Raw genomic sequence first — 72,089 nt, 5'->3', positions numbered from 1 at the left:
CTTGAACAATCCTGATGGTCTCTCATGGTCTCAGAAGATCATGCCTCTTACTAATGGGAATATCCATTGGTACAATCTTGCTTATGACATTGGTGAGATTATTGATAGTTGTGGAGAATTCCCTAATGTACCTCTTCTTGGTATACAAGGAGGAATTACCTACAACCCCATTCTTGCAAGGCGTCAATTTTGCTATCCCATGAAGGAGCGACCCGCTAGTATTCTCGTGTCAGGAATCTTCTATCTTAATCAAGACGGAAATTTGGATATGAGAAATCGGTTTGTGCGTGCTTGGCACCATGTTGATAGGAAGAGACATTTGGGAACGAAACAATGTGTTGCTCTCAAAGACTACACTGATTGGGGTCAAGCTAGAGCTCACACTTTCCAGATGCCTTATTTGCTCGAGGAGTCTTCTCTACTCATTACTCCACCTTTGTCTTTCACTACTCCTGTTGAAAGTAATGATGAGCATCTAGAGCTCGTGGCTAAGATGAGATTGGAAAGAGATGCTTGGGAGAAGAAGTTTCATGCTTCGGAAATTGAAAATAAAGAGTTGAAGATTCATTTGAAAGAAAAAGATGAAATGCTTGATATCCAAGATGGTTGGTTGATGGAAAAGGATGATCAAATCCGTCATCAAGAAGAGTTGCTTCAACAACATGGAGAAAAGCGAAAGAGACAACATGAAGATTCAGTGGCTTGGAAGGAAGTTGCTGATAAGCTGATGGTTGAGAATGCTCATTTGAAGGCCTTTTATGAAGATGAGTTGGAGAAGCTCCGTAGGAAGCTGCAGAGAGGAGTTGGATCTTCATCAGAAGTGTTCCCTTCTAGTTTTTAGATTTTCCATTGTTTTGTAATTTTGGATCTTTGAATCCTTTTGTAAGCTTTTCTATTATTAATGAAGAATGTTATTATGTTTTATGTTGTTTTTGCTAAATGTTTACAATCAATGTCTTAAAGTTCCTTGAAAACCAATAAAAATAAAAATCATTTGCATTGCATTTCATGCATCATCCTGCATTTTTGGTCTTGCTTCCGAGAGTATTCCCGAGGTCTTATTCAGTGTTCTTCATACAGAATTGAATTGAATCAAGCTGTCTCACCGGTATAATACTCGAGCTAACTGCAAGAAGAAGATGGAAGGTCTTGAACAAGAGAATCGTGAGCTACGTGAAGAGGTTGTTACTTTGAGATCTGGTGTGGATCGTCTCACTGCTCTGGTTGAGACATTGATGGCTGCTCAGAATCAGAATCAGAATCAGGTTCCTCCTCCCAATGCCCAAGCTCAGGGTCAGACCACTGTGATTTCTGAAATTGCTGCTACAACCATTCTTGCTGTTCCTGTTGGGGCTACTCAGCAACGTATGCCTAATGGATATCCCTGGGGCATGCCTGAAGGTTATTTGTATGTTCCTGAGATGACTCGTCCGTTGACTCCTGTTATGGTCAACACATCTCCTATTGTTCATACTGGTCCTTTTGTCCCAGAGCCCATTTATGATGCTGCTCCAAGTGAAATTCATGACAGAATGGATGGTTTCCAAGATCAGTTTGAAGAATTGCAGAAAGAAATGAAAGCCCTGCGTGGGAAAGAACTGTTTGGAAAGAATGTGCATGATCTTTGCCTTGTTCCCAATGTGAAAGTACCTGCTAAGTTCAAGCTGCCTGAATTCAAAAAGTATAAAGGAAACTCCTGCCCTCAGGCACATCTGGTGATGTATGTAAGGAAGATGTCCACTCACACTGATGACCAACGTCTGTTGATCCATTATTTCCAAGATAGTTTGACTGGAGCTGCTTCTAAGTGGTATATGGGCCTTGATAGCACCCATATTCGCACTTTTAATGACTTAGCTGAGGCGTTTGTGAAGCAATACAAGTATAATGTGGACATGGCTCCCGATAGAGATCAATTGCGAGCTATGATGCAGAAAGAGAAGGAATCCTTCAAGGAATATGCTCAGAGATGGCGTGAGGTTACCACCCAAGTGATTCCTCCGATGGAAGAAAAAGAGATGACTAAGATTTTTCTGAAGACTCTTGGTCCGTTTTACTATGAGAAGATGATTGCAAGTGCTCCTGTAGACTTCACCGAAATGGTGGGTATGGGTGTCCGATTGGAAGAAGCTGTGCGAGAAGGTCGTCTGGTTCGGAATGACAATTCGTCTGGTGGTGCGAAGAAGTTTGGTTCTTCATTCCAAAAGAAGAAAGAATCAGATGCCAATGCTGTTTCTCATGGGAGGAATAGTCGATTCAGAAATCAATCTCAACAAGTGGTGTCAGTAACTCTTGTTGTGAATTCAGTGCCTGTAGCTCCTGTTAATCAACAACCAGCAAGGCGGAATCCGTATCCTCGAGTTAATGTTGATCCTATTCCCATGACGTACACTGAATTGTATCCTGCTCTAATTCATAAGAAGTTGGTTCAACCAAGGTCACCACCTCCTGTTCCAGAGAAACTCCCTTGGTGGTACAAAGCTGATGCCACTTGTGCTTTTCATCAGAACGCTCCTGGGCATGACTTAGAGAATTGTTGGCCTTTGAAGAATGAAGTTCAGAGATTGGTTCGTTCTGGAATGCTTTCTTTCCGTGATATTGGCCCAAATGTGCAGAAAAATCCATTGCCAACTCATGAAGCGTCTGCTGTGAATATGGTGCATGGATGCCCTGGGAAGTATAAGATTTATCGTGTGGAACACATCAGAGGATCGTTGGTAGAGATGCATGCCACTCTGTGTGAATACAGTCATTATGAGCATAATCATGCTGCTTGTAGGATTTGTTCAGTTAATCCGCGAGGGTGTTATATTGTGAGAAGAGATTTACAAGAGATGATAGACCAAAGGCTCATTGAGATTCCGAGGGATAGAGATGAAGATGATGTCAATGTGATTGAACCATGCTTTGAAATCCCGGAATGTGTAGAGATTGGTTATTATGGCAAAGCTGTTGTAGAACCTCTTGTGATATGTTTGCCTGGATCTGTACCTTATAGTTCCGATAAAGCTGTACCTTACAGGTACAATGCCACCATGTTGGAAGCTGGAAAAGAAGTTGAGATTAAGCCTCTGTCTTCTGTTGAGAATATAGCAGATGTTAGTAGAGTGACTAGAAGCGGACGGGTTTTTACCCAGCCCCAAACAGTTGTGGATGTCCAGAGGAATCCTACTCAAGTGCCTGTGAACAATAATGATGTGACAAAAGTGAATGCTGGATCATCTTCAGGAAAGGAGATGGATGAGATTTTGAAGCTTATCAAGATGAGTGATTATAAGATTGTGGATCAGTTGCATCGCACTCCGTACAAGATCTCTATAATGGAGCTGCTGACGAGTTCTCCTGCTCATAGAGATTCTTTGATGAAGATACTTGATCAAGCCTTTGTGGATCATGATGTGACGCTGGATCAGTTTAATGGGGTTGTGAGTAATATCACTGCATGTAACAATTTGAGCTTCAGTGATGAAGATTTGCCTGAGGAAGGGAGAAATCATAATTTGGCTTTGCACATCTCTGTCAGTTGCTAAGAGGACTCAATGTCCAATGTGTTGATCGATACTGGTTCATCTCTAAATGTCATGCCAAAATCCACTCTTGCTAAGCTGTCTTATGGTGGCACACCGATGAGATTTAGTAATGTGATTGTCAAGGCTTTTGATGGGTCGAAGAAATCAGTGGTTGGAGAGGTTGATTTGCCTATTGGTATTGGACCATTTGTCTTCAAGATTACTTTTCAAGTGATGGACATCTTCCCTGCATACAGTTGCTTATTGGGACGCCCATGGATCCATGAGGCTGGGGCAGTTACTTCGACTCTTCACCAAAAGTTGAAATTTGTGAAAGATGGAAAGATGGTTGTTGTGAATGGAGAACAAGCTTTGCTGATTAGTCATCTCTCTTCGTTCCGTACCATAGAGGCTGATGAAGTAGTCATTGGAACTGCATTCCAAGCCCTGTCTGTTAATGATGAATTCAAAAAGGATGAAGCTTCCATTGCCTCCTTCAAAGATGCTCAACTGGTAGTTCAGGATGGACATTCAGGAGTATGGGGACAAGTGGTGAGTCTTCAAGAGAACAAGAATAGAGCTGGTCTGGGATTTTCTGCCTCAGGCAAGTCTGTGATGAAGCCTGAATCTACTTTTCGTCCTTATCAGGAGATGTTCCATAGTGCTGGGTTTCTACATCCGACTATTCCAGAAGTGAATGCTATTGTTGAAGATGAATCAGAGCCAGAAGTGCCAAGCTTTGTGACTCGTGGAAAGATGATTAAGAACTGGATCACCATTGACATTCCTGAGTGTACTCATGCTTCAAAGTAATTTGCTTTTATGTTTTTCAAAATCCTTTCATTCTGCCCAAGATGAAAGTGAAGTTGTTGGGCTCTTTTTTCTGTTTGTTTTAAACATTAAAATCATCAATAAAAGTCATTTTGCTTCTGCATATACATGCTTTTTATCTTTTTGCTTTTTCTGGAAAGTGGTAACACAAAAAACCTTAAAAAATGTTTTCATTTGCCATAATCTGCACGATTACATGTTTGCATATATCTTCCCTTTTTCTGAAATAATAATCACTTGTGCAGATTAATCAATAAAACCGTTGAAAGTAATGACCCTGCACCCTCTCCTAACTTCGAGTATCCTGTGTATGAGGCGGAAGAAGAGAGTGATGAATGTATTCCTGATGAGATTTCCCGACTGCTTGAGCACGAGGAAGACACCATTCAGCCATATAAAGAGCCGTTAGAAGTCATTAACTTGGGTTCTGAAGAAGATAAGAAAGAAGTCAAGATTGGGGCACTGCTTGGTCAAGATGTTAAGAAGAGGATGGTAGAGCTTCTTAAAGAGTATGTTGACATTTTTGCGTGGTCCTACCAAGATATGCCTGGGCTGGATACAGATATTGTGGAGCATCGTTTGCCGTTAAAACCAGAATGTCCTCCTGTCAAGCAAAAGCTAAGAAGAAGTCATCCTGATATGGCGGAAAAGATTAAGAATGAGGTCTTGAAGCAGATAGACGCAGGTTTCCTTGTCACTTCTGTATATCCTCAATGGATTGCCAATATAGTGCCAGTTCCGAAGAAAGACGGAAAAGTTCGCATGTGCGTTGATTATAGAGATTTGAACAAAGCCAGTCCGAAAGATGATTTTCCTCTACCTCACATTGACATGTTGGTAGATAGTACGGCAAAGTTTGAGGTTTTCTCCTTCATGGATGGTTTTTCAGGATACAATCAGATTAAGATGGCACCTGAAGACATGGAAAAGACAACCTTTATTACGCCATGGGGGACATTCTGTTACAAAGTGATGCCTTTTGGGTTGAAGAATGCTGGCGCGACATATCAAAGGGCCATGACCACTCTTTTCCATGATATGATGCACAAAGAAATTGAGGTTTATGTGGATGACATGATTGCCAAATCCCAGTCAGAGGAAGGGCACATGGAGGATCTTTTAAAATTGTTTCAGCGTTTGAGAAAGTATCGTCTCCGCTTAAATCCAAACAAATGCACTTTTGGTGTCCGTTCCGGAAAATTATTGGGTTTCATTGTCAGTCAGAGAGGAATTGAAGTAGATCCTGATAAAGTCAAATCAATTCAGGAAATGCCAGCACCAAAGACTGAGAAACAAGTGAGAGGTTTCCTCGGACGTTTGAATTATATCTCCAGGTTCATTTCCAATATGACTGCAACCTGTGAGCCAATCTTCAAGTTGTTAAAGAAAAATCAGGGATGTGTGTGGAATGAAGATTGTCAGAAAGCTTTTGACAACATCAAAGAATATCTGCTTGAACCTCCCATTCTGCTCCCTCCAGCTGAGGGAAGGCCTTTGATTATGCACCTCACAGTGCTTGAAAATTCAATGGGATGTGTGTTGGGTCAGCATGACGAGTCTGGTCGAAAAGAGTATGCAATATACTACCTTAGCAAAAAGTTTACCGAGTGCGAAACAAGATACTCGCTGCTTGAGAAAACTTGTTGTGCTTTGGTGTGGGCTGCTCGCCGACTAAGACAGTATATGTTGAACCACACCACTCTATTGATTTCCAAGATGGATCCAATTAAGTATGTATTTGAGAAACCTGCATTAACTGGAAGGATCGCTCGCTGGCAAATGTTGTTATCAGAATATGATATTGAATATCGAGCTCAGAAAGCTGTGAAAGGAAGTGTGTTGGCAGAGTACCTCGCTCACCAACCAATTGATGATCATCAATCTATCAGAATGGACTTCCCAGATGAAGATATAGTGTATTTGAGAGCTCAGGATTGGGATGAACCATTGCCAGAAAAAGGTTCGACCTCGTGTATTCAGAGAAGGCGACCTCGTGCTCAAAAGGATTTTGTCTTTCACCTCCGATTCAAGGGGCAAGTGGACTCCTAATTTTGAAGGACCATATGTTGTTAAGAAAGCCTTCTCTGGCGGTGCATTAATTCTTGCAACTATGGATGGAGAAGAGCTCCCACGTCCCGTGAATGCTGATGTAGTCAAGAAATACTTCGCCTAAAATAATAAAAGAACAGCTCGCTAAGTTGAAAACCCGAAAGGGCGGCTTAGGCAAAAAAGAGCGTCTCGGTGGATTGAAAACCCGAAAGGGCGGTCCAGGCAAAAATTAGAGATATAAACAGAATAAAATACCCGGTGGACTGAAAACCCGAAAGGGCGGTCCAGGCAAAAGTTAGGGATTCATGGCAAGTAACTACATCAGACAAGACTTGATCATCAGCAGTCATCTGTTTATCATGAGAAGTTCAACACATTTCAACGGAAGCCTTTGCTCAGGAATTCCAAGTTGAGAGAGAGGATAGGGTCATTACATTTCAATGTACCTTTTCCACAAAATTACCACTTTCCAAACTTTGTAATAATCCATGGGGTCTTGCCTTTTGCAAGCTACCATTCTATTAAAAAAGTTTGAGCCTTTACCTTTTATTGGCAATCTTATTTCTTTCATATCTCTCAAAATTTCATTTATTGTTGATAGTAATTTTTGAAACAAAAAGAAAATTGATTTCAACAAAATCTTTTTTGAAAAATATAAAAGAAGCTTTGTTTTGATTCATGAGTGCATTACAAGGAATGGATATGTTGATATATTCATATGCAAAAGAAGAAGAATGTGTTCCATTCAATGCACCTTTGGCCTGGTTCGAATATGATGTAGAACTCAGTTATTTTTGTTCTCTCAGCTCCAATGTTCCCTCAGTGTTGGGTAGCATTTATTCTGATGCCGTCAAAAGATCGTTATAGCAGTTTTTGCTCTGGTATTCGGCTTGAGACACGCTTGATTATGCTATTTTCGTACTCCATCTCTTGAGTCCATTTCTTGTGCTAAGTTTTTGCAGCATATGCATCATTAACATGCATCAAAAACAGTCATACATTTACATTTGCTATCATGAAGTTTAATGTCAAACAGATTGCTCTTTCATTTAGAGTATCTTAAGCAGAAAAAGCTCACTTTCCTTGAAAATCCCCACTGAACTTGTTTCTAGGTGGATAATATGTTTCTGTTCAGATGTCTACGAACAGAAGACCAGTGAGTTTCTCCCTCACTTGGTCCAGTCTTTTTTGGCAACTTCTTTCCATATGGTCATGGATTGAACTTTGGTCGCTGGATGATGAATGTTGAGATTATGCATTTGTGTTTGCATCCTCAAATCATTGAAAAAACATTATTGATTGCTCTTCACCGTCATTGGTACAAAGGGGCATTTCTTCATATCATCAGTGGAACGATGGTATATCTTATCGTCAGTGGTACGTCGATGTATTTTTCTTTTCTACCTCCAGTGGAACGTTGGTAGCTCACCTTCAGTGGAATGTTGGTGTATGTTATTTTATCTCCATCGTCAGTGGTACGTCGATGTATATCTTCTCATATCATCAGTGGAACGATGGTATATTTTATCGTCAGTGGTACGTCGATGTATATCTTCTCATATCATCAGTGGAACGATGGTATATTTTATCGTCAGTGGTACGTCGATGTATATCTTCTCATATCATCAGTGGAACGATGGTATATTTTATCGTCAGTGGTACGTCGATGTATATCTTCTCATATCATCAGTGGAACGATGGTATATTTTATCGTCAGTGGTACGTCGATGTATATCTTCTCATATCACCAGTGGAACGATGGTATATTTTATCGTCAGTGGTACGTCGATGTATATCTTCTCATATCATCAGTGGAACGATGGTATATTTTATCGTCAGTGGTACGTCGATGTATATCTTCTCATATCATCAGTGGAACGATGGTATATTTTATCGTCAGTGGTACGTCGATATATTTCTCTTTTCTACCTCCAGTGGAACGTTGGTAGTTCACCTTCAGTGGAACGTTGGTGTATGTTATTTTATCTCCATCGTCAGTGGTACGTCGATGTATATCTTCTCATATCATCAGTGGAACGATGGTATATTTTATCGTCAGTGGTACGTCGATGTATTTCTCTTTTCTACCTCCAGTGGAACGTTGGTAGCTCACCTTCAGTGGAACGTTGGTGTATGTTGTTATCTTGTTTCATCGTCAGTGGTACGTCGATGTATATTTTCTCATATCATCAGTGGAACAATGGTGTGTTCTCTGTTAATGAAAGACGGGTATTCTGATTCTCTAGTGAAAGGTGATATACTTTCTCATCCCCAGTGAAAGAGGATGCATATTTCTCATCCCCAGTGAAAGAGGATGCATATCTTATGAGTCCCCAGTGAAAGAGGATGCATATTTTCTCATCCCCAGTGAAAGAGGATGCCCCCTTTTCTCACCCTAGTGAAAGGTGATGCTTTAACCTCTCTGGTGCGAAATGTTTTCCCCAGTGAAGTTTCTTTTCCCAGCAAAGTTTCGTTTCTCCAACAAAGTCTTGTTTTCCCATTGGAGTTCTTCCCACAAGACATGTGCTTTCCCCAGTGGAGTTCTTTTTCTCCCCAATGTTGTTTCATCATCATATGCATTCATTAAAAATTGCATTGCATCTTAGGTTCAAAAATTGCGTGCTTTATATATTTAAGTCTCTTCAATCTCGTCAAAACGAAGATTTTCAATCATCGTATTTCCAGATCAAAGAAACTTAAATAGGGGCATCTGTCATACCCCAATTTTTGACCCTAAGATCATACATCAATTGCATTCAATCATCAATCAAAAGCACCATTGTGAGGCTTTATCTTTGATACTGTGATTGTCTCTGAGGGGAATCATCAAGCACTTTTAGATTTTTATTTGTTTAGTGCTAACCAAAAATCAAAAAAATATATGTTTTGTCCCTTTTGTTTATATTTTACAGGTGAAAGATCGGGCAAAGTCAAAACAGTGCAAGAAAACAATTTTTGAAAATTTGAAGGTGGAAATCGATTTACCTGTCATACCCCAATTTTTGACCCTAAGATCCTATATCATTCATATCCCAATCACTAATCAAGAGCTTCACTTGGAAGTTTTGTTTGTGGTGTTGCACTCACCTCATCAATAAGAGGGATCATCAAGCACCAATGATTGTTTACCTTGTATGCATATTATACTAACCCAAATACTTAAACATTGCTTTATTTCTTTGTAGGCTTTTGTTTTGTAGGTACCAAGCCAAGACATGCAATAAGCAAGGCATTTTTCACATTTTTGACTGATGAAATCGATTTCCCTACTGGGTAAATCGATTTCCCTGCAGCAATCTTCAACAAAATCACATTCTGGACAGCATGAAATCGATTTCCCTCCTGGGTAAATCGATTTCCCTAGTGTATTTTGCGCCAAATTCTCTTCTGGAACAGAGTGAAATCGATTTCACTCCTGGGGAAATCGATTTCCTTAAGGCGAAATTCAAAAAAATATAAGGAGGGAAGCTTGACATCATTTTGGCACCTTTTTATTTGATCATTTTACCAATTTTCCACCTCATCAAAATTAATCCCTTCATTAAACCCACTTAAACCTCATTTTACCATTTAAATACCACTTTAATCACCAATTAAACACAAGCTAATTACCAAATGCAAAAAGACCAAACTACCACTACTCTTGATCTCATCCTATAAATAGAGCCCACTACTCTCTCATTTCTCAAGCTTTTGAGAGCCAAAAAACCTCTTGCAATTTCTCTCCTCATTCCTACCAAATTCACCAAAGCTCTCCATTCTTTCATAAAGTTTGTGAGTTACATCTTGAACCTCACAAACTTTGAGCTAAACCACCATCCATTTCACTTTTTTTTCTTTAATTGTTGAGAGATCAAGATTTGTGTTGGTGATTCTTGAAGTAGATCCAAGTTTTGTTCAAGATTTGGTAAATTTTCTTCATCCATTTTGTATGTCATGATGTAGATCTTTGTTGCTTGTGTGTGATGCATCTTTGATGCTATATTGGTGCTATTTGATGGTGATTTGATGGAAAATTCGTGCTCCAATTGATGTTTGATCATAAGGTGTTTGTACATTTGTTCAAGTCAAGTTTTATGCCTCTAAATGCTGTTTTTGCTGATTTTTACACTGGTCAAATCGATTTCCTTAAGGCTCAAATCGATTTCCTGCTGAGCGTGACTTGTTTTTTTTGAAAACTGCACTATGGAAATCGATTTCCCTCTGCATGAAATCGATTTCCTGCTGGCAGAATGTGTTTTTTTGCCTTTTTTATGCTTGTTTTGGCTTCCTACTTCCTCCACTTCATTAATATCATTGGATCTAGGATGTTGATAGGTTTGAAATGACCTAATCCATAATATTAGATGAATGATATTAATGATAGTGTGAGTTGATTATCTTTATGCATTTTATCTTCTTCTTCTCCTTTTTTTCTTTTGATCGATGAAAGTCTTAATATCTTGAGAATTCTATGGATTCTTGATAAAGACTAGATCAATTTGTTTTCCTTATTATCTTTTCATCTTATTTGCTTTTGATCGATGAAAGTCTTAACATCTTGAGAATTCTATGGATTCTTGATGAAGACTAGATCAATTTGTTTTCATTCTTATCTTTTCATCTTACCTTCTTTTGATCGATGAAAGTCTTAATATCTTGAGAATTCTATGGATTCTTGATAAAGACAAGATCAATTTGTTTTCATTCTTGTTTTTTCATCTTATTTTCTCTTGATCGATGAAAGTCTTAATATCTAGAGAATTCTATGGATTCTTGATAAAGGCTAGATCATTTCTTCTCCTCCTTCTTATTTCTTTTGATTGATGATCTTGATACATGGAGAGTTCTCCTACATTTGTCCCGACTCGATAAAAGATCAAACATGGAAGAGAATTGTATGCGGTTGACTTAAGACTTGTGGAGGTTTTTATCGTGTAGTCGCTATGATTTTATCAAGCTTCTGATAAGCCCCATTGACTTTAAATCCGAGTACATCATTCACTCACCATAGATCTTCCTACTAACTTTGATAACATACTTGACAAGTTTCAAGATGGTTATCTTTAACATTTAACAACTAACTTTAATTTCCGCACCTTTTATATTACCGCTCTTTATATTACCGCTCTTTATATTTCTCGCTTTATCGCTTTACTTTATCATTTCATCATATTTACTTTCCGCCATTTTCTCTTTGTCCACTTGGACATATGTTTATGCTTCTGTTATTTTTCTTTTGTCCACTTGGACCATACTTTATTTTCTCGCTAAAACACTAATAAACAACTGAAAATCTAAAAAATACATAAGGTTCTCTTTGGACTATCGGTTACTATCCCTAGCACTTTGGAGATTCGGACTTATGGACCTAGTACCTTTGGACTCATTCTATTACTATCCTGTGATTGTTCTGTCTGTCTGGCATTGTTCTGTTGTATGTTTATGTGTGCAGGTATTTCCTTGAAAGCCCTCGATGGTTAATTCCAAGGCACTGATATAAGGATTTTACCCGAAAACAGCCGTTACTCTGCCCGATTTTCATCAGAATCTTAATGTGCTTAATGAAAAAATGGTGCTAAGACAATAAGTTCATCTGGATCCCCAAGTGTTAATGTGTTGGTACTGATAAATCCAAAGGATGGAAAACTACCTTGGCTCTTAATGACAAGTGTTGGCTTCTTATTCGGTTAGACCGTTTCTTTCCTTAGCTTTTATTTTATGCATTAGGTTAGCCTCTTCATCTCCTCCCATTCTTAAATTTTCAAAATCTTCTCCCTTTTTCCAAAATATTCTTATGTTTGCAAATCTTTTCAAAACCTTTTTTTCTTTTCTTAAAAATATCTTTCGCCCTTAGTGGCTTTTCTTCAAAAGTTTAGACACCGTTAATTGTCGAAACGAGTGGTTATACCCCACGATTTTGAAATTGATTGATAATAACAAGATCTTTTCCGCGTGAGAGAGCTAGTGGCATACTCGTTGATTTTATCCGAGTTGGAGCCCTTCTTTCATTTGCGATGCAAAGAACTTGTTTGTTCTCATGCTCAAGATCAATGGCTGAGTATTTCTCTCTAACGACAACAAAGTGTTTATTCGTTTTTAAAACGTTATTCCCTTTAAGCGGAACTACATTAGCTCTGACTTCTCCATTGCACCGAGGAGGTATGTAGGCCCAAAGCTTAACGCTTTGCCGAGCTTATTTTAAAAATAAAACAAACCCTTTTTTAGCACACACACACACAGATTTTCAAAAAGGTTCCCGTGGAGTACCACGGATATGAGGGGTGCTTTAAACCTTCCCCTCATATAATCAACACCCGAACCTGAGTTCTCTTTCTTGTTTTAAAAACAAAATTTTGGGTTTTACGTTCTTTTCCCTTTTCCTTTGAAAAAATAAAGCGCGGTGGCGATTTCAAAACGGAATATTGATTCGAGTCAATCCCATGGCTTCGATATCAGATTTTCCCCGCTACAGAAAAATGGCGACTTCACTGGGGATCCAGTTTTAAGTGTGTTAAGCCTATTTTTGTTTATCTGTGTGTTTTTACCTGTATATACTATTGTGTGCTTTGTTTGTTTATCTTCTTTTTTTCTTTTTGGTGCTCGACGGTTCCTCTGTGATGAGACAAAGTTCTAACCCGAACTTTGGTGAGTAACTTGAGATAGGAGGTGGTAAGACCAATAGTCGCATGTTAGGAGCAATCCTTACCATGAGCGTCATATGGTGGAACCCCAATCAGTGGAGGCCTCATGGAAGGTAGTAGAGGTTGTTACGAACCATCGTGATAACGCTATTACTTTCAATAGTGAGTGTCCGTAGAAGCTGAATGACCTAGAACCTTTTTAACCCATCTAAGCCTTTTTAGGATGTAGTGCAGAAACAAGATCAAGTACCAATTTGAGCTTGTTGTCATGCGATACTACGCTCAGACGAGGTCTTTTTAGGCATATTATTGGCGCCCATGAGCAATTGTGCGTGCCGGTAGTATCTGATAGAAGACTGAAAACTCTGGGAACCTTTGTAGAACCCGATCGGCAGGTACAAAACTCCTTAGATCATACCTTTTGGGATGGTTAGACTTATGGCTCCATGCTCGTGACGTCGAACCTTTGAACTATGATCTTATGTGACCTTGCGTGCTCTTGGTTGTGGTTGATGCATAAAACCATGCATTCATGCATCCATGAAAACTCTTTTTCTTTTGATTTTCAAGGAACTTAGAGGTCTTTCCTTGTAAACATCATAAGTTTCATCAAACTCAATGGATCTTGGGTGTTGATGGGGTGAAAACTCTAATCCACCAAAATGGATGATTGATTTTGATGATAACTTAATCAAAGCTTTAGTCCAATGTTTGAGTGTTTACAAGTTAATATCTTAATTTCCTTGAAACTCAAATAAAATAAAATAAAACAAATCATTGCATTGCATGCATCATTCTGCATTTGGTCCTACTTTCTAAAGAAATTCTCCAGAGCCTTATTTCCTTTCTCCTGGTATCATCAGTACAACGCTCTTGCTAAGAAGAAATGGAAAACATCAAACAAGAGATTCTTGAGCTCCGTGAAGAGGTGGTTACTTTGAAGGCTGGTATGGAGCATCTAACTACTCTGGTTGAGGCTCTAGTTGCTGCCCAAGTCAATCCTTCTATGATGGAAGAAAGGATGGCAAAGGTCTTTCTTGAAACTCTAAACTCATCCTTTCCTGAGGGGATAGTAGTCCGTACACCTACTGACTCCCATGGAGAGGTGGATATGAATGCGCTTCTAGAAAGTGATGTCCGAAAGGAGTGTTTGCTTGAAGAAGGTAACTCAGTTGGTAGTGTGAAGAAGTTTGGTAATGACTTTTCAAAGAAGAGAATCAGGGGAGAAAACAATCATCATCAACATCAGCATGTTCCATATGTCATTCCTGTATCCAATTCAGTTCATGCAATTCCAGATTATCAGCAGAGTACTTGTCAACGAGCTCCCCCACTGAACGAGCAAAATCAATCTCAAAAGGGGAATTTTGATCCCATCCCCATGACATATACAGAATTGTTCCCTGCTCTAATTCATAAGAATTTGGTTCAGACAAGGTCACCACCTCCAATTCCAGAGAAGATTCCTTGGTGGTACAATGCTAATGTCACTTGTGCTTTTCATCAGAATGCTCCTGGACATGACTTAGAGAATTGTTGGCCTCTAAAAAATGAAGTTCAAAGATCAATCCATGCTGGTATTTTGACTTTCCAAGATGTTGGTTATGATGTTCAAGCCAATTCTTTGCCAAAGCATGATTGAATCACTATTGATGGTAGCCTGAAGCTCGAAAGATGTTTCGTTCAGCATATGCCCAGATGGAGAAAGCCTTCTCAATTTTTAGTATTCCTATTGATTTCCATTTGTAATATTTCTTGTTTTTCAATGCATTGTTTGCATGTAGAAACTTGTTTATTTTTGAATGTTAATGCTAACACAATGATAATGTTTGTCTTGAAGTAATTCATTCGTTTCACTCATGTTTATTTGTTTTCATGCATTATGATGCCAATTGCTTTTGCCAAACTCTTGCTTATGCAAAGATTGGAGGGAGGATGATGATCTGAAAACGCAAAATTTCTGGTTGTATGCTTTTGAATAAGACCCTGCTGATGATGTACAGGCATTGTTTCAAATTCCCAAACACCGGAGATATAAGGAAGATAATCCCTTGTTAACCCCTTTGAGCCTTGAAGTAGGAGTTTCTTTTCTAAATGAAAAAACCCTAATTTTTAACCTGGGGCAGGGTAGTGTTCAGTTGATTTGACCGAGTGTTCATATTTCAAAAAGGATTGTGCATCCAAAGATCAAGCATGTCATATCCACATCAATGGTTGGATCATGGAAAACCACAATGGTTATTCCCCGCACATCAAAGGTTGGATCATGGAAAACCACAATGGTTATCCACCGCGTATCAAAAGGCATGGAAATGTGAAACCACAATGGTTATCTTCCATCCGCCAAAGAGTGAGGCAGTCACAACCCTCTCAACAAGTCAAGATAAAGTCAATGTCACACGATTTGTTCAAATCAAAAGAATAAAAAGGAAAGAAAAAAAAGAAATAAGAAAAAGCTCGCTAAGTCAAAAACTTGAAAACAAGTGACTTAGGAAAAAGTTAGAGCATCCCGCTGGACGACCAATTCAAAAGAATCAGTCCAGGCAAAAGTTAGGGAAATAAAAAAAAAAAAAGAGAAAAGAGTGAAAAGTGAAAAGAAAGGACTACAAAGCAAAAGTCCTCAACAATGAACAAATCTGTGTGAATACAAAAATGAAGACAAAAGGGTGACTGCTACTCCAAGAAAGCTTCATCAGGTCCTTAATGGCACAAAATCCTTTTGAGAGATGAATACTCGTGTTAAGTTAACTGAACATAGGACTGGAGAACATCATGAAGATGGGGTGGGCTAAATAAACTTTGAGCCTAAAAATCTTTTTTTTTTCTTTCTGAAAAACCGTGAACCAGGCCATGTTACAACCCTCAAAAGTCCTAATTGAAGCAGGGTTTATTTCGAGAGCATACTTAAACAAGAAAGCGTTCCTGACTCCTATCGGTTAGCTGAAAACTTGTGTTGGTATCATATGCATACAAAAATCAATGTCATTCCTTAACCAGTGATTCATTCACAAGGTTTTGCGACATCTTTTTAAAAAAACTTCAAGACTTACATAATTGTTGCATTTTCATTATCATTCTCAGAATAAACATTTTTCTGCTTGTAAACATTTGTTTGACATCCAGGAAGTTTACATCTGATCATCAATAGAAAACTAAAACATTGCCAGGGGCATGTTGTTTTCCCAGTATAATGCTTTTGCAAGTTTGATTACCATCATGGGGCAAAGCTCGAAGACTTTGTCGAGTAAAAGAATGTGCCAAGTTTAGTCAATCTGGGGCAGCTACGTCGAGATTTGACAAATCTCTCCAAGAATCTGTTGATCTGGGGCAGATTATTCCAAGTCTTCATGACGCCAAGGATCTCTATGAACCTTTTTGAGGTAGTTTCCTCTCATAGACTATGTAGTCGGGGGCAAGTTTTGAATCAGAAGTTACCTTGATCACCTCATTAGCCTGAAGTACAAAGGTTGTTGCCATGATCAATCCAGAGTATGTCACTCTCTACCAAGAAGTTTTGAGACAACGTTTGACTGTAGGGTTTTCTATCTCACCTTGTGTTGAGTTTTGAACTAAAATCCCCCGCATGTTAACTTGTTTGCTTTGATGTTAACTTCTTAGTTCTTCTGCAAGTTCGGAATGGTGATTTTCTCCAAAGAAATTTTCTCTGATTTCCCATAATAGAGCTTCATGTGTTGTCCAACCTTTTTGATAAGAAGAAGATTATCTGTAAATTCCTCGCAGAAATTGATAATCCCCACTGAGTTTGTTCTTCGTGGAAGAATTTTTCTTCAGTTTTCCTCCTCAGCTCATTTGTCAGGATGGAATTAATCCCCAGTTGAGTTTATTCCTCAAGGGGTAAAGCTTTGTTTGACCGTTTCTATCCAGCTTGTTCTTGGAGTTGAACTTTGGTCTCTTACAATACTATTTTGAACCTCTCTAGGCTGGGAAACCTAGATTGAGAAGGCATTTATTTTGCACCTCTTGAGGATTATGCTTTCCTCAACAATGGAAAATTCATTTGTGATTGATGTTCTTATCAGATATTGAAAGGCTTATTTTCCAGCAATGATGTGCTTGAAAGCAAGGGGCAGGTTTTGACTTTGAGCAACTTGTGTTATCCCCATCATGTTTTGGTTGACAACAAATTGAAGCCTCTTTATTTGAGCAAGTTTGTGCGTCTCCACATATCAATCTTATCTTCAAATCAAGTGATAATCTCTCATACTTTATGAACTTCTTGATTCCCAAATGGAAGAAGCTCAACGAATGGCAGTTTTCTTCATGAAGACAGTTCGTTCCGCTTAAGGATTTCTCGACAGGGTCGGCAAATGGCAGTCTCTTTCAGCAGAAGACAGTTTGTTCCCTTTGAGATAACGGATGGCAGTCTTCTTCATGAAGACAGTTCGTTTAAGAATTCTTATTTTAAAGTCAGCAAATGGCAGTCTCCTCCATTAGAAGACAGTTTGCTCACTTTTTCCTAAGATGGGTCAACGAATGGCAGTCTCTTTCAGCAGAAGACAGTTCGTTCCGCTTAAGGATTTCTCGACAGGGTCGGCAAATGGCAGTCTCTTTCAGCAGAAGACAGTTTGTTCCCTTTGAGATAACGGATGGCAGTCTTTTTCATGAAGACAGTTCGTTTAAGAATTCTTATTTTAAAGTCAGCAAATGGCAGTCTCCTCCATTAGAAGACAGTTTGCTCACTTTTTCCTAAGATGGGTCAACGAATGGCAGTCTCTTTCAGCAGAAGACAGTTCGTTCCACTTAAGGATTTCTCGACAGGGTCGGCAAATGGCAGTCTCTTTTAGCAGAAGACAGTTTGTTCCCTTTGAGATAACGAATGGCAGTCTTCTTCATGAAGACAGTTCGTTTAAGAATTCTTATTTTAAAGTCAGCAAATGGCAGTCTCCTCCATTAGAAGACAGTTTGCTCACTTTTTCCTAAGATGGGTCAACGAATGGCAGTCTCTTTCAGCAGAAGACAGTTCGTTCCGCTTAAGGATTTCTCGACAGGGTCGGCAAATGGCAGTCTCTTTCAGCAGAAGACAGTTTGTTCCCTTTGAGATAACGGATGGCAATCTTCTTTATGAAGACAGTTCGTTTAAGAATTCTAATTTTAAAGTCAGCAAATGGCATTCTCCTCCATTAGAAAACAGTTTGCTCACTTTTTCCTAAGATGGGTCAATGAATGGCAGTCTCTTTCAGCAGAAGACAGTTCGTTCCGCTTAAGGATTTCTCGACAGGGTCGGCAAATGGCAGTCTCTTTCAGCAGAAGACAGTTTGTTCCCTTTGAGATAACGAATGGCAGCCTTCTTCACGAAGACAGTTCGTTTTGCTTAAAGATTCCTCAGCAAAGTCAGCAAATGGTAAGTCGCTTCAGTGTAAGTGACAGTTTGCATCCAGTTCCTTTTCTCAAGCCATGTCCTTGATTAAAGAAGAAGTTGATCCCTATTCTCAGCGGCAACTCATTGTTCTCAGCAGCTTATCGTCAACCATTGAGGCGGTAATTCAATTTTCTTCTACCTTCAACTATTGAGTTGGTAGCTTATCGTCAACCATTGAGGCGGTAATTCGATCTTCTTCTACCTTCAACCATTGAGTTGGTAGCTTATCGTCAACTATTGAGACGGTGATTCGATTTTCTTCTACCTTTAACTATTGAGTAAGAGGATGGTCCATGAATCAAAATCTTATCGTCAGTGGTACGGCGGTACATCTCTTCATATCATCAGTGGTACGATGGTATGTTTTCTGTTGACGGAAGATTGGAATTCTGATTCAGGATGCGTACTTTCTCATCCCTAGTGAAAGAGGATACCCCATTTTCTCACCTCCAGCGAAAGGTGATGCTTTAACCTCTCTGGTGCGAAATGTTTTCCCCAGAAAAGTTTCTTTTCCCACCAAAGTTCTGTCTCTCCAACAAAGTCCTGCTTTCCCCAGTGGAGTCTCTACTTGCAAGACATTTGTTTCCCCAGCGGAGTTATGGCAAGACATTTGTTTTCCCCAGTGGATCACCTGTTACTCCCCAGTGTTGTCATGCTTTATTATCATCACATGCATTCATTAACATAGCATTGCATCTTAGGATCAAAAATTGTGTCTTATATATTTAAGTCTCTTCGATTTTGTCAAAACGAAGATTTCCAATCATCGTATCTCCAAATCGAAGAAACTTAAATAGGGGCATCTGTCATACCCCAATTTTTGACCCTAAGATCCTATATCATTCATATCCCAATCACTAATCAAGAGCTTCACTTGGAAGTTTTGTTTGTGGTGTTGCACTCACCTCATCAATAAGAGGGATCATCAAGCACCAATGATTGTTTACCTTGTATGCATATTATACTAACCCAAATACTTAAACATTGCTTTATTTCTTTGTAGGCTTTTGTTTTGTAGGTACCAAGCCAAGACATGCAATAAGCAAGGCATTTTTCACATTTTTGACTGATGAAATCGATTTCCCTACTGGGTAAATCGATTTCCCTGCAGCAATCTTCAACAAAATCACATTCTGGACAGCATGAAATCGATTTCCCTCCTGGGTAAATCGATTTCCCTAGTGTATTTTGCGCCAAATTCTCTTCTGGAACAGAGTGAAATCGATTTCACTCCTGGGGAAATCGATTTCCTTAAGGCGAAATTCAAAAAAATATAATGAGGGAAGCTTGACATCATTTTGGCACCTTTTTATTTGATCATTTTACCAATTTTCCACCTCATCAAAATTAATCCCTTCATTAAACCCACTTAAACCTCATTTTACCATTTAAATACCACTTTAATCACCAATTAAACACAAGCTAATTAGCAAATGCAAAAAGACCAAACTACCACTACTCTTGATCTCATCCTATAAATAGAGCCCACTACTCTCTCATTTCTCAAGCTTTTGAGAGCCAAAAAACCTCTTGCAATTTCTCTCCTCATTCCTACCAAATTCACCAAAGCTCTCCATTCTTTCATAAAGTTTGTGAGTTACATCTTGAACCTCACAAACTTTGAGCTAAACCACCATCCATTTCACTTTTTTTTCTTTAATTGTTGAGAGATCAAGATTTGTGTTGGTGATTCTTGAAGTAGATCCAAGTTTTGTTCAAGATTTGGTAAATTTTCTTCATCCTTTTTGTATGTCATGATGTAGATCTTTGTTGCTTGTGTGTGATGCATCTTTGAAGCTATATTGGTGCTATTTGATGGTGATTTGATGGAAAATTCGTGCTCCAATTGATGTTTGATCATAAGGTGTTTGTACATTTGTTCAAGTCAAGTTTTATGCCTCTAAATGCTGTTTTTGCTGATTTTTACACTGGTCAAATCGATTTCCTTAAGGCTCAAATCGATTTCCTGCTGAGCGTGACTTGTTTTTTTTGAAAACTGCACTATGGAAATCGATTTCCCTCTGCATGAAATCGATTTCCTGCTGGCAGAATGTTTTTTTTTGCCTTTTTTATGCTTGTTTTGGCTTCCTACTTCCTCCACTTCATTAATATCATTGGATCTAGGATGTTGATAGGTTTGAAATGACCTAATCCATAATATTAGATGAATGATATTAATGATAGTGTGAGTTGATTATCTTTATGCATTTTATCTTCTTCTTCTCCTTTTTTTCTTTTGATCGATGAAAGTCTTAATATCTTGAGAATTCTATGGATTCTTGATAAAGACTAGATCAATTTGTTTTCCTTATTATCTTTTCATCTTATTTGCTTTTGATCGATGAAAGTCTTAACATCTTGAGAATTCTATGGATTCTTGATGAAGACTAGATCAATTTGTTTTCATTCTTATCTTTTCATCTTACCTTCTTTTGATCGATGAAAGTCTTAATATCTTGAGAATTCTATGGATTCTTGATAAAGACAAGATCAATTTGTTTTCATTCTTGTTTTTTCATCTTATTTTCTCTTGATCGATGAAAGTCTTAATATCTAGAGAATTCTATGGATTCTTGATAAAGGCTAGATCATTTCTTCTCCTCCTTCTTATTTCTTTTGATTGATGATCTTGATACATGGAGAGTTCTCCTACATTTGTCCCGACTCGATAAAAGATCAAACATGGAAGAGAATTGTATGCGGTTGACTTAAGACTTGTGGAGGTTTTTATCGTGTAGTCGCTATGATTTTATCAAGCTTCTGATAAGCCCCATTGACTTTAAATCCGAGTACATCATTCACTCACCATAGATCTTCCTACTAACTTTGATAACATACTTGACAAGTTTCAAGATGGTTATCTTTAACATTTAACAACTAACTTTAATTTCCGCACCTTTTATATTACCGCTCTTTATATTACCGCTCTTTATATTTCTCGCTTTATCGCTTTACTTTATCATTTCATCATATTTACTTTCCGCCATTTTCTCTTTGTCCACTTGGACATATGTTTATGCTTCTGTTATTTTTCTTTTGTCCACTTGGACCATACTTTATTTTCTCGCTAAAACACTAATAAACAACTGAAAATCTAAAAAATACATAAGGTTCTCTTTGGACTATCGGTTACTATCCCTAGCACTTTGGAGATTCGGACTTATGGACCTAGTACCTTTGGACTCATTCTATTACTATCCTGTGATTGTTCTGTCTGTCTGGCATTGTTCTGTTGTATGTTTATGTGTGCAGGTATTTCCTTGAAAGCCCTTGATGGTTAATTCCAAGGCACTGATATAAGGATTTTACCCGAAAACAGCCGTTACTCTGCCCGATTTTCATCAGAATCTTAATGTGCTTAATGAAAAAATGGTGCTAAGACAATAAGTTCATCTGGATCCCCAAGTGTTAATGTGTTGGTACTGATAAATCCAAAGGATGGAAAACTACCTTGGCTCTTAATGACAAGTGTTGGCTTCTTATTCGGTTAGACCGTTTCTTTCCTTAGCTTTTATTTTATGCATTAGGTTAGCCTCTTCATCTCCTCCCATTCTTAAATTTTCAAAATCTTCTCCCTTTTTCCAAAATATTCTTATGTTTGCAAATCTTTTCAAAACCTTTTTTTCTTTTCTTAAAAATATCTTTCGCCCTTAGTGGCTTTTCTTCAAAAGTTTAGACACCGTTAATTGTCGAAACGAGTGGTTATACCCCACGATTTTGAAATTGATTGATAATAACAAGATCTTTTCCGCGTGAGAGAGCTAGTGGCATACTCGTTGATTTTATCCGAGTTGGAGCCCTTCTTTCATTTGCGATGCAAAGAACTTGTTTGTTCTCATGCTCAAGATCAATGGCTGAGTATTTCTCTCTAACGACAACAAAGTGTTTATTCGTTTTTAAAACGTTATTCCCTTTAAGCGGAACTACATTAGCTCTGACTTCTCCATTGCACCGAGGAGGTATGTAGGCCCAAAGCTTAACGCTTTGCCGAGCTTATTTTAAAAATAAAACAAACCCTTTTTTAGCACACACACACACAGATTTTCAAAAAGGTTCCCGTGGAGTACCACAGATATGAGGGGTGCTTTAAACCTTCCCCTCATATAATCAACACCCGAACCTGAGTTCTCTTTCTTGTTTTAAAAACAAAATTTTGGGTTTTACGTTCTTTTCCCTTTTCCTTTGAAAAAATAAAGCGCGGTGGCGATTTCAAAACGGAATATTGATTCGAGTCAATCCCATGGCTTCGATATCAGATTTTCCCCGCTACATTACCCCTGTGGGAAATCGATTTCCTGTGCGCAAAATTCAAAAAAATATAAGGAGGGAAGCTTGACATCATTTTGGCACCTTTTTATTTGATCACTTTACTAATTTTCCACCTCATCAAAATTAACTCCTTCATTAAACCCACTTAAATATCTGATCGGTCACCATTTCTAGTAAGTTTCCGCACCTTTTTCCGACCGAAATTCGTAATCTTGGTAATACTAAGTGGCATTGGCATATGTTTTTAAAGTGAGTTTCTTGTTTTTCGGTCGTATGGCTTTGTTGCATTTCAATGTGTTTTGAGTATTATAAAAGTGTCGTTTTATGCGCTGGTTGTTAGTTTGTTTTTGGCCAGGTTGATGCACGGGAGAGATGGAGACTTATGGCGCGCACGAATGGAAAAAGAAGCCGAAAAAGCCAAAGCTGAGGGCCACACGGGCACCCGTGTGCAGGCACACGGTCCGTGTGAAAAGATGCAGGGAACGTGTGTTTTTGGCCCAGGAGCAGAGAAACAACACGGGTGCCCGTGTGCAGCAACACGGCCCGTGTTGTTGAAGCGTGCTGATTTTATTTTCATTATTTTTCTCACCTGAAGGGGACCAGTAAGGGTATTTTTGGTACTTCAGTTTCAACCTGAATGGAAGCGAGTTATAAGAACAACCTTAGGGCAACGAGAAGGGGACTTTTGGACGGACGAAAGAATTGCAGAAGAAAGAGGAGAGCTCTCAAGGGTTTTGGCCGTATTGTTGGATAATTCTCATTTGCCGCGACATCCTTTGGACCGTCCATTATCTCTCTATTCCACTGGAAACCATTTGGGTGTAAAGATAGATAGTATAATGCGTTCTTGTTTGGAGTGTATATATCTTCCGCAGCATGACAAGGTCCTATATTTCCCAGGTTCCTGTCGAAGCTAGTTTTGTTGACTTGATTAACTTCAGCCATATAATAACTCTGGTCTCCTTCGATGTTCTCCACTATGCCATCTTGTCTCCAAATGGTTAGCCTTTGGTGCATAGTTAAAGGCACCGCAGCAACTCCGTGGATCCATTCCCTTCCTAACAAGAGGTTATAATTTGCTTTTGCTGGTATTACCATGAACATGGTTGGTCTAGTAACGGAACCCCCAGTTAAATTTACTTGAACAACTCCCAGAGTCTGCCCAATTTTGCCTTCGTAGTTTGACAAAACCATGTTATGAGGCCTTATATCTGTGTCAAACATACCAATTCTCTTCAACATGTATTGGGGCATTAGATTCACTACCGCCCCTCCATCTACCAGAACTTTGTTAATGCCAACGTTCTCAATCTTAGCCCTTATGTAGAGTGGTTTCAGATGATTTCGCATGCCTTCGTCAGGCCTTTCGAAGAAAGCATTCTGCTCCTCAACTGCTCCGTTGTTTAGCACGTAGTAACACACAGGTCTGTGTTTTGTCATCTCTTCGACATCAGTTTCTTCGCACTCCTCAACTTCAGTTTCTTGATTGAATTCGTGAGGGAGGACTGACACCACGTTGCATATCAAGTTGAGAGATGATACTCCATCCGAATCGAAATCATTTGTCATTCTATCTTCTTCCTTCCAAGAATTGGAACGCATCTTTTCTTCTTCTTCTAAAATATTTTCAGCTTCGAAGAGTCTGCGTTCTACCGGAGGTTTGCTTGCCTTTGCCCCCTGGTGTTGGACTTGGTTGCTGCTAGACTCTCCAATCTCCCTTGGCTTGTATTCTCTTTGGGCCTTCTTCATTCTCTGGTGCCGTCTCCATTGGGATCTGGACATAGGATTTCTACCTTTGTAATTCTCAAGCCTATACATCTCTCGATTTGAGGTCTGGAATTGCTTCCTATAGGCCATCGCAGTTCTTCCTCCTTGGTCCCAACTTCTCCACTTATTGGTTCTTAAGCCAGCTTGCACCCATATGTCCTTAGGTGTATCTGCAGGGACTCTGAATGTGACCCTTCGTCCCTTAGGGTGAGGACTGTCAGGCCTCTTATATGAAGTTCGATTGTCGAACGTATATATATCAGGACGGAGACCTTGGGTTTCTCGATTCATGATAAAATAACTCCTTTCGAGGGAACGCGCTAGGAGTTCATCATACACTGCTCCACACCTGGGACATAACACCACTTCTGTATTTGCTTTGTGGCATCTGACCAAGAAACTCACCAGACTTTCCGCAGTTCTTGAGTATATCTTTAGCAGTAGGTTTCCGCCTCTCCAAGGCTGCTCCAATCTCTCTTTCAGGGTCCTCTCGAAGTTAGCTTGGATTCTTCGATTCAGCATTATAGAGCATCTTGGGCACATCAGCATTTTTCCTCCATTCTTCTCGTGGCAATTCCAAAGGTAATCTTTCAAAGTTTCGCCCTTTGGTGGAATATCCACATTTTCCTGTTGCCTTGTCATCCATTTCTCCAGCTCTTCGATTTCAGACAAAGGTCGTCTAGAATTTACCATGTTGACAACTGCTGGAGGGGCTTCAGAAATTTGTATCTGCTGAAGTTTCATCCTGAGGTCTTCAGTGGCCTCACTAGTTTTTTCTTCCAGATTGTCGGTCATTTCTGGGTCGAGGGATCCTTCAACATCAGTATTGAAGACCGCATCACCATTTAGGCTTTCAGTAACCTGCTTTCCCTTTGACATCATTTCTGGTTCAGCAAATTCGACTTCAGACACTTCCACCATGTTGATGTCACATGGCTCACACAGGTTGGTGTCAGCAATGTTCAGGGGGTTGGTATCGACCTTCATATGACTTTTGGTCTTGTCAGCGAATTTCAAACGACCATCCTTGATAGCATTCTGAATTAGATCCCTGAAAAGAAAACATTGTGAGGTTTTATGGCCTAAAAAACCATGATATTTACAAAAGCCTCGCTTCTTCCGTTGTTCTAACGGAGGAATTTTAGAGTTAGGAGGCACTATCATTTGGCTATCTTTTACTAATAAATCGAATATTTCGTCACATTTGGTGACATCGAATGTATAGGTTTTCTTAGGAAATCTATCGCTTTATCATTTTCTACTGGATTTTTCCCGTTGGCAGGGGTAAGTAATTTGCAAGCATAAGGCGGCGCTTCTTTAAATTCAGCTAGATCTATTTCGACCTCCTCAATGCTATATGGGTCATCGAAGGTTTCGCTATCAGTGTCTTCGACTTCAACATAAGATATTCTTTCTTTCTTGTAACTCTTGTTCACTTTAGCCTTTTCTGCTTTCAGTCGTTCGACCTGTCGAACCCTATCTGCCAATTGGGCCATGTCTCTTAAATATTGGGTATCTAATTTCTTTCTAATCGAATAGTCTAAACCACCAGCGGCTATTTCGACTAATTCGTGCTCTGGGATGACTGTGAAACATCTTGATTTCAACAAACGGAACCTGTTTAGGTAATCATCAATAGGCTCTGTGAACTTCCTTTTAATGCTAGCCAATTCCTTCAAACTTATCTTTGTTTGACCCATGTAAAATTGTTCTTGGAACAATCTTTCCAATTGTGTCCATGTATCTATGGAGTTTGGGGATAAAGTAGTAAACCAAATGAAGGCATTTTTCGTTAATGAACTAGGAAAATACTTGATCCTTAGATCTTCGTTCCCTGCTAACGTTCCTGCCTCTGTTAAATATCTGGCTATTTGTTCCACCGTCAATTCGCTAGTATCCCCTGCAAATTTGGTAAACTTGGGTACCTTAATACCTCTTGGCAATTCACTTTGCATGATGTATTCAGGTATGGGAGATGTGTAATTTGGACGTCGAAATCCAGTATTAAAGCCGTTATTAGCCATTATTCTTTCTATCATGGCAGTAAGATTATTTTCTGTTGCCAGATCATTTCTCCTGACTCTGTGGACAACTTCGTCAGGATGTTCGTCTCTCCCTACCATAACTAGTCTGGGCTGTTGTCGGGGAATATCTTGTTGGCCAGTATCAGTCGTTTCGATTTGAGTTTCCAGTTCGATCGGTGGATTCTGTGCGACTTGATTTGGCCTTGATGGGGGTACTATGTTTCGGATTTGTTCGACAATTGGATCCTCTTCTTGGTAGGTTGACTGGTTATTCCTTCGTCTATTTTGTGGGACTCCTAAAAAATATGCCATTCGTCCCAATTGCGATGATAATCTTTGGTATGTTTCTGCACTATCCTGGCTAGACCTAGTAATGCTTGCTACTATTGGATTAAAGATTGTTCCTAATTCTCTAGCAAGGAGTCCTACCATATCCTGGTTACTTGCATCCATTTCTTGTCGAAATGCTGCTTGAGTACTAGTGGTCATAGGGGGAATCTGAGCCGACAAACCAGTATTGTGTGCACTTCGACCTACTGAACCCATGTTTGGTGAAAACGCCATTGTGTTGGCTGCAGTGTATGTAGGCCCTGTTCCTCGTAATCCTGCCATGTATGAATATGGCATCCCGTATGGCATATTTTGTCTCGAACCATCTACAGCGAATGATGGTCCTGGGGTAGATAAATAATTTGCAGCGTTCGTCGATACGGGTGGTATCTCGCTTGTGCTTGCAAACGGAGGAGCGGTAGTCGATACTGAAATTGGGATAGTCCCAGTTGATGTGGAAGTATTTTAAATCATGGCTTGCGAACTAGTCGCTGGTTCAGATCTTGTCGCAACCGGTATGGCCTGCGCTCCTTGAGTAGAAGTCGAAACATTCGTCGCGTTTGGCGCTACTGTTCCTGATCCTTATGGGGGATTTTCTCCGCCCCCTGCACTGGCCGCTACGACCATTTTCTTGTTGTACCTTCGTTTAGGAACTGGATTTGCACTGTTGGTTAACTAACTGTTCCTAAGGTTCATACAAGGTCTTGACAATTTCTAGACAAAACAAAACAATCAATTAATAACACTTAGTTTGACATTGTCCCACTGGGCGTGCCAATTTGTTTACGGTGATTTCCGGTAAACAACCGCTAGTCTTCCAAACTATAATAAATATGATTTGGTTACTCGCAGGATCGACTAGATTGATCCTAGGACATAGTCAAACGAAAGGTTTATTGATGTGATTTGGTTCATACCTGTTTGTTTTGATTTCGAGAAATTTATGTTCAAATGACTAATCATTCGAGATAACGCTGGTTATATGAGTTAGTGTAATTTCGACGCATAAATCGTAATAAGAAAACATGTAAATTGCAAGAATGTAAATTGCAAGAATGTAAATTGCAAGAAAATAAATTGCAAGAAAATTAACATGCAAGAATATAAGTCGCAAGAATATAAATTGCAGGAAAATAATGCGCATAAAATTAAATGACTTCGAAAGTAAAAGTTAAACAAGGAAAGTAAATTGCAGGAAACGAAAAGATATTTGATAAAAGTAAATACACATGTATTCAAATTGGTGGTGTCATACGTACATTTCTCAGCGAACTCTTTCTCTTAACACTCGATACTTGAGCGATATGTGAGTGATTTGTACAAAATGAACACACGAAATCCTATCATTAAGACTCCTATTTATACTAAATTTGACCCTAACGGTCATACAATAATCTAATGCCACGTTATCCATGAGAACTCTGGGGATGCCATCTGTCTATGTGCAGTTTATAGAAACCGTTTCGCAATTCAAACCTTCCCGCTCAAGTCCTTTTCGACATGTGGCTATATAGTTAAATTCGAAAATGTTACGGAAACACATTAAGCTTCAGTACTTTATGTAATTTTCCGCAAAATGTCTAAGTCTTGGCAAAGATATCTTCCGTGTTAGCTTCGATACTTCTCTCCTTCGTTTCAACTTAGACTTTTCTTAAAGCATAGCCATCAGTAGCCATTTTTTAAATCTTCGAAGATGGTCATCAGAAACCATCATTCTTCGAACTTAAAACCTTCGAAGATCAACTTCTTAAACGAAATCTCCAGCTAACAGTACCATCCACTTGGTCAATCCATAAAAAACCTGTTCATAAACCAACGCAATGTTACGGTTAAGAAAACAAATGGAAAAATAGAAAAGTAATTAAAATAAAATCAGAAAAATATAAAAACCTGATTATAAATCAAATAAAATAAGAACACGGAACTACAATTTTTTTTAGATTTTTTTGAAAATATGAAAATAAAAATTAAATCAAATAAAATAGAAAAAAAAGAGGAATTTGCGATTTTGAGGGTCGAAATTCTTTAGAATTCTATTCTAAAGGAGTATTGTTCTACGATTTTTTTTTGAACATCTGGAAAAAATTCGGAGCAAATCGAAACAGTAGTTTCAGAATTCGACTGATAGGTTGGAAAATTTATTACCGTGCTGCAACCGGAATTGCAACCATGAAGAAGGAGAAGTTGGAGAAAATATTTTTGTGTTTGTGAGAAGAGAGAGAGAGTGAGAATAAGGGTTAGAATTGTTAGTTTTTCTAAAAGTGTACAAAGTGACACAATTTATAGTGTAGCGGTTAGGTTAAAATAAAAAAGGAAAAAATAAATTAGCATTAATACTATTGACATAACAAAATTATTTGTTTTGATTTTTATCTAAAATTAGAGAGAATCAAATCAAATAAATTTTAATTCCAATTGACTTGGACCAAAAGCTAAGCAAAATTACTATTTTAATTTTTGATCTTTTTTAGCTATAAAATGCCTAAAATAATGAATTACAATTAAAAAACTTCTTTTTTGGGATTTTTTGAATTTTTTGTGATTTTTTGACTAAAAAATGCGTAAAAGTGAAAATTGACTATTTTAAAAAATGCATATTTAATTAGTGCGAAAATTAAATTAAAATATTAAAAAAATGCAATTTTTATGATTTTTGAATAAATGAAAATAAAGTTAGAATTAAAATTAGAAAAAAAATAAAAAAGGAGAAATGTTAGAAGTGAGATTCGAGCCCGAGACCTCTTGCTCTTGTACCTATTAACCTCAAATCCTTACCAACTGGGCTATGTCACTTAATTGAAATAAAATGACATTTGCAAATATATGAGGGCAAATTTTGGGGTATGACAGCGATGATTTATGAAAACTTCTTCAAAATCTCATCTCTGAGTATTAATCAACAAGTCAATGTAAAAACCTAGGGCAAAAGTATAAACCCTATCTCTCAATTGATAGTTCAACAATGATATAAAATAAAAGCAAGGTTTTTCATTGATAATAAAACTTAAACAATTGTTCACAGGAACTAATCAAGTAATTGCATCTTCATAGGTTAACTACTACCTTAAACTCAACACAATGGGGTTTAGCTCTCCATAGCCATGAAGAATACACAAGGTTTCATGGAAGGATTCATCTTCATCAAGGGAATGTCTTCAATTGATGTTGAATTCTCCGTCGGAAGTTGTTGTTTGCTTTGGAATAGGAATGCTCTCTGAATTTCGTTCACCAAGGATCTCCCTCTTATGAGGACTAGGGCTTCTATTTATAATAATTTATCCTTGTAACGCAGCTACCGCGCCTCGACACGTATTGGCGCGGCGCGAACCCAAGTCAGAGGGGATGGCGCGTCTCGCCTCTTATTGGCGCGGCTCGGCCTTTGTTTTACCTTCCTTCTTTGTGATTCCTCCTCTCTAGAAGCTTTACGCCTGCGTGTTTCTTCGTCTTTACTTCTCAACTTCAATATCTGCACAAATAACCCCCAAAGTGACGCAAGTTGTTCTACAATTAGCATCGAACCTCTAAAGTTCAATTCTAACCATAAAATCCTTAAAAAGCACAAGATATGTTCACTTTCAGCTCAAAAGGTAATTAATTTGACACATGAAAATACTACTAATTCACTCCTAACAATAATTCCTCAAATGAACTTTGAGTTGCCTTGAAGCATAAGCTACCACTTGCCCTTTTTGCATCAATACACCTCCCAAACCCATCAAAGAAGCATCACAATACACAACAAATGGTTCTAACGTATCCGGCAAAATCAAAATAGGAGCAGTAGTCAACCTTCTCTTAAGTTCTTGAAAATTCGCTTCACATTGTGAAGTCCAAATAAAAGCTTGACTCTTCCTAGTCAATTGCGTCAACGGCAAAGATAACCTAGAAAAACCTTCAATGAACTTCCTATAATAACCAACCAAACCAAGAAAACTTCTAATCTCAGAAACAGACTTAGGAGCTTCCCTTTGAGATACAGCCTCAATCTTCAAAGGATCAACAGAAATACCTCCACTTGAAATAACATGACCAAGGAAACTCACTTCCTTCAACCAGAATTCGCACTTAGAAATCTTAGCAAACAACTTCTTCTCTTTCAACACCGATAACACAATCCTTAGATGCTCATCATGATCATCTTCACTCTTAGAATAGATCAAAATATTATCGATGAATACAACCATAAACTTATCCAAATACTCATGAAAAATCCTATTCATATACTTCATGAATACACCAGGTGCATTAGTCACACCAAACGCCATAACTGAATACTCATAATGTTGATACCTCGTTCTAAAAGCAGTCTTCTGAATATCCTCCGCCTTCACACGAATTTGATGATACCCATACCTCAAATCAATCTTACTGAATACACGAGCACCCACCAACTGATCCATCAAATCATCAATCCTCGGAAGTGGTTATCTGTTCTTAATCGTCACTTTGTTCAGTTGCCTATAATCAACACAAAGTCTCATAGAACTTTCCTTCTTCTTAACCAACAAAACAAGTGCACCCCACGGCGACACACTAGGACGAATAAACTTCTTCTCAAGCAAATCTTCAAGTTGACTCTTCAACTCCTTCTACTCAGAAGCTGATATCCGATACGGAGCCATCGATACAAGACTAGTTCCATGAACTAAATCAATAGAAAACTCAACTTCATGTTCCGGCGATAAATCACTTACATCCTCAGGAAATACCTCCGCAAAATCACGAACTATTGGCAATTCTTCAATTTTTCTCTTCTCATGAACATCCAAAGTTTCCAACAACATAAACAACGTCGATCCATCTTGCACCGGCTCATTCACTTTACATACTATCAAGCTGGCAAGATAAGTCTATCTCATCCAACACGACTCCTTCTACTACCAACAAGAGATTAAGGGTGACCAGTTCCTTAATTTGTCAATAGGTAGCCGAAACCATGAGGGTAGAATAAACCATCGTTACCCAACCATATCAGCGTTCCCTTCGAACGTGTGCTCAAAACCACCTAAAGCACCATGGCCAACAAACAAGATCCTTGAATCCACCCTTCCTGCGAAACCGAGAAATAACATAGTCACGCCAACAATTGCACTTATGCCATTCACGGCACACCAAACCAACTGTTCACACCTGAACCATCTCAGAGAAGCATAACCTTATCCCCGACTTGCTTCAATCCCATCTCTGCAGGCAAACATTTAGAAACACACGGAGTACCAATAGTGTTTTGCACACGTGTCGCATACCAAGGGAATAAACTCATTAGTAACCTGGCCAACTGGCCGACCATGCTCTGATATCAATAATGTAACACCCTTTTTCTAAACCCTAATTAATACAGATATTCACAGAGTAATAGCATGCATAAAATAAAAGGTCGTCGCATGTTGTTTTCACCGCAATGAAAACCCAAAACAAACATACCAAACATGCACTAATCATACTATAACACAATTAAATATCCCATGCTTCTAAATAATATGCATATCGCATGCAGAATAAGAATTGATATCAAAACAATTTCAATGAATATATCACATACTATATTCATCTACCAAGCTCAATTAACATATTCAATTATGCTATACAAAATCCAAATCTAGGCAACATGGCCTCCATCAACATATCCAATTTAACATGTCAAAATGCAAGCAAGATAGCAATATTCAAACATAAGCATGAGTTCAAATGAAATCCCCCCCCCCCCAAGTGTTACATGATCAGAGCATATGACTCGCTACCTAATCAAACAACAAAATCAGGAGCTCCTAGGCTAAATCCTCGGACAAGCTCGCTACTCGTCGAAACTTGCACGATGTCACGATGAACATCATTCAAACAGAAGGGTGAGAATTCAAATTATTATAGATAAACATAATAATAGGAAATGCAAAACACAACAAGAATACATTTCACAAATTCACCACTCTTCTCAAAACATGCATTCATATACCATATATCAAGTTTCACGCAAAGCAATCACATTGATTCAAAACAATCACATAACACACAATGTGACTTGAATGTAATAATGTGACTCAATGCATGTGGTACCATGTGAACCCAAAGTTTCACCGCTTTCCGATTCAATATCTAGAATCCAAGCTACGCTTCCGATCCGGACAAGAACAAAGCCACCATTGTGAACCCAAAGTTTCACCGCTTCTGATTCTACCTCTAGAATCTAAGCCAACATGTGAACCCAAAGTTTCACCACCTCTATTTCCGATCAAGGATCAAGGTCAACCATGTGAACCCAAAGTTTCACCGCTTATGTTTCAAAGCCACCATGTGTGCATGTGCAACAAGACTCACAATATACGCAATCAAGATTATCACACAATTGTAATTAGGTTTCTCTCACATTTCTTTACTAACTCTAATTGTGATATTGGGCTTAACCCACTCAACTACTCTTTCTAATTTAATTAGGCCCACAACATATTATCTTATAATTCTACTAATTATTCAAATAACCCAATTAACATAATAACACTCAATTAAATAATTATCATAACAAATAATAATTAAATAAAACAAACAATTACTAAAACACAAAATAAGGCTAAATAAATAAATAGCTAATAAAATTGGGATGTTACACCTGGTCGAGAAGAAGATATGAAGCCTGGATTCGGACACGGCGCACAACACGGAAATGAACACGAGAACACTGCTAATGTAAAAAATATTGGACACGGACACGGCTTTATATATTTTATATATTAATAAAATAATATAATTTATGAGCATAATTTATGAAGAGTCTGAAATGAAAACCAAAATTGAAGTTTATTTAAACTTAGAATTTTCAATCAACCAAAAAAAGACTTAGGTATTGTTCGACCGAGCTTTTTCAGTTGTAAAAGTTACTTTTAATTTGAAGTTGAAAATAAGAGCTTTATAAATAAAGGTAAAGTTGTTTGAAAATATTTATAATTTTCCAACTTTAAAAATAATTTTAAACCAAACTTTTTGATATATATCTATGAAAATATTTTATTTAAAATATAGATGAAATAATATAAAAAGTGAGAAAATAATAAAATAAGATTGCGTGTGAAAGTACTAATTTTAATTCTTACTTTTAAAAATAATAAAATATCATATATATATATATATATATATATATATATATATATATATATATATATATATATATATATATATATATATATATATATCACAACAATGAATACAAATTAAAATAAAATACTACTATATTACTAAAAGATATGAAATATGTTACAAAAATTAAATGAATATTTGTTATAAACATTTGAAAATATGTGAAGATAATATTGGCAAATTAATGAAATACAAAATTACTAAAATATCCTTATTTTAAATTAAAATTAGTTGTTACCTTTTCTTTCTCATTCACAGTTAGGTTAAAATACAAATAAGATAAAAAGCTTCTACCTTTTCTTTCTTTCTCATATGTGTTTGCTACCGGCACCGGAATTAGAACAGATTAAAGTGATTGGCATCAAAAGATAAAAAAATTTATCAATTCTTCTTTTATAAAAAGTAACAAATTAAAGTGATTACTTGATTTGTGTTTTTGGGATTTTTAGGGTTCTTCTTCCTTGATGTGTTAAATTAGATGAACAAATAATTCACCTATTTTGTAAAAAACAAAAACACCGGTCACTATTTATTTCATGTGACTGTGAGGATATAAACCGGTCATAACACTGTAATTTACAAATATAGCTATACACTGTAATAAGGTTTATTTAATCATTGTTGCTGCTAAATTTCTAATATTGAAGTTACCGGCATTTGAAAACGGGATTAAAGTTGATTAATTAAAGCTTATGAATTAAGTTTATAATGAAGCTATAATGAAACATTTTTAATCTTCCTGAACATTTCTCTTTTAATTTCTATGTTTTATAAATTGATTTTTGAATTTGATCTGATATTATAGGAAAAGTAAAGATGAATAATAATAGGAAAATTGATTCTTTTTTTAAAAGGAAAGAATGTGAAATTGAAATAGAAGAGAGAGATGAAGAAATTATAATCCCGACATCCGAATCTGAAACAGTTCTTGAGAATCCAACATTGAAGAGCATCATGGTTTTGAAAATTTTTTAGAACGCGATCTTGGAAAGCATCTTCCGATTCAGCAATATCCACCAAATCAAGTGGATGCAATACGAAGAGCTTATCTAAAATGGGGTCCATATCAAATTCATTTAGAAAACTATCCTATGTCTGGTAACGAGGATCATCCAAGAAGGTTTCAACATACTTGGTTTAGCATATTTCCATCATGGTTAGAATATTCACCATCCGAAGATGCTCCAATGATGAAATTGTAAAAGTTGTGTTGTAAAATGCTCCACAAAATTGCAAGTACATCAAATTCAAAAAGATTTCATGCAAATTCTTTCTAGTAGGGTGAAAAAGAGTATTCGTGAGGAAATTGGTGATTCCATTTTGTATCGTTGTTGATGAAGCACGTGATGAATTAAAAAAGGAACAAATGTCTCTTGTATTAAGATTTGTTGATAAAGTTGGTTTAATACAAGAGAGATTTTTTGATGTGCCACATGTTAAAGATGAAGGATAGAAAAACACTTAGAAAGGGGGGGATTGAATAAGTGTGACTTAAAATCTTGGACGATAAAAATAAAATGCACAATTATTTTTATCCTGGTTCGCTGTTAACGAAGCTACTCCAGTCCACCCCCGCAGAGATGATTTACCTCAACTGAGGATTTAATCCACTAATCGCACGGATTACAATGGTTTTCCACTTAGCCGCAACTAAGTCTTCCAGAGTCTTCTGATCACAACCTGATCACTCCAGGAACAACTGCTTAGTTCACTCCTAAGACTTTTCTAGAGTCTACTGATCAACACGATCACTCTAGGCTTAGTTCACTCCTAAGACTTTCTGCTCAGCCAACTGCCAAGACTTCCTGCTCAGCCAACTGCCAAGACTTCCTGCTCAGCCAACTGCCAAGACTTCCTGCTCAGCTAACTGCTAAGACTTCCTAGAGTATACTGATCAACTGATCACTCTAGTTCCTTACAGCTTAATGTAATCTATTCAAGAGTTTACAAATGCTTCTTAAAAGCGATAATCACAACTGTGATATTTCTCTTACAATTTAAGCTTAATCTCACTAAGATATTACAACAGCAATGTAGTGAGCTTTGATGAAGATGAAGATTCTGAGTTTAGATTTGAACAGAGTTTCAGCAAGTGAATTTGAATTGTATTGGTGCGAAAATCGTTAACCTTGCTTCTCATCAGAACTTCATATTTATAGGCGTTGAGAAGATGACCGTTGAATGCATTTAATGCTTTGCGTGTTCCGTACAGCTTTGCATTTAATGTTATACGCTTTTGTCAACTACCTCGAGCCTTGTTCACGCTGTGTCTACTGACGTAGCCTTTAGTAGCTTTAACGTTCCTTTTGTCAGTCAGCGTAGTCTGCCACGTGTACTTCCTTCTGATCTGATGTTTGTGAATACGACGTTTGAATATCATCAGAGTCAAACAGCTTGGTGCACAGCATCTTCTGATCTTCTGACCTTGAAGTGCTTCTGAGCGTGATACCATCTTCTGATCTTCAGTGCTTATGATCTCATGTTCTTCTGATGCTTCCATAGACCCATGTTCTGATTCTGCTTCGACCATCTTCTGATGTCTTGCCAGACCATGTTCTGATGTTGCAAGCTGAACCATTTGAGACACATCTTCTGAGCGCTGAATTATGCGTACTCTTTATATATATTTCCTGAAAGGGAAATTGCATTGGATTAGAGTACCATATTATCTTAAGCAAAATTCATATTATTGTTATCATCAAAACTAAGATAATTGATAAGAACAAATCTTGTTCTAACAAAAGACACCACATTTTTAACTCTTAAGGAAGAAATATGTGATATACTTTCTCGACATAACCTTGATGTTTCTAACATTCATGGCCAAGGGTATGATGGTGCTAGCAATATGAGAGGAGAATGTAATGGTTTACAAGCCCTCTCTATGAAGGATTGTCCTTATGCATACTATGCTCATTGTTTTTCTCATCGATTGCAACTTGCATTAGTTACATCATCAAGAGAAGTCAAACTTGTTCATAAATTTTTTGAGAAGCTGATCTTTGTTGTGAATGTTGTTTTTTCTTATACAAAGCGCCATGATGAGTTACAAGCTGCCCAATTAGAAGAAATTTCTTATTTGTTAAAGATTGATGAGATTGTAACTGGTAAATGTGAAAATCAAGTTGGTACATTGAAACGATCTGGAGATACTCGTTGTGGATCACATTACAATTCTATTTCTATCTTGATAAATATGTATGAAGCAACTTGTTTAGTTTTTAAAAAAATTGCAAAAGATAGAGAAAGTTATGCTACACGTGGGGATGTCGATAGTTCTTACAATTACTTGAAGGCATTTGATTTTATATTTATTTTGCACTTGATGAAAGAAATCATGGGAATAACATATATGTTTTGTCAAGACTTACAAAAAAATCAAGATGTAGTTAATGTTATGAACTTGATTCGTTCAACAAAACATCTTATTCAAGGTTTGAGAGAAAATGGTTGGGATATATTGTTTACTAAAGTGATATCTTTTTGTGAAAAGCATGGTATTGAGATTCTTGATCTTATTGATGTTCATTCAACAACAAGATTTGGACGCCCCCGTCTTGAAGAGAATCAAGTCACAATTAAACATTACTTTAATGAAATATTTTTCACTACCATTGACAAACAGTTACAAGAGTTTAATAGCAAATTCAGTGAGCAAACAATGGATTTGCTAACTTTTTCTTGTTCTTTGTCTCCTAAGGATGGATATAAAGCTTTTAGCATTGATACTATTTGTTCTTTAGTTGAAAAATATTATCCTATAGATTTTTTGATTAATAGACTACTTCGTCTTATCATGACTCTTCCCGTTTCTACGACCACAACTGATCGAGGTCTTTTTCAGCAATGAAAATTATTAAGACTAAGTTGAGAAACAAGATAGATGATGGGTTTCTTGGAGATAGCATGACAGTATATATTGAAAGGGAGATTAGTGCAAGCATTAGTTCTAAGTCAATTATTGACATTTCAAGTCACTCAGAACGCGTAAAGCATTACTTTAAGGTAGATTTAAGTCATGTAATTTAATTTTTTTGGTAATTAACTTTATATTTATTTTAACTTTAATGTTTTGTTTAAAATACTATTTACATTTTATTTATAATCTTTGTGTTACGTTAGCGGCCATCCCAAACCTTTTTATCTGGCTCCACCACTGGATAAAATAAAGTAATATGAGAAGAATTATGAAAATGTATGTTGGAGTGAAGAATTAAAAATAATAATTTATAATAATAGGCAAAATACCCTTTTTCGTCCCTTAACTTTCACTCGGGGTCCATTTTGGTCCCACAATTTTTTAAAAGTTCACATAACTCCCTTATCTTTTAAAATGGTGCCACGTTTATCCTTCCGTTTGGTTCCGTTAGTTGTCTCATTATTTTATCATAAACGTGGCATTTTAAGAGTGATGATGTGTCAAATACAGTATTATAGGGTTATATTCTCATTTCCACTAAGTACCATTTTCCAGAATACTTCATTTCTCTTGTCCATAGAAGACGAAAAGCTCAAAGAAACTCTGGGTACCCTTCTCGTCTGTGCACTGCAATCTGAAGGAATAGCGAGGATTGACACCACTGAATCACAACAAGTATGTCATTTAGGGTTCGTATTTATGTTTCGTATCTAGGTTTCGTTTTTAGGGTTCGTGTTTAGGGTCCGCTTTTAGGGTTCGTAAATCAGGGATTGTTAATTTAGGGTTTGTTTTTTCTGATTTAGGGTTATTAAAGCACGAATTTTATTTAGGGTTTGCTTTGCTTCAGGTATAATGGACGAGTTTTTGAATTTAACCATTCACCATAGTGGTGGATTCGTTGATATTAACAATGGTCAGTATGAAGGAGGAGACGTTGCAAAGTTGAGAATAGATGCAGATACGTGGGGTTATTTTGAATTTGTTGGTGTTCTTAAGGAATTAGGTTATAGAGAGTTTGAGAGAATTTGGTACAGAGATCCTACTGAAGGCATGCTTGAATTAGTTGATGATAAAGGAGCCTTAGATATAGTTGATCTTTATAGGGTGCACTTAAGGGTTGACATATATATTCAACACACAGTAGCTCAGCCAAAATTTTGTGATATTCCTATTGAAGCAGAAGAGTTAATGTCAAAAATTAATGAGGAAATTGCTGGTCTGGATGAAGATAATGTTGTGAGGGCAGAAGATAATGTTGTGATGGCAGAAGATAATGATGTGAGGGCAGAAGATAATGTTTTGATGGATGATGACAATGTTGTGAGGGATGAAGAGACTATTGTGAGTGAAGACTGCACTACTGTGAGGGATGAAGAGACTATTGTGAGGGAAGATTGCACTACTGTGAGGGAAGATTGCACTACTGTGAGGGATGAAGAGACTATTGTGAGGGAAGATTGCACAACTCTGAGGGAAGATTGCACTACTGTGAGGGATGAATAGACTATTGTGAGGGAAGAGGTACATACTGTGAGGGATGAGGACAATGTGGGTGAGGTAAATGATGGGTCTACTACTGATAGTGGAGATGATAGTGCTGATGAAAATTATGAGAGTGCTATGGACGTGGGATTTAATGATTCATCTGATGGCTTTGATGATTTAGAGGAAGAAGATTTGGATGATCTTCTTGAAGATCTAGAGGGGGAACAAAGCAAACAACAGTTGGATAAAGATGGTTTGGAAGAGGAAATAGAAAATGATAGTGAGGAACTTGAAAGTGGCTGTGATAGTGAAGAAGGTGATGTTAAATATAAGAGTTACCCAATGTTTAATGTGAAGAAGGACATGGCAGATTACAAGTGGGAAGTAGGAGTGTACTTTAGGTCAAAGGATGACTTCAAGGAAGCTATAACATCATATGCTGTGCAAAGTGGAAGAAATATGAGGTTTACAAAGAATGACAAAGTGAGGGTGAGGGTTAAATGCAAGGATGGGTGTCAATGGGAAGCATATTGTGCTAAATTGCCAAATGAAGAAACATGGCAACTAAGGAAATTGGTTGACAAGCATGAGTGCAGTAGAGAGTATAATGTGAAAATGTTGACCACTAAATGGCTGAGCAAGAGAATTCAAAACTCTCTGAAAACCAATCCAAGGATGAAGATTAAGGACATAAAGGCAAAGGCTCAAAGGAAGTGGAATGTGGGTGTTAACAAGACTAAGGCTATAAGGGCAAGATTTAAGGCTAGAGACATGGTTGATGGATCTTTCTTAGGGGATTATACAAGGATTTATGATTATTGCCATGAGTTGCTAAGAGCTAACCCAGTGTCTACTATCAAGATTAATATTGATCCAGTCCCAGATGGTAGTGAGGACCAAAGACCATATTTCAAAAGGCTGTATGTTTGCTTTGCAGCATGTAAGGAAAGCTTTAAGTTATCTAGGCACATCATTGGTCTAGATGGTTGCTTCTTAAAGGGGTTGTGTGGTGGACAAATTCTGGCTGCAATAGGGAGGGATCCAAATGACCAGATGCTTCCAGTTGCATTTGCAGTTGTAGAAGGAGAAAACAGGGATAGCTGGACCTGGTTTTTGTAGTTGCTGATTGATGACCTAGGTGGTTAAGAAGAGTGTTTGACATACACATTCATCTCAGACCAGCAAAAGGTCATGGTTTATTTTGTTTGTGCAGAATTATGTCTTTAGTATCACATTACACATTTTTATTGATGCATTATATTCTTATGTGAATTTTCAGGGTCTACTACCAGCAATGGATGAACTTTTGCCAGGTGTTGAACAAAGATTCTGTGTGAGGCACCTTTATAATAACTTTAGGAAGAAGTATCCTGGTAAAATGTTGAAAGATGCTATCTGGAAAGCTGCAAGGTCAACCTATGTACAAGCTTGGGAGAGAGAAATGAGGTCTATGAGACTTATTAGTGATGAGGCATATTTACATATGATGAAGACATCTCCAAGATTCTAGAGTAAATCACACTTTAAGGTAACTTGCTATTACTTGCTATTACTTGTTTGATAAGATGTATATGTTTGATAATAAGAACCTGTTCATATGCTGTGTTTAGGTAACTAACAAATGTGATACTCTACTCAATAACATGTCTGAGGCATTCAATCGTGTGATCCTTGAGTCAAGGACCAAGCCTTTAGTAACAATGCTGGAAGAGATCAGGACCTATTTTATGGAGAGATGGGCTAAGAATAGGATGCGGTTTGAGAATTTACCTGATGATGCAGTGCTGCCAAACATTAGAAAACAAGTGGAGAAAACAAGTACCTACACCAACTCATGGATTGTAAGGTATAAACAAGTGTGATCTCTTGTATTTAATTAATTATGCACGAGCTGTAATGTGATTCTTGGTTATTCTATTGTGTAGGATGTCTGATGAACATATTTTTGAAGTTAAGCATGTGCAAGATCCAACTGACATGTTCACTATGAACTTGAAGGACCACATATGTTCATGTAAGAGCTGGGAGTTGTCTGGTTTGCCATGTGTTCATGCATTGTCATGAATGAAGAGTAGGAACTTTAGATTTGAATATTTCATTCCAGAGTACTATAGGAAGAGTAGGTACATTGCTGTCTACAAACCAGTTACATATCCTGTGAATGGTTCTAACCTATGGGAAAGGACACAATACCCAGATGTGCATCCTCCTAAGTTCAGAAAAATGCCTGGCAGACCAAAGAAGAAGAGGAATCTTGAACAAGGAGAGCTTGATGGTACTGACAGAAAACTTAGGAGGACAGGACTGATTGTGAAATGCAATAGATGCAAAAAGTTAGGGCACAACAAAGCTACATGTAAGGTGACAGGGCCTGCACAGCCAACTACTCAACAAACATCACAACAAACTCCTCAAGGGCCTGCACAACCAAGTACTCAACAAACATCACAAGTAACAACTTCACAACCAGCTACTCAACAAGTTAGTGCACAGCCAGCTACTCAACAAAGTCAACCAGCTTCTCAGACATCCAGAACAAGACAAAGTCCTGCAAAAAAGGCAACAACAAGCAAGGCAAAAAAGCTGGGTGTGAGAAAGCCATAGACTCATTGGGTACCACCAGGACCAACCACAAGACTAGGTGCATCAAAAATTGGGCCAACAACTAGGAGGACAACACCAACAAAGAGAGCCTCATTCAAGAAGAATGTATAGCACTTTAGATTTTATATTAGTTATTTAGCACTTTTGGAACTTATTAACAATTATGGTTTTATGTAATTTGTCTGGTTTTATGCACTTTTGTAATGTTTGGAATCCTAACTGGTGTATTATAAGTACTCTGCAAGTCTAATGTATCTTTTGAACCTCTATGGCATAGCTTGTTTAATGTGATGCTCTGTTCTGGTTGCATTATAAGCATTTTGTTGTGATACTCTATTTTCAAAATTACAACACTAAACTGAACTGGTACATAATTCTGAACTGGTACATAATTGTACATAATTGATACATAATTGAACACAACATAATGCTTTCAATTTGTTCATAAAACTGGTACATAACTGGTTATAATTGGTTCGTAAGACTGGTGCATAATTGATACACAATTGATACATAATTGAACACAACATAATGCTTTCAATTTGTTCATAAACCTGGTACATAACTGGTTCATAAAACTGGTACACAATACTATTTCACTAACATAAAACCTAATCCTTAATAAAACAGGTTACAAACAAAATTATGATAATCATCAAGCTACAGCATTTTCCATATTTCATCATCTTCTTCAATTGACTCTGTATGTGATCAGTCTCTTTCTTTATTTCTTCAGTTGACAATCTAATTTTGACAAACTCCTCTTGTATGTGTTCAATATTCTTTACAATCTTCTCCAACCTAACCATCATGATTTGCCCATTGTTTTCTTCAGATTCTTCGCAGAACCACTCGAAAAACCCACACCCGGGATGATCAGGCCCCTACATGTCACATACCTTCATGTTCAATTTCATAAATCTAATAAACCAACACTATAAACTAACACTCTGTGAAAAATAACGTACCTTAAAATGAGGACACCCCCAAAATTGTCTTCCAAAACTCTTAGTGGTCTTTGCCCTTCTTAGAATGGCCTTATCTCTACAGTAGCAAACTGGTTTCCATGGCAGTTCCGACTTCGTAGCAAGCTGAGAGATGAAACTTTCATGGCTTCCTTGTAACATAGATGACGAAGAAGTGGACGATTTCATTGTTCTGGATTTCTGGAAAACCCTAGCAGCCCGTAAATTATTCTCACGATGGTGTTTATTCAACAAACCCTAGCCCCCAAATTGTTCAGAATTCGTTTTCCAGAAGTAACATTCCTTTTAATGAAGGAGAAGAAGATCCAGGTCATATGCCACACTGGCAACTCTAAACGGACGTTTCAATGAAATAGACGGAAAGGATAAACCTGACACCATTTTAAAAGATAAGGGAGTTATGTGAACTTTTTAAAAATTGTGGGACCAAAATGGACCCCGAGTGAAAGTTAAGGGACGAAAAATGGTATTTTGCCATAATAATATGATAGTATAAATTGTGTTCAATGGGATTAAAAGATATATAGTTATGAAAATGTTTCAGAAAGTTATTATAAAGTTACTTAAGCTTCTTAAATTCAATTTTTATTCTTAAAATAAAAGTCACTTTTTTTATAAAGAGATTTTTCTAAATATTATTTGGCCCCACTTCTCCTTTAAAGTAGAAGATAAGTCAATAAAAAGTCACGCCAAACAATATCTTAAATTGAGTATTTTCAATTAAGAAAAATCATCTAAAATAAAATGATACAAATCATAACATCGTCGCTCCATATTAGGAAAACCCGTTCTAATTCAGGCTTGTCCAAAGACAAGTTACATGTTATATGTAATTAACATATAATAACATGAGTGAAATAGAGATAAAAAAACATATAAAATATTTAATTAATATATAACATTTATATGTAATTAACTTGAAACATAAACGAAACAGAAACAATTTACATGAGTGAAGTGTCGTCGCCGACGTATGTAATTAACAATAAGAAACAGATTCATAGACAAATAATAAATAAATAAATAAAAGGAATGAGTATCGGAAGAAAAAGAGTGAAATATCGGCGGTGGCGACGAAGGAATACCGGTATGGAGAAAAGAAGAAAACAAACTAAAATATGAAAACAAGGAATACGAGTTGTTTTTATATGGGGAAGTGGAGTATGAAAAATAAAATAAAAAACGTTTTTTTAATTATGAGAATTTGAGAGGTTGTCGTGTTTGTTATTTGAAATAATATGTCGAATCTATGACCGCTGCGTTTCAATTTATTTTTTCGTTGAACATTTCAAAAATGTGTTTGATATGTGTCGTACGCGTGTCGGTGTTCAATACGTATCTGGTGCAGGAACATGCCTTCAAATCGTGTTGGAGCTTCATAGAGAAGAAGACAATGGTGTGATGATTATGAGCGTATCAGGATGCTAGTAAAATCGAGAAGCCGCTCGAAATCCTAGATTCCATTAAAGAAGGCTCTCTCTCTCTCTCTCTCGTTTGGATGCAAAATTGAAATACACTGTTATATGTTGCTCTCTGTCTCTCTCTCTCACTCGTTTGGATGCAAAACTAAAATACATTGTTATATGTTGCTCTCTCTCTCATATAACTTAGTTTCATTTTGACAGTTATATCCCAAATATTTATATTCTTTTTATATATAGTTATAGGTAAAACTGAATACATATTTATCATTTGATTTTAATAACAATTAACTATAGTTAATAATAGTTTTTATGATTAATTATGTCGACATAACTAGTTAATTTAACATCATAGTGATTATCAGCCAGGAGTTAGGTCATGACTACATCATTCTTGAGGCTTAAATATAGCATAATACTTTCTCACTTGCATGCATATTCTCTTCCGACATATCCAAGTGTGTGATAAAGCCACATTTGTCCTGTCACTTTTGATCTGATTAAGATCTTGTGTCTTTATCAGATGAAACAAAAAAGATAACCACTATTTATAACTGATTGGGTTCAATAAATAGAATCATCATAAGTTGCCCCACTACTTGAATGTCTTCTTCACACCAGACACCTACACAAAGATGGCATTTAAGGGTCATGACTCATTTGTTAGGTTTGTCACTACTCAAATATTTATCTACATAAATTTTCATACTATTTTACATATAGTTAAGAATCCCAAGATAAATTTTAGATCAAATTTGAATTTGAATAAATATTTATATTTATAAGTGGTAGGTTGCCTTGAGGTCTTACGAAGGATTTGAGTAAGTTATTTACAATTTAACCATGAGAAAATAATGAGAGGTTATATTATATTTTATTAATTAATATGATAAATGTTATATAGAAATAGCATACAAACGGGAAATAAACTGCGTCGTTATTCTTTTTTAGATGACAAAATCAATCTTCTTAAAAATTATATTTATTATCCTAGTTAACACAACATTGCTATGCATGAACCTTTACGCTCTCCATAAAAGATTCACTATTTCTGGTGCTAAAAAACTATAAGTGTCAAAGACAAATGATCATTGTCGGTACACGCTTTCTTATGCTTGACCACTTTAGTGGCTTTAAGAGCTATCTGTTCCACAATAAAACTTCTAGTCCTCGGTCCCACCGATGGAGAAACCCCAGTCAAGTCTACACATACATGTTTCCCTCCTACCCACCTATACACCAGAACATCTGTTGGACTAAGAGTCGATATTCCCTTTTGTCGGTCGGTCAAGAAATTCACATGCGCCTCTCTCTTCATAGATACTCATGCACGCCTAAATATATCAAATAATACATCCCTAACAAAGTCATGTTGATATTTGAATCCCGGAAACTCTTTGCAGTGAATAGCATGCTCCCCAAATATATTCAAACACGCCTTGCAGCAAACAGTACAAACTTCATCAACGGAAAATAAGGGAATCATAAGCCGGTATTTAAGAATAGTACGAAACTCTACCGGTAACATATGTTGGACTAGACCGTCAATAGGAAATGCAAGGAGAGAACATCTTACTCTTGTGATGCTTGCAAACAAAAAAAAAAACTACTTTTTATTTTGTGGTCATTTATATCATTACATCCATGTGCTATGAACACTTTAACATTAACAAAAATATCATGACTCTATTTAAGTAGAATTTAATCGTAACAAATTTGTCTTGTGGTCATTTTAAACTTTATATTTATGTCCTGAACACTTTAACAGTAACAAGGATTTTATGACTATTTAAGTAGAATTTAACCGTAACAAATTTGTCTCGTTGTCATATCTACCGCCTTCAATGACGGCTATTTAGGTAAAATGTAACCGTAATAAATTTTAGACGCCGAATGATCTACCGCCTTCAATGACGGCCCTCATCAAAGATTAGTTGACGCATCTACTATTACACTTTGAAAATTTAGTCATGAGCATGAAACCGAGGCATTAAGAGAGTCTCAACTTATAAGTGATAGCATGGTGGATCCATAATTTCCGGGTCTTTAGATCAGAACCAACTTCCATACTATTTAATCATAATAGATTCTCTTAATATATAAGAAATAATTTTAAGCTGCTTTACTACAAAAAGAAAGAAACGCATAAGAAATTCAGTCATGATCTTCCATGACACAAGACTAGGTCATATCAAACTCAAATCCTTTACAACCGGACAGGTAATAGATATCAAACCATGAAGAAAGACCAATAATGTCCAAACCACATTGCATGTATGACATATATCAAACATTTTACACAAAGGACACATAATTTCGTCGAATGGTTCACAATCTTTAAATAAACAAGCATATTCGTCCCTTTAGTCGCTGTAGAATTCCACAGATTCATCTTCATAGAATTCGTCAACATCATCATCCCACTCGTCATATAGAAGCGACCTTAGCTGCTGTGCCTTGAGTTGTTCTTGAATTCTGTCTCTGATCGCCGTTCCCTAGTGTATCATTAAACCAATCGATTCAGTTCATCAGAAGTTTTACAAAATGAAATATCTAACAAAAAGTAACAGGACTTTAGGGAGGGAAAGAGATCCAACCATTTTGTGGCATCCTTCTTCAAACATCTCGAGGAATCCAGCAACTAATCGATCAGCATTTTCAACCCATTCAGTACGGTTCATGCCAGCAATTTTTTTCACTGTTCCTATCTGCAAAGTTTAATAACACGGTTTGTACGAGCAGTTACTAATACAAATATAAAAGAAAAGTTGATAACATTGTTACCTTCTTTCCCACAGTCTCTTGCTGTTTCTTCACTCTCTCCTGCAATTTTTTAAGTCCCATGTTCATTCTCAATCTTTTCTCCTGCAAACAAACAATCATGTAAGAGGGCTAATTCTTTACAGCATGCTAATACTGCAATTGATTACACTGACGAAAAGAACGAACCTTGACATAGCTAACACCTAGGTCTTTTCTTGAATAACCACGGTCCAAATTACGCATTACATACTGGTTATAATCTTTGATGATTCTCATTATGATATCAGAAGTAGAAATTCCTTCAGTTCGCTGTGTTTCCTTAAATTTTCCAATAGCCTTAACCTGTATAATAAGAATTTAATAGGCATCAGCCAAAAAGTTGGAGATGTTTACAGCTACTGCTAATCTTGAGATACAGAATCGCGCAGCCAAACGACAGAGAAACCGAGGAAACAAGTTAAACAAATAGAAAATCAGCAAGCCATAGGACAATCAGCACATAGAAGAGTTGTCGGAGACATGAAAATGTATGGAAAAAAAAGGCTTTGAGTAGTCACAAGAATCATCGAGAAGAAATAAAGAGGAAATAAAGATAGTTCTATTACTCAAACTTACAAATTCATAGACATCCTTTCCAGCTCCACTTGTATCAGCATAACTATGGTAATATAATACGGAAGGAAGTATTAATGTATAGAAAAACAGTGTCACAGATCAAATAGAGGCATGAATGCATGACTATACAACAAAGAGAAAATAGCTAGAATGAGACCGGTTAATCTTACGGAAGAGAATCATGAGCCACATAGTCAATTTGATGCTTGTCAATGAACTCCTGATTGATTACCCATGGCACATCTGGAATAACTTCGTCCACCCACCTGCAGCAAGTACAATCGAACTTCTTATCAATCCAAAATGAAAGCAAACAGGTAATTTAAATAAGGCATACATACGGACGAGTTTATAAGTTTTCAATGGAAGATTTCAATCACTTGTAAAACCCATCCCTCCAAAATATAACTAGATGAAATAATCAACAGAAGGATCATGGTCAGAGACTATCATGAACCATTGACCTGCACAAACTCCTACTGCCAAAACCAACAATTCGCTTACAAGTCTATAGTAAAACTTCGATGACGGTTCTCAAATAAAGCTAAAAAATAAAAACCACAACCTAACCTGTGTTTTCAGCAAGGATTAACAAAAACAAACACGGATGACAGTTGCTTAAGAAAACATAAACATCACAAATTTACCACCCAACCTCTTGACAAGTCCAGCCAGTGACGACAACAACAATAACAGCCAGAATCCCAATTCCCAACGCAGTCGACCATTAGGATCGAAGAACAAGCCTAAGTCATTGGTATTGATAAGAAAAGAAGGGCATTCATACAAATAAGCAGAATTTCTCGCTACAAATTACCAGTTAAAACTGGACTCTTTAACTTTTTATTATTGTATACACCATATTTATTTGATTCCTCGCGGAAAGAAAACCAACTGAATTACAATCACAAGTCTATAAAACTTCAATCAAAACATGGCCTGATACATCTACAATTATACGACAAAATAGACGCTTTCTAACAGAAATACCCATCAAAAGTTAAAAGATCAGCAACAATAATTCATATTTAAATAACCAAAAAAGAAAAGAAAAAACCGAACTTGCAGTGGCGAAGAGACTCATAGCGTTCAGCCTCAGTCATAACAGTTTTACCCTTGTACTTATGAGTGGTCTCATCATTGCAGCATCCAACAAGGAGATAAGTGTTTGGAAACCTTCAATTAACAAACAACAAATGAAGAACTTCAACCAACCAACAACTATAGCAATTTGCATAGATCCAATCCAACAATAAAAAATTTTAAAAAAATAAATCATAGACAAATTCAGCATGCCTCTAAAAAACCCATAATTGGAAACGAGAAATCAACACCATTGATTAATAGTTTAGTGAAATTGAACTCAAAATCATAAACAACCAAACATGAGTTTAACTAAATTGAAGTTTAGATCATAGATTAGCAAGCAACCCAAAAATAACAAAAAATAGGGTTGAACTAAAAAAGCAGAAAAAATAATTATTTTCAAAAGAAAAGTGAAATTGAGAAAGATGGGTGGTGAAAAAAAGTCAAATTTCAATGAAAAAAAGAAAAAAGAGGGTTGTTTAGAAAATTACGATTTCTTGGCTTGTTCAAGAGAACGGGCATGACCGAAGTGAAAGAGATCGTAAATTCCATCGGCGTAAACTCGAACAGGTTTATCGTTTTGGTGAATTTCACACTCCTTGTGATCGTTCATGATCACTGTGATTGTGTTTGTGCTGTTGCAATGTGCAGAGTCAAAACGGAATTCAAAACCCAGTCACACGGTTTTCTTTTCTGTTTTTGTTTTTTCCTATTTTACTTTATCGTTTTGTTTTTTCTGTTTTTTAAATATAGTTTCATGTTTTGTTATATTTATTAAAGTATTTATTTACAAAACAATTTGATGAAAAATATATATATTGTCTTTTCAATAGATGATTGGATTATTTGTTTTTTATAGTTCAAAAGATGTTTATTACTACTATGTACGGGATGAATGAATCTCTAATTGATAGTACTATGTAGGGGTGGACATCGGTTCGGGCCGGTTCGGGTTCGGGCCCAAAACCTCAATCCGGCCCAACCCTCGGATGACATTAATAGGCCCAATTCCGACCAGATTCAATAATCGGATTTTCGGGTTCGGGTTAGAGCGGGTTCGGGTAACTGCTTCGGTTAATTCCGGGTATCTTTTCTTGTTGGGCCAATATAAACTAAAGTCCAAATAAAAGATACATTACATATTTTTTTCTTACATTCTTATTAATAATGTGTTGTTGGGCCCCCAAATTTCAAGTCCAATTAAAAACTCTGAATTGTATTTAAATTTTAAAGATAAAAAATTAATTGGTTTTTTAATAAAATTAATTTTTTTGATTATAAATGTATTAATTATTGGTACAGAAGGCTATTTTGAGCCATTTTAAAACATAATAGACAAATTTTATAATTTTATTACAAATTATAGAAACATTCAAATAGCCATTTTAGAAAACATAATAGACAAATTTTATAATTTTATTCATATTGTAAGAAAAATGTGTTTTGTCCATATTTCCTTCCTAGTCATATTGTAAGATAAAATGTGTTTTGTCCATATTTACTTCCTCCAACTAATTCATGCAAGCAAATCCTGTCATCATACTAATTCATGCAAGCAAATCCTGTCATCAAAAATATAAATAAGGGATATTAGTTAACAAAAATATTGATAATAAAGGATATTAGTTAACAAAAATATTGATAATAAATTAATAATAAATAAATGATCAATATTTTATTTGACTATATATTATAAAAACTCATAAATTCTCATAAATCATTCACTAACACAGTAAATAATCTACAAAATTTTTGATAGAAACAAACTTGTCTTCTACCATTATCAAATGCTTGCTTTATACATGGATTCTGCACTGTGTTTCATCTTATGCTAAGATAAGCTGCAACATAATTTCTATGAAACATAAGTCATAAATCCTCAGTCTTATAATTAAAAGGCTATTAACAGTAATACTTCAAACATAGATAAAATAAATTGTTCTTGCTATTAGACGTTTTCAGACTCAACTCCCTGCATTCTCATAGGCCCTTCCATGTAAAGTGATTTACATATATTTTCAGAACACAAGAAATTTGCTTACATAACAGAAAATATAGATCTCACACTTTTTTAAGGCCATGTAATTTCTGAAAACTTTAGTAAGTTTCAACCTGCAAGATCAAAACACAACATATTAAATCAAAAACTTATGCTCAGATCCAAACATTTCATAAAAAAAAACTTAACCCTAAATCACTCATAGAGATACACAAATCTTACCGTTCACCAAACAGAGTTCACCAAACACAAACCCTGTATCAAATTACAAAAACACATGATTTAATCTTACCGTTTACAGAATATAAATGTTAAAATAGTTTACAGAATATAAATGCTAAAATAATTTACATCAAGCTTGGATGACTTTCAGAACCACCCAAATCATAAATAATCACCTTAAAAAGAACATAAAGCTCTTCTTGCTCGTAATTTTGGAAGTTGAATGCTGAGGTTCGAGGTTGGACAAACAAAGACAGCTAGCTTGAGATTACAGTGATGATGTGAAGATGAGGGAAGAGCGGCGTGGTTAGTGGTGACGGCAAAGATGCATGAGTTGTTTAGGGTTAGGTTTCAAGGCATGGTGACGGCGGCGGCGGCGAAGAAGAAGTGAAAACGATTTGGGAAATTTACTGAGATCTGGTATTTGTATGTTGTGTTTATTAGGTTAGGGTTTGAGAAAATCAATTGGGCCAGAGAATTCTTTGCACTGGATTGGGCCATTACCAGTAGCTGTTACATATAGTAATTAGTATCGGTCGGGTTCGGGGTCCGACGGGCCCAATTAATCCAACCGAACCCGACCATGCAGACCCAAAGTAGACCGCTTGGTTCACCCGCTGAACCCGCTGAACCGAATAAAACCGACCGCTAGCTTTTTTTCGGATTCGGTCCGGTCGGTTATCACCGGATGGTCTTTTAATGTCCACCCCTAGTACTATGTATTATTCGTAAAAATAATAAATACATGTGTGAAACTTAAATTTGTTAAATATTTAATAAAGTAATGGTTGTGATGTGTGTCTTGATTATTAAAGAGTAGTTCAATATTCAGAAGATGAACATCAGAAGTTCTGATGTGGGCTGATCTTCTTATGGTTACTCAGAAGATAGTGTTGACCAGAAGATATTACCTTCTGGGTCCCATTAGCTTAGCTGTTTAGTAGTAAGGGTACTTTAGTATTTCTTAGTATTGTACTGTTTGTACCTTAAGCTTGTTCACTAAGTTTGGTCTGTTAGGGCTTACGTGGCAAGAATTTTTCTTTTGTATAAATAGCCTTGTAGTAGCTATCATTTAATATATCAACAACTTTATTCCCTCTCATTAATCTTTGCGCCGTTATTCTCTTTGTCATCATCTTTATTCTTTGTGCACCAACAATTGGTATCTAGAGCTCCGGTTCCAAACACAGGGAAACACGAGTGAACGTGAGTTTGTGTGACTGTGTGATTGATTTTGTTTCTGGAAAACAAAGTTGTGTTGAATCACATTTTTCTTGGTTGTTTGTGGGTTGGGAAACACTGTGTGAGTGTGAGTGAAATATGATTTTTCTGCACAAGTTTAAAGATGAGTGGAAGCAACTTGAATACCAAACTTCCAGTTCTTGATGGTAAAAACTGGAATAGATGGATGATTCAAATGCGTGTATTATTTGGTGCTCAAGATGTTTTAGATCTTGTCACTAGAGGATATGTTCCGGTTGCACCGGATGCAACGGAAGAACAAAGAGAAGCGCAGAGGGAAACGAACAAGAGAGATCAAAAGGCGTTGTTCTTCATCCATCAGTGTGTGGATGTGAATGTGTTTGAGAATATTTCTGATGCTATGACGTCTAAGGATGCGTGGGATATATTGGTCAGGTGTTACGGTGGTGACATATCAGTAAAGAAGGTGAAGCTTCAATCCCTGAGAAAGCAATATGAAAATCTCAACATGAAGAACAATGAGAAAGTTTCTGAGTATATCTCTAGAATGATTGTGATCACTAATGAGATGAAGGCTTGTGGAGAAACTCTTTCTGAACAAGTAATCATAGAGAAGATATTGAGGTCTCTTACTCCTCAATTTGATTATATTGTTGTATCTATTGAACATTCTAAAGATCTGGAAACCATGAGAATAGAAGAGTTGCAAAGCAGTTTAGAAGCACAAGAGTTGCGTCTGACTGAGAGAACTTCTGAGAGAGAAGTTGAGCAAGCTCTGAAGGCTTCTTTTGTCAAGAAGGACCAGAAGCATAGACGTGGTGATAGATTCCAGAAGGAAGCCTCAACTTCTGATGAGAAGAGATATCAGAAGGGAAAGGATAAGAAGAAAGTTCAATGCTACTGTTGCAAACAGTTTGGCCATTTTGCTAGAGACTGTTTGGCAAACAAAGGAAGGAAATCAGAAGAAGCAAATATAGCTAGAGGTGATTCTGATGACGAACATGTGCTATTGATGGCTTCAGAGTCTGGCGGAAGATGTTTGTCAGAGTGGTGGTATATGGACATTGGGTGTTCAAATCACTTAACAGGAAACAAACAATGGCTGATAGATTTTGACTCTGAAAGGAGGACAAAAATCAGATGTGCTGATGATAAGTATCTTTATGCAGAAGGTATGGGAATTGTCAAAGTCAAAGTGAAGAATGGAAAGACTGTTCTGATCAAGGGCGTTTGGTATGTTCCTGGGATCAGAAGCAATCTGATGAGTGTAGGTCAGCTCATTGAGAAAGGTTTCTCAGTTGTTATGAAGAACAACCTCTTGAAGTTGTATGATTCCAATCAGAAGTTGATTATGCAATCTGAACAGGGAAGCAACAGAACATTCAAGGTGAATGTAGAAACAGCTGAAACAGAGTGTCTGAGTGCTGAAGGCTCAGAAGGTGATAGTAAGTTGTGGCATAAGAGTTTGGGGCACTTGAACTATAGAAGCCTAGGGCATCTAAGTTCTAAGAAGCTTGTACATGGCATTCCAAAGACTATGAAGCCTGAGAAGTCATGTGAGGTATGCATGAAAGGCAAACAACCCAGATTGCCATTTGTATCAGAAGTTGCTCCAAGAGCAAAGCATGCTCTGGGAGTAGTTCACTTTGATGTGTGTGGACCATTTCCAGAACCTTCACTTGGAGGAAATAGGTATTTTGTGTCTTTTGTGGATGAGTTCACAAGAATGACGTGGGTAACACTTATCAAGTTTAAGAATGAGGTGTTCACAGAATTCCAGAAGTTCAAGGTGAAGGCTGAGAAGCAGAGTGGTCAGAAGATAAAGATTCTCAGAACGGATGGTGGAGGTGAGTATAACTCTACAGAATTCCAGAAGTTCTGTGATGATAATGGAATTGAGCATGAGGTTACTGCTCCTTATACTCCTTAACACAATGGTCTTGCTGAACGTAGAAACCGTACTTTGCTTGATATGACGAGAAGTATGCTAAAAGAGAAGAAGCTTCCTCATAATCTATGGGGAGAAGTTGTTGCTACTACAGCATATGTGCTCAACAGGTATCCAACGAAGAGGCTGAAGGAAATTGTTCCTTTAGAGAAGTGGACTAAGGAGAAGCAGAGTGTTAGTCATTTGAAGGTTTTTGGTTCTGTGTGTTACAAACACGTTCCAGAAGCTAGAAGGAAGAAGCTGGATGATAGAAGCAAAGTGATGTTATTGGTGGGATACCACAATACAGGTGCATACAAGCTCTATTGTCCAGAAACTAACAAAGTTGAAGTCAGCAGAGACGTCATTGTGAAGGAATCAGAAGTTTAGGATTGGAGAGAGTCTCAACCAACTTCTGAGGTAGAGATAACTTTTGAAGAAGAGTTAGAGTCAGAAGATGAAGCATCTTCTGAAGATGAGTCAGATGGTGAATCTGATTCTGATCCAGATTCTGATGATGACCCAGAATCTGGTGGTAGTCATGATTCTGGAAGGGAAAACTCTGAAGACGTAGAGTCTGGAGATCAAGCTTCTGGAGATGATCATGAAGGTGGAGACTCTGGAGGTGGTGACTCTGGAGTAGTTGACTCTGAAGTAGCTCAACGGCCACAAAGAGTCAGAACAATACCTAGAAGGTTTGCAGATTTTGACATGTTGCAAGACACATAAGTTGACTCAGAAGGAGATGTCATTCAGTGTGCCATGTTAGTAGATTCTGAACCAGTGAGTATTGAAGAAACGCTCAAGAAGAAGGTCTGGCTGAATGCCATGAAAGAAGAACTTGAGGCTATAGAAAGAAACAAAATTTGGAAGCTGACAGAACTTCCAAAGAAAAAGAAAGCCATCAGTGTCAGATGGGTTTTCAAGGTAAAGCTGAAGCCAGATGGATCAGTTGGTAAACACAAAGCGAGGCTAGTGGCTAGAGTTTCTCTTCAGAAACCTGGACTAGATTACTTTAAGGTGTTTGCTCCTGTAGCTAGACATGAAACAATCAGACTGGTGATTGCGTTAGCTGCAAACAGAGGTTGGTCCTTGATGCATCTGGATGTAAAGTCTGCATTTCTGAACGGTCCATTACAAGAGGAGGTATATGTGTCACAACCACCTGACTTTGTGAAAAAGAATCAGGAAGTGATGGTGTACAAATTACACAAAGCTCTGTATGGATTGAAGCAAGCGCCCAGAGCTTGGAATTTGAAAATTGATTCATTTTTCAAGAAGCAAGGGCTCCAGAAGTGTGAGATGGAATATGGAGTCTATGTGCAACATTCTGGAAGCAATATGATTCTGTTGTGTCTGTATGTTGATGACATATTGCTTATGGAATGGAATTGGTGTTGTCAGCTTTGATTGAAGAATATGAATTAAGGGATGATATTGAAGAGTAATTCAATATTCAGAAGATGAACATCAGAAGTTCTGATGTGGGCGGTTCTTCTGATGGTTACTCAGAAGATAGTGTTGACCAGAAGATGTTACCTTCTGGGTCCCATTAGCTTAGCTGTTTAGTAGTAAGGGTACTTTAGTATTTCTTAGTATTGTACTGTTTGTACCTTAAGCTTGTTCACTAAGTTTAATCTGTTAGGGCCTACGTGGCAAGAAGTTTTCTTTTGTATAAATAGCCTTGTAGTAGCTATCATTTAATATATCAACAACTTTATTCTCTCTCATTAATCTTTGCGTCGTTATTCTCTTTGTCATCATCTTTATTCTTTGTGCACCAACATTGATTAATCATAATCTGAAAAGTAATGGTTGTCTATAAAAGAAATTTGCCCTTACTTCTTTAAGTTTCCACGACTACAATTTTATGCTCAATCAGTGTATTTTTTTTAATCGAGAGAGAATTAGAATAAGTGATATTGAGGGTGAAAATATATAATTTATTTATGATAAAAAAATTTGTCCTTTAATTTTATCTCATAATTTAATTTGGTCTCTTAACTTTTAAAAAATTCATATTGATCCTTTAACTATCAAAATGGTGTCACGTTTCTCCAATTTGTTTTCTTAACTTTTAAAAGAATTATATTGATCATTTATTCATTCATAAGATACTTCAAAGTTGTGTTTGTGAGTTTGAAGAGAAGAGGAATGTAAGGTTTTTGAAAATATATTTTTTTAAAAATATAGACAATATTTGAGATTTTTTAAAATAATAATTTTGTATAGATTGATAAAAAGAGTGTTAAACATTATTATATTTTTAATTTTTATAATAATATAACAACATAAAGTAAAAACTTATGTAAATCCTTCAAAATCTTCCTTCAATACAAATTTTAAGTTTTTTCAAATTATGCAGTTTTTGGTATTATGAATAAAAGCAAATCCTTCAAAACTCTATCAATAAAAAAATGTTCAATTCTTTTCACTACTACAAAAAAAACACATTTAACCACGGACGCGGAGGGGATTTAACCTCAGTTACAGAGGAGAGATAACAAATGGCGTCATAAAAACTTACCATTTTACCCCTTGATTTTTTAATAACCGAGAGGATAGTTGAAATGGTCATTGATTTGATCTCCAGCAATACCTTTTTATATGTTCAAAACTAGCGCCACATACCTCTCGGTTTATGACCAAAATCGAGGTGAAACATAAATTCTTTTTCACATACAGATTACATTTTTACAAATTAATAAATTTATTTATTTACAAACGATATTGTTTACATAGAATATCACATTGTTTACACAAAATATTAAAGTAAAAATATATATATCAAATTTTGAATCTGTTTCATCATCATTACTGTCAGTGAAGATCAGATGATAGATCTTCGTCTTATTGAATTTTGGAAAAGAATAAATGTTGGATTCAAGTATATTCTTAATGGTTTTTGCATACATTTTTTCTTATATAAAACAAAAAAAAGGTTAGATAAATAAAATAAATATTCAGTTATATGATTATTTAAGAACACAAACCTTGAACTCAAATATTTTTCTACTCTTGCAATCCATCATAGAGAACTTTTTCAAGTTTCTTTAAGAGCACAAACCTTGAACACAAATGTTTTCATGTCAAATGCTTTCATTATCAATTTTGTATATTCAAAACCTTTTTATAATAGATGTCTTTTAGGTTTCACACGGGTCACTAATGGCAGTATCTTAAGCGTTGATGCTGATTAAATGGACGACAAAGATTTGCTTAAGTAATATGAAGAAAATCAATAAACACGCTTATATTTTTCCTCGGCTATGACTCAAAACTGAGGTAAATTGTTTTTATTTTTAAATAAAAAATATAATAAAATAGGTTTCATTCCCAGCACCACGAACCTCTTGGTTTCTGTCAAAAAACCGAGGAAAAATGTTTTTTAATACAAATTACATTGTTTACACAGAATATTAAATTGTTTATAAATATCGTTTTTTTTATTAAAATACAAAGTTTTGAAGGTTAAGGTAACACAAGAAATGGGAGTTTGAATTGGGTTTCAAGAATGAAATTTTTTCGCTACCCAAGACAATCAAACAAAGAACTTATAAAAAAATAATGAACACAATATTTTTATCCTAGTTTGATGTTAATGAAGCTAACTTCAGTCCACCACCAAGGTGATTTTGCCTTCTCACAAGGACTTAATCCATTATAATCAAACTTGATTACAAACACAAAGACCTACTGTCAATATCTTCTTGAGAATCTTGAATATGCCCTAGTCTCTAAAGGAATAAACAACTCAAAAGTTGAGATACAAAGTGTGTTACAATATTGCTTCTAAGTAAGCATATTACACAAAATGAATACAATGAATTTCACACAAGTATGAACAAAAGCTCTTTGTCTGTAGTGTTTTCTCATTCTCACAAGTTTCTTAAGATGCAAATTTCACGTTCAGTAACTTGTTAAAATAGTTCAAAATTTCTTTTCCCATTCTTCCAAGGAAGTCTGTATATAGTCATAGAAAAGATCTGTTGGAGGGTAGAAGATGAATTCCAAAATTCCAGTTGTATTCTTGCATGACGGTTTGTGAAGGTGGGAGACAAAATGATACAATAGTACTGTCCTTAGTCCATAAAATCACTATAGTGGAAGAAATAGTTGATCTTTTAATGTGTACTATTTTCTCATGTAAAACCTTTTTGATCTTATCTTCTATCTTCAAAGGCATCAGAATGCGTGTTGGTGAAGCATGTTTAGAAGGATAAAAAACAACAAGAGAGTCTTTCAGAATCTTATTTTCAGAGTCTTCAAAACTTGATCTTCAGAGTCTTCAGAACTTGGTTTTTAGAATCTTCAGAACTTGTACAGTGCAGAATATCAGAGCTTCAAAATCTTTATAAACTCCATTATCAAAGTCAAATTCATAAGTCATTTGATGAGCATTCTTTCACAAGCGTTGTCAAAGAGAATTCTAGAACTTGACTTTTCCTTGTAATGTATATTTTGATATCTCTTTAGAGTCAAAGTGTGTTGAGTTCAGAAACTGATGATGTGACACATCACTTCTTCAGAGTCATGACCTGTTAGTATTCAGGTACACACTAGACAAAACCATTAGTGTACAAAATTATTCTCTAAGAAACAATGTATCGATATCATTAAAACTAAAGGTCAGGTGCATAATCAAATCTTGTTCTTACGAGTTTATTATTGTTGGAGAACAACAAATCCATATTTTGGAAAATATGATTCATCATCGTTGTTGTTAATCTTGGAGAAAAACAAATCTTTGTTGCTATCCAGATTTTTGTATACCCTTTGTGCACATTCTTTTCAAGTTTAATAGTTTTGCATGTATAGAATTTCTTGTAAGTTATTCATCCAATAGAGCAAATTCTTTTATGGAAAATGCTTTCACAAGAAAGCGAGCAAGATATATAGAGAGAGTGTCTTGTAGATTGATGTGTTGGAAATATCTTGAGCATTGTTACTTTATAAATACAGGTCATAGGTTCGTTGTTGTAGCTAAGTAAGTAAACCCCTAGTTTCTTTTTTAAAACTGGGGGGAAATGTTTTTTCTTTTTTAATTACAAAATAAAATAAGGACTTTCTCCTTGATTTTATCAAAAATCTGAGGTAATATACTACTAGAAAAAAATGATGTATGATAAAAAAAATTGAAAGTAACATGTCTTGTTTCATTTTAAATTTTTTACCATTCACCATTTATTTTATGCTGCAATTACTTGCAATTTACAGCATGTTTAGGAATAAATTTATGAATGATGTCAACTGATGAAAGCAATAAATTATGGAGCGTTTTCTTTGATTAACAACATAGAAAGATGGGTTAATACTACTTTACCCCCTTGCCATATAAGCGAGATTCGGTTTACCCCCCTCTAAAAAAAAAACTTATTGGACAAACCTTGCAAAATAAAGATTCCATCAAATTTGACCCTGATCAGTTTTTTTGGCCAAGATTCTTAGAATCTTGCCTACGTGGCATTTTTGGTAGTGCTGACTGTACAGCACATTGCTTATGTGGCACAGTCAGCACTGCCACGTGGAATTTATTTATTTTTTAATTTTTTTTTTGAAAAATTTTTTATTAATTTTTTTTAATAAAAATTTAATATTTTTTAAAAAAATTTTTATTAATTTTGTTGATTTTTTTAAATTTTTTTTTTTAAAAAAAATTAATATTTTTTTACGTTTTTATTATATATAAATTATAAAAAAATTGAAAAGGGCAGAAAAATACTTTGTTTAAGGTTGGTGTTAGAAGAACAACATATAACACAAAACCTTGAAGATTTTTTAAAACACGGGTAATTAAGGTTCTAAAGGAATTCCATGACTGCTTTGCCTAGGATTACTATGAGATGTCCTGACTTAGTCGGAATATGGAAGAATTGTGACTACCGATTAAGCATGACAAAAGGTCAGTTAAGCAGACCCCTAGAAGGTTTTCGCCAGAAGTCATGTCAAAGATCAAGGAAGAGATTGAGCGACTGCTCAAAAGAAAATTTATCAGACCTGCCAGGTTTGTCGAATGGCTACCAAATATTGTCCCAGTCATTAAAAAGAATGGCACTCTCAGGGTCTGTATCGACTTTAGAGATTTAAATGGAACCACTCCAAAAGATTAATAGCAGAAATGCTAGTCAATTTAGCATGTGGCTTTGAGTATTTAAGTATTTTAGATGGTTATTCTAGATATGATCAATTTTTTGTCGCAGAGGAATATGTGTCTTAAACGGCGTTTTGATGCCCTGGGGCCTTAGGCACATATGAGTGGATGGTAATGCCCATTGGTCTGAAGAACGTTGGCATAACCTACCAAAGGGTAATGAACTTTATGTTTCATGATTTTTTTGAAATATTTATGCAAATTTTTATATATATATATATATATATATATATATATATATATATATATATATATATGACATAATCAGCAAATCCTCATCGGAAAATGGACATTTAGACCACCTTTGACACTCCTTTGAAAGGATGAACAAATATAGACTTAAGATGAATCCATTAAAGTGTGCCTTTTGTGTCCATGAAGGCGATTTCCTTGGCTTCGTGGTCCACAAGAAATGCATTGAAATAAACCTAAACAAAACGAAGGCCATATTCGACATAGAGCCTCCGGAGAATAAAAAATTACTCTAGTCTCTACTTAGGAAGATAAATTTTCTAAGGAGATTTATATCGAATCTAAGTGGCAAAACAAAGGTTTTCTCGTCATTGTTGCGTCTGAAGAAAGATGAAGCATTTCGACGAGAATCAGAACATCAGAAAGTATTTGATGACATCAAGGCTTACCTATAGAAATCCCGAGTGTTGTTACCTCCCATGAGGGATAGAGTTATGAAATTATACATTTATGCATCTGATTCAACAATAAACATGTTAGTTCAGGAAGATGATAATAATGTTGAAAGGGCTATTATCATCTCACTCGAGTGCTAAATGATATAGAAACTAGGTATATCTTGATAGAAATGTTGTGGCTTTGTTTGTATTTCTCTTGACGAAACTGAAGTATTATATTAAATACTTCCTCTTTCTTCTGAGCCAAGAAGAATGCTTATCTCGTCGGGAGGGGTTGTGTAACACCCTTCTAAACCCCGCGGCAATTTAAATAAATAATTAGAGTAAAAACATAAACACAAAGGTGCCACAATTATTTAAAACAGATAATCCAACTAAGGTCAAAGTCACGCTTCATTAGGAAACGATTCATCAAAACATAATCATGTTTATCACAGCGGAATAAGAAACATCGTCAAATACAACCAAATGGAAATATAATTCATTACCAAATAAAATAGAGTAATCTCATAAAACTCTAAAACTATCGTTCCCCAGTGTTACAAGATCAGAGCATGACCGACACGACCCAACATAAACAGATAAACTCTACGAGTCATCCTCACCGAGCACTAATGCTACTACTCCTCAATCTTAAAATGACAACATGTAAGGGTGAGTCTCATTCTCTATTAGTAAATATTATGCAATTCATAAGCAACAAGCATCATAATATATCGTTCACCCAATTATACATATTCAGATTCACATCTATTATTCATTAATACGTACAATAATAGATTACACAACATAGCACGGAAATCCAATCGATCATGATATGACAGAATGCATATGACACAACTGATATTATGCATGTGGTACCAATAAACCGTGGACTTAATCCACCCGACCGATCTACGCCTCATCGAGACACGGTCCACCGACACAATTTCCACACAATGGGAAATATGTCCACCATCGATCCAAACATCACCGGGATCCATCACCGAATGCATATGAATGAATGAACACACATAACATACTTAAAAACATCACCGATCACGATGAACAACTCATCTCAACACCACATCACCGAATAAGTATGTACATGTTTTCAACATCATTCAAATAGTCATGCATTCATCACAATCATAATAACAATCACAGCCAATTCATCACCACATCAATTACATTGTCACACCTATTTCACATGCACACAATGTTTAATTCTCAACAAGTAATTAAATCGAGTTTTAAAGAAATAAAGTCGGCCACTGCCCATATTCACCATTCATCATATAAAACATTTAATTACTTGCACAACGCCCAAAACGGCACTAAGAAAAGATTCACGGATCAAAAGATACGCCATTTTAAAGTTTTAGAAAAATTCCCGCAAAACAAGGGTCGCTCAGCGACACGAGGCAGAAGCGAATTCCTTCAGACCTCCGCTCAGCGGACTTCTAGCGACGTTAGACAGAAGCTAACTAGGTCGGGACCTCCGCTCAGCGGACCCCCCTCCGTTTAGCGGACCTGCGATTTTACCAAATCTCAGGTCTGCGACAGACCCTGCGATTCCACCTATTTTCAGTCCAAAATCGAGTTTAAACAGCATATACAGGCATACAATCATCATACATTCAATCATACACCACCAAACATCATTTCAACTCATTATTAAACAATAGATCATACAAATTGCATCAATTCAATCCAAACTATAACACCCTAACCTAACAATCCCAATATCTAATTGAATCAAACCATACATCAGTCTACCTATCACCTAAGACCACATAAGAGATACTAAAAGGACGAGTCCCCCTTACCTCGATGAATTCCTTGAATGCTCTTCTTCCGTTTCACGTTCTTGCTTCTTTCTCTTCTCTTGCCCTTTTCACGTGTTCTTCCTATTTCTCCCCAAATGGCTCTTTTCTTATTTTATGAAAAATAAAATAAAATGAACACCACTTAGTAAAAGGCCTAACCAAAATAGCACCCCTCTTTTACTAACATTACACCATAAGCCCAATAGCTCTTATTTCATAATTTTCCAATTAAATCCAAATTAAAATACTAAAATTCCAATTAAATAATTTAAATCAAAATTAAACTAATAAACGAAAAATATGGGGTGTTACAGTTTGCAAATGAAGCGGGTACAACCCTTTTTTTATTCCCCTTTTAGTTGACTACGTAACCAAGGAGCGCTAATATGGATTCTTCAAATGCTCGGCTTCAAGAAGTCTCCGTCTAACCAATTATCATTGATAATCCATAGACTTTAAAATTATACTCTTTGAATATTACATGACCAAATAAAAGAACAGTCCAATATAATTTAATCATTATTATTATTCGCATTTAATTAAAACAATTTAATTAAATACTTATCTCTATTAATTAAATGAGTCTTAGAATTTTAGTAGTTCATATCTATTAATAGAAGCTAATCACTCTCTCCAAACAATCCTAATAGTCACACTTATCATGAAATGACTAACACACATTTAGTTTGGTGTTCATGTACATCATATAGAAATACAGATTTTTAATGTTAAGTGAGTTAAAACACATTTCAAGAAAATGATTCTTATTAGAATTGTTTCACTTACAAGTTACAATACCAGATTTTAACCACGATCTAAACTGCTTATTACATACTCGTTATAATCGTTTAGAACTCTCCTTATGATCTCATAAGTAGAAATTCCTTCAATAGGTTTTGTTTCCTTAAATTTTCCAATAGCCTTAACCTGTATAACAAAAATTTAATATGCAAAATAAGATCATCAATGGAAGCTAAAAAGTCTGAGATGTTCACAACTAGTGCTAATCTGATACAGAATCACACAGCCAAGGAAGTTCAATCATATGAAACTAAATTCAAAGATAGTTCTATTACTCAAACTTACAAATTCATAGGCATCATTTCCAGCTCCACTAGCATCAGCATAACTAAGTATTAAAGTATATAAGAATGTATAAGAGCTTGGTGATAGAAGAACAATGTCATGATCATACAACAAAGAGAAAATAGCTAGAATGAGTTCGGTTAATCTTACGGAAGAGAATCATGAGCCACATAGTCAATTTGATGCTTGTCAATGAACTCCTGATTGATTACCCATGGCGCATCTGGAATAACTTCATCAACCCACCTGCAGCAAGTACAATCCCAACGCAATTGGCCATTAGGATCAAAGAACAGGCTTAAACCGTTGGTATCGATAAGAAAAGAAGAGATATCGATCAAACATGCAGAATTTTCACGACAAATTACCAGTAATAACTATGAATTAATATTACTAAGTTAAATATCAAGATTATACAGAAATAGCAGACAAACAGGCAACAAGCTGTGCCGCTACCTTTTTTTGGATGACAAAATCAATTCTCTTAAAAACTACATACATTGTCCTAGGTGACACATCAAAAGTTTAAAAATCGGCAATAATGATTCATAATTTAACCAAAAAAGATGGAACGGACCTGCAGTGGCGAAGAGACTCATAGCGTTCGTGCTCGGTCATAATAATTTTACTCTCGTCCATCTCATCATTGTAGCATCCAACAAGGAGATATGTATTTGGAAACCTTCAATTAACAGACAACAAAAGCCATTATCATAACATGAACAAGTTCAATCAAACAATAACTATACCCACCAAAAACCATAAAAAAAACTCCATTTGGAAATAAGAAGTCAACAAAATTGATGAAACTATAGTGGAATTGAACTCAGAGTCATAAACAACAAAACATGACAACAAATCATTAAAAAAAGGTTCTTTTCAAAAGGGTTGTTTAGAAATTACAATTTCTTGGCTTGTTCAAGAGAACGGGCATGACCGAAGTGAAAGAGATCGTAAATTCCGTCGGTGTAAACTCGAACAGGTTTTTGATTTTCGCCAACTTCACAGTCCTGATGATTGTTCATGATCACTATACTGTTTTGCATTGTTGTTGTTGCAATGTGCAGAGTCAAAAGGAGACTTAAAACCCAAGTCACACAACAACTTGATCAAAAAAATATTTGCAAAACAACTCATCAACGTTGAACTTTTTTATTCTATATTTTAATTGAAAGCATAAGTTGAATTTAAATTAATTAATAAATAATGATGTCAAGAGGTTGCAATAATCCTAAAGAGGTCCAATATTCATTTCCTATGGCAAATTGTAATTGGCTCTACCAGCTTGAGATTTCTGTAACTAGCTACATTAAAATAGCCATTTTGAATATATAAAACATAAGGGAACAGTCACAACTGTATTAAAGAAATGCTACTCTTTAGATCACATGAATGCTGAGAAAATCATAAAGAAAATATCTTTAAACTTTGGATTTGACATTACAATTTCTAGGATCAACTAACGATAAAAGACCAGTTAGCAATTTAAACAAACCTATCACATGGAGTTTAATTGTCCAAGAGCATGATTGCGTAGCAAACGTAGGCGATATAGTGGAGCTCCATACGTCACCTGCAATTTTTACAACCATTCAAGATCACGACCAATAAGGCAAAGTGCAAAGACGCGTTTCTTCTATTCGTCTATTGGAGACTAAATCTGAATACCAAGATACTAAAAGAAAGAGGTTTAGTTACCAGAACATAGACTCCTTTATCCTTGAGAACCCTATTGCGTGTCATCAACTGCTTCAATAATGGTGAACATATCAAGAATAAAAAAAAAATTCAAAACAAAACAGACGTGGTAAAGAGCTATCGACTTTTTGTTCATGGTTTCTTTATTACCTCCAAATTTCTTCGAGCATCTTAGTGGCGTTTTTTCTTGAATTGTTTCCACACTAGTACAATAAAAATATCGAATGAGCAAATTATGAGTCTTCTCAAACGTAAAGGTATTTCGATAAAAATCATAACTCACCAAGAGAGAATCAAGAGTCCCTAAAAAATAAAATCAAACAGTATCAGCACAAATCATTGTCCAAAATGAGTCTACCGATGAATGGGAAGCACAACACACCTTTGTCGATAACAGAACCAAAAGTCTCTCATTCAAAAGCACTCATGTCTCTAGCCCGTAGTTTAAGGTTCTTGCCACATGTTTGGATTGGTGTTGAGTTTGGCAAAATCATAGGACATGACGGAATATGTCGCATTAGATGCATTTGAGTACAATTCTCCATAATATGTTTAGAACTAAGATTCAAATCCTATTGTTTATAACATGAATTCACCATAAGGATACACTTCAATTGAGGAAAATTTCGGTATTTCTTCTGCATAGCATCAATGACCCCAGAAGATATATCAATGTTGACAACATTTGTGTAACTTAATTAATTATAATTTATTATTAATTAATTATTAATTATTTAAATTAGTTGTTTAAATATAATTTTATACTCTATTGATGAAAATTTTGTTAATGCAGTCAAATATTACTCATAATATTTATACTAATGCGTTGTAAAGAATTCTCACAAAATTTCATTGCATTAGTCTCCCTGTAGTTAGTTAAATAGAGCTACAATACTAAGATATATATATATATATATATATATATATATATATATATATATATATATATATATATATATATATATACAAGATAAATAATCATTTGCAAAGAAATGGAGATGCAAATCTGCTTGTATAAGTCACAGCACACGTGAGAATTAATGGACCATTTACCAAACATGCTTTCATGACCATAGTGTTCTATAATTTTAAGGAAAACAAAAAATTTCTACAGTGTCTATTGGCTACGTGACTATGTCATATGCCAAATTGAATCTGCTGCGATATAAAGTCGGCTATAGAGGATCCAAGTTCGGCTTATTTATATCTCGTAGAATCGAAGTTCTACCATAAACTCTTGCCGTTTAGGACAGCACCAAGCAACTGCTTTTGCTGAACCAAGTACCTGCAATGCATATTCAACAGCAAATACAGGTTCATGTGCTTGTATGGGAAACTCAAGGTTCTTCAGATCAACCGCGATTCCTGAATCCACTCTGAAACTGATGGGACCAACAACCTGCTGCTGAAGAGATAAGGTAGCATTGGGGCAAATAGCCTGAAGAGCTTCCATGTTGGGCTTTTGAGAATTGAGAAGATCTTGTGTAAGACTTGTTGCACCTGAAAGGAATTTGGAGCCAGAAGGAAAATCCAGCCGGGCCTGAAATCGAGAAAGATCTAGAAAAGGCCTTTGGAAGTTTCCATGTTGGGCTGTAAATGAAATGGATCCGAATAAATCTGCGACAAAAGAAGACTTTATTCCAGAAGCCTGAAGAAACAATCCTGAAGAATGCTCTCCATCATCATCTGTTTGCGCTCTTGCAGAATTCTCCCCAAAATATGTTGTTGCAGCAACACCTTATACCATAAAGAATTCAATGAAACAATAAGCATTTTCAAATTACTAGATACATTTCTTGCAAACACGGAGTCGGAGACAACATACCAATCATCCCTGAAGCAGACACGTGCGAATCGGAAAGAAATATGTCATATGGTTGAACCCATTTCAACTTAGGAGTTTCACTTCTCCAGATATCAATGTTTTTCCTACAAGAAAAAACGCTTTTGAAGGCCAAACCCGGAAGTAGAGTCCGCGGTACTCTATCATTTTGATTTTGAATACTCTCGAACTGCTTGGGTGATCCGGAAGTATAGTGCGCAGACAAATGATAACCCGCAGAAGAGTCACTGGTAGTCAAAGAAGCAAGATCAATAGCCATTGAAAACGGTACATCCCAGTAATTACCAATCTTATCAACAAAAAGACCGGGATAAACTGCTTCCACTGTTAGATCGTGATGTGGAAACTACAACCACGCAACAATAAATGCTCATATTAGTGAAAAAAATTAAACCTAAACTCTAGTTCAGTTCATATCAATATGCGACAACAGAAAAGCAAATGAAAGTATATATCTAGTATAAATTTGGATTAACCTCCACATACATGCGGTAGCGAATGTACAATGTATACCTTATGATGAAGGACAGCTTTGCCACGAGGTTTATCGGTATAGTCATATGAATCTAAGCCGAAAAGTAAAGTATCATTGGGTGTTAACTGGAACTCTGAACATAATCCCAACGCATACAAAGACTTCTTCTTTAGGTGACTCCCAAAGGTTTTCAACCAAGAGGAAACCCGCTCTGGTTTTTCCTCGCTGTTCTGAACAGATGAAATGAATTTCTGAAAATTGAACTGACCCAGTAAAAATACAAACCTGCAAAACTCTCAAACTTGAATATTTTAGCCAATGTACACTCAATGATTATTGACAGACAAAGTTCAATTATGTTTTGATAACTACCCATTAACTGAAAAGGTGAAATTGATATAAAAATCGAAACTTTGGAAATGGGGCTTGATGAAAGGTGGAGAAATTACCAGTTATCGGAAAAGGGGAGTGAGAGAACACGTTGGAGAGTGAAACCTTGAGGTTGCGAAAAGGATGGAAGAAAAGGGGCTTTCATGAAAAGTTGCGTGAATTGGAGTTGTCTGGGTCTGGAAAGTCTTGCACCTCGTGATAAACCCAGAGGGAGAGGGTCGCCGGGGACGGGAGAAGCTGAGCCATCGAGTGTTTTTGGAGTTGAAATGTCTAAATCCCAAAATGCTCCTCCATCCATTACCCATCTTAGTTTCCTCATTGCGACAATGAAGAAGGAAATGAGAATGGTGATGGTTTTGGTTCGTGTTGTTCTTCTCTCGCACTTACTCCATGTTTGAACCAGAAGAGAGGGTGGATTTTACATAGGAAAAAGAAGAAAAAAATGAAAAAGAAATGCGTGGCCCCTTATCTTAGGCCATGTGGATTGTCAACGTGGATTAATCACTTTGACTCAAACAAAATAAAACATGTTTTTGAATAAATCACATAGGAATTCAAAAATTGAAGGCGGTTTTTGTGTAATTATTATATAGGGGTCTTTCTGACGAGTGCCCTCAGGGCACTCTTTATTCTTTAAGCATACTAAATAAAGAAAATATTCTTTATAAAAGTCAATATTTCAAGTTCTAATACATTTACTAATCGTTAGTTGGTTCAGTGGTGATTGGCGCTGGACTTGGTAACTGCGATCGGGAGTGAGCTTGACCCACTTGATGCCAGAGCTGATCCCCCGAACTGGACTATACCGGTGGTGATAAACCAAAAAAAAAAGTTCTAATACATTTTCAATACATTAAATACACGCATTTTTAAAAAATCTTAGTACTTTAATCACTTAAAGAGTGTCCCAAAGGCACTGGTTAGCATTTCTCTTATTATAATAGTTGTTCCAAAATGATAAGAGAAGTAGATTTGAAAAATGGCAACGCTTTATGAAGTGTTGTAGAATGAAACCATGCAACTTTTGAAGTGCGTTGTTATAGGTCAATCATTGTGCCTTTTGGTAAAAGACATTGTTTCACCAAGGGTCGCTACCTTGTGAAACAATACATAAATAATTTATTCTGAATTCATAAAATCACAACACAAAAACGCAAATCTTCTAGAGTAAATTCCAGACACTCTTCGCTACATTCGAATTTTCGTCGGTCTTGCGTAGACTCGAGACGGCTGAATTATCCTGGGTATTCCTGCATAGAAACTCTAAGACAATTTGAGAGTGCTTGAAATACTATAAGAAAAGTGTTCCGTACACGATTATAGCCTCGATTTCATTTGATTTAAATGATTTTTCTAACAATCTTATAGTATTTTGCATAATGGAGATCGAGGCTTCCATTTCAAGGATCAAATGAGGAATTGTTGTAATGTGGACACTTTGTAACCACAAGAAGAAATCGTCACTATTCATTCGGTGTTGAAACAAGGTATTAATAATTACTATATATGTACTATATATGTGTTGCTGCTGAATACATAATAACTTTTTTGAATAAACGGTAAATTCCTTATATGTATCATGAGTATATAAATGTCACTTATGTGAATATACAGAGTTTACGGAAGTGATAATGGCTAATTATAATTTTACGGTCATGAAATAATTAGAATTATATAATACACTAATTTATTATATTATTGATTTGGGTTTTCAAAGAGAATAGTGCATTACTCTGGTGCTCCATTAAAGTGATGGATCGTGTTAAATGGTATATACTCAAAAGAGATGATTTATGCTTATATGTTTTAATTCATTTTATTCTTAAAATTAATTAATCCATGTCCATATGCATATGTCACTGTTGGTTCGTTTGATTTGCAATATTACGGGTTTTACTAATATCCATGACAATATATGTTGACATATGTTAAGAGTTTATCTTACAGTGCTAGACATGTTTTTTCGAGCAATGCATACATCAATAACCATGTTGCAGTGTATGTTATCGTTGTACTGTAGTCTCCCTATATACATAAATTGTCATGGTTCTATATTGCACCGTGATTTCTGCAAAGGAAACGATGTACTGTAGGCCAGAATTTTTATTTTGGTTTTATAATAAATATTGTTACTATGTTCCTATGCATATCTCTCTTCAACGATCATGGAGTTCGTTTTGGTTATATAATAACTATTGTTATTGTGTGATTATACATGTTTGTCTTCAATGGTCATTTGTCTTATTTAGTTTCATTTCACATGGAGATATATACATATATATATATATATATATATATATATATATATATATATATATATATATATATATATATATATATATATATATATATTGAAAATATAATAAAAGTGGTATACTACAGTAGTAATAAATATGAAACTAATCATAATTATATGTGTTGTGAAAAACGATACCAATAACAAAGTATAATAGGGAATTAGGGAAGAGAATAAGAACACAAGAATTGGTTATAACTGCTATTCTTTTACTTTCTCTTAAAACAAGATTACAAGTTTACAAGAATAACAAATAACCTCTCTCACCCTAAATTAGGATTTGCAGCTTAGCAATGATGAGAGACTAGTATGCTATTTATAATAAAACCTAACATACTAACTAATGGGCTTTTTCCACAAGGCCCATTACACAAGCCAACTTAATAAACAAGCTAACTTAACAAATTAGGGTTTAAACACTAAAACCTAATTTAACATGCTAACAACCCTAGCATCTTCGACACAAGCATGTGAACAACCTTCGACATCATGCTTAACCCTGTCGAACCAAGAAGCTACCCTTCGGCCATACTAGAGTTCGATCCAATATCTCACAATATGTTACAACAAGTAGAATTTGTTAAATCACTAAAATAATTAAATTTATTAAAGTTAAAATTTTAAATTTTACAATTGAATTGTCAATTGTTCGTGTTTCATGAAATTTATTATTATAAGACATATAAAGATCATTCAAAGGTGAATCATAACGAGTTGTATAATTTTGAGAACCTTATCGCGGAGGATAAGGATATTGAGATTTCTACAAATAAGAACCTCGTGAGAAAGGTTCTCCGTGGATTGTTGAAACACAAACCGAAATTTCTTCACTGATTGTTGAAATATCCCGAACTAAGGATAAGCTAAATGGATGTCAAAACGGCATTCCTAAATAGAGATCTCGGCGAGGAGATTTACATGGAGCAACCATAAGGTTATGTGCTTACTGATAATGAAAAAAACATGTGGAAGCTTGTCAAATCCTTGTGTGGATTAAAACAAGCATCGAAACAATGACATCAAAAAAGTTTGACTTTGTCATTGCCAAGCTCACCAAAAATAAAAGAGGAGACACACAACTTATGAGGGGACTTTTCAATCTTATAAAAACATGAATTCAAAGAGTTTGTCATCATCAAAAAGGGGGAGATTGTGAAGAATATATCTTATATCTAGTTTTGATGAAGACAAAGACTATCAAAGAATAAAAGGATCAAAAGTGTCATGCACATCAAAGATGAAGTTGATCAAGAAAGTTGAACATAGAAATTCAAGTGAATATTTGAGACAAGAGAACTTAAATAAGATACTCATTGCAATTTATACTATAATACTTTAAATTGCTCATAATTTTATCTCTCACTTCATCTAAAAACCTTCTTGCATCATCATGCATGATTATCTAAGAACCTTCTTCATCTAATTCTTGTGACAAGTGTTTGTACACAAAGTTGTGTGAGAACAATGTGATTTTCTTGTCTTTGTGTTGATTATATGTTGATCATTATTAACGAGATGAATGGAACTTTAGAAACAAAGAGGTTTCTAGATT

General features: G+C 36.1%; 5 protein-coding genes, 1 long non-coding RNA gene and 1 pseudogene across 6 annotated transcripts; 2 read left to right on the top strand and 5 right to left on the bottom strand.

The window, feature by feature from the left end:
- Window positions 1–36,758: 36,758 nt before the first annotated feature.
- LOC131634539 (uncharacterized) lies at window positions 36,759–37,760 on the top strand. The gene has a single exon (XM_058905208.1). It carries the CDS (start codon window positions 36,759–36,761, stop codon window positions 37,758–37,760), a length of 1,002 nt encoding a protein of 333 aa, XP_058761191.1.
- A 1,689-nt stretch (window positions 37,761–39,449) lies between these two features.
- Window positions 39,450–41,918, top strand: LOC131634538 (uncharacterized). Its single transcript, XM_058905207.1, has 5 exons — window positions 39,450–40,391; window positions 40,594–40,785; window positions 40,925–41,160; window positions 41,240–41,349; window positions 41,419–41,918. Exons 1-5 carry the CDS (start codon window positions 39,450–39,452, stop codon window positions 41,916–41,918), a joined length of 1,980 nt encoding a protein of 659 aa, XP_058761190.1.
- Window positions 41,919–46,471: 4,553 nt separating this feature from the next.
- Window positions 46,472–49,520, bottom strand: LOC131634529 (choline-phosphate cytidylyltransferase 1-like). Its single transcript, XM_058905199.1, has 8 exons — window positions 49,281–49,520; window positions 48,766–48,879; window positions 47,874–47,969; window positions 47,704–47,746; window positions 47,275–47,430; window positions 47,110–47,190; window positions 46,923–47,033; window positions 46,472–46,820 (listed from the first exon to the last, which is right to left on the bottom strand). The coding sequence occupies exons 1-8, from the start codon at window positions 49,400–49,402 to the stop codon at window positions 46,689–46,691; spliced, it is 855 nt and encodes a 284-aa protein (XP_058761182.1). The 5' UTR covers window positions 49,403–49,520; the 3' UTR covers window positions 46,472–46,688.
- Window positions 49,521–50,165: 645 nt separating this feature from the next.
- LOC131634532 (uncharacterized) lies at window positions 50,166–51,576 on the bottom strand. The gene is made up of 4 exons (XR_009293557.1): window positions 51,187–51,576; window positions 51,011–51,043; window positions 50,568–50,901; window positions 50,166–50,351 (listed from the first exon to the last, which is right to left on the bottom strand). It is a non-coding gene; the product is annotated as an uncharacterized LOC131634532 (long non-coding RNA).
- A 10,897-nt stretch (window positions 51,577–62,473) lies between these two features.
- On the bottom strand, window positions 62,474–64,938 carry LOC131634533 (choline-phosphate cytidylyltransferase 2-like). Its single transcript, XM_058905203.1, has 5 exons — window positions 64,739–64,938; window positions 64,413–64,517; window positions 63,986–64,081; window positions 63,836–63,878; window positions 62,474–63,676 (listed from the first exon to the last, which is right to left on the bottom strand). Exons 1-5 carry the CDS (start codon window positions 64,879–64,881, stop codon window positions 63,554–63,556), a joined length of 510 nt encoding a protein of 169 aa, XP_058761186.1. The 5' UTR covers window positions 64,882–64,938; the 3' UTR covers window positions 62,474–63,553.
- Window positions 64,939–65,256: 318 nt separating this feature from the next.
- LOC131634537 (uncharacterized) lies at window positions 65,257–66,607 on the bottom strand (annotated as a pseudogene).
- Window positions 66,498–68,657, bottom strand: LOC131634528 (protein TRIGALACTOSYLDIACYLGLYCEROL 4, chloroplastic-like). Its single transcript, XM_058905198.1, has 4 exons — window positions 68,301–68,657; window positions 67,890–68,136; window positions 67,359–67,722; window positions 66,498–67,270 (listed from the first exon to the last, which is right to left on the bottom strand). Exons 1-4 carry the CDS (start codon window positions 68,558–68,560, stop codon window positions 66,735–66,737), a joined length of 1,407 nt encoding a protein of 468 aa, XP_058761181.1. The 5' UTR covers window positions 68,561–68,657; the 3' UTR covers window positions 66,498–66,734.
- Between the last annotated feature and the right edge of the window lie 3,432 nt (window positions 68,658–72,089).

This window comes from Vicia villosa, unplaced genomic scaffold (assembly GCF_029867415.1).
Source record: "Vicia villosa cultivar HV-30 ecotype Madison, WI unplaced genomic scaffold, Vvil1.0 ctg.001311F_1_1, whole genome shotgun sequence".
In the NCBI taxonomy this organism is placed as follows: Eukaryota; Viridiplantae; Streptophyta; class Magnoliopsida; order Fabales; family Fabaceae; genus Vicia; species Vicia villosa.
The sequence above is the reverse complement of the archived record's forward strand: the minus strand, read 5'-3'. Positions and strand labels throughout refer to the sequence as shown.

Excerpts from the sequence above, each read along its gene's own strand:
- LOC131634533 (XM_058905203.1), bottom strand. The coding sequence starts at position 64,881 with ATGCAAAACAGTATAGTGATCATGAACAATCATCAGGACTGTGAAGTT. Across the intron at positions 64,518-64,738 it reads CTTGAACAAGCCAAGAAATT|GTTTCCAAATACATATCTCC; the intron begins GTAATTTCTAAA and ends TGTTAATTGAAG. Across the intron at positions 64,082-64,412 it reads GAGTCTCTTCGCCACTGCAG|GTGGGTTGATGAAGTTATTC; the intron begins GTCCGTTCCATC and ends TACTTGCTGCAG.
- LOC131634529 (XM_058905199.1), bottom strand. The coding sequence starts at position 49,402 with ATGAACGATCACAAGGAGTGTGAAATTCACCAAAACGATAAACCTGTT. Across the intron at positions 47,747-47,873 it reads GTGGCTCATGATTCTCTTCC|TTATGCTGATACAAGTGGAG; the intron begins GTAAGATTAACC and ends ATATTACCATAG. Across the intron at positions 47,191-47,274 it reads TAGGTGTTAGCTATGTCAAG|GAGAAAAGATTGAGAATGAA; the intron begins GTTCGTTCTTTT and ends GTTTGTTTGCAG.
- LOC131634538 (XM_058905207.1), top strand. The coding sequence starts at position 39,450 with ATGGACGTGGGATTTAATGATTCATCTGATGGCTTTGATGATTTAGAG. Across the intron at positions 40,786-40,924 it reads TGAGACTTATTAGTGATGAG|GTAACTAACAAATGTGATAC; the intron begins GCATATTTACAT and ends TGCTGTGTTTAG. Across the intron at positions 41,161-41,239 it reads ACCAACTCATGGATTGTAAG|GATGTCTGATGAACATATTT; the intron begins GTATAAACAAGT and ends TCTATTGTGTAG.
- LOC131634539 (XM_058905208.1), top strand. The coding sequence starts at position 36,759 with ATGAGAGGAGAATGTAATGGTTTACAAGCCCTCTCTATGAAGGATTGT.
- LOC131634528 (XM_058905198.1), bottom strand. The coding sequence starts at position 68,560 with ATGAGGAAACTAAGATGGGTAATGGATGGAGGAGCATTTTGGGATTTA. Across the intron at positions 67,723-67,889 it reads AAGCTGTCCTTCATCATAAG|TTTCCACATCACGATCTAAC; the intron begins GTATACATTGTA and ends GCGTGGTTGTAG. Across the intron at positions 67,271-67,358 it reads GTCTGCTTCAGGGATGATTG|GTGTTGCTGCAACAACATAT; the intron begins GTATGTTGTCTC and ends TTATGGTATAAG.